The following is a 72,089-nucleotide window of genomic DNA, read 5'->3' as shown; positions in this document are numbered from 1 at the left end:
ATTGCTCTCTACTTCCATCCATGCCATTGCAAAGAGTATCAGCTCCTGAATTCTCTCTGATGTGTAGCATTCCATTGTGTAAATGTACCATAGTTTTGGATCAACTTATTACCACTGGCACTGATGTTGCTTCTAGTACTTGGCTATTATAAATTGTACAGCTGCGAACATGGAGGTGCACAGGTTCTCACTTTTAACTGGAATATAACAAGAAAAGAAAAAGCAAAGAAAATATAACCGGAGACATTGAAATTAAGAACATGGTAACAATAGCCACAGGTAAGTGGAGTGGAGATAGTGGGGGGAGAGTGGTCTATAGGAGCTACTGTACAGGACACAAGGACAAAATCAAAGGGGATGTTAGGGTGGGGGGAGGGAGGTTGGACTTGCCTGGGCAGGGAGGGATTGGGAGAAAATCCAGCCAATTGTAGTTAAATAAAATAAATAAACACATTTAATAAATTGAGGGCTTAAATCAGTTGATTTAACCTCATAAACCTTTCTGCAGTTCTCAAGTCTCTACTTCCCGCTCTCAGAAACAAATGCACATGTGAGACTCAGTTCTATGTCTGCATCTGCTTTGTACAATTAACACGTGCTTTTAGCCTTTACTTTACTTCCCTTAGGTCAGTTCTTGTATCTGTTCATTTGCTGTTCATAGGAAGTCAAATCATTAACACACGTGACTCACTAATAGTACAAGAGACCCCCCAAACAGCACAGATCGGACTCTGTGACATGCTGGCAGAAGGCGCTTAGAAAGGAAACACCTGCAAACCAGCTACACTGCCATGAAACCAGGGAGGGCACTGGAAGATATTGAACACCAGAGCCAAAATATCTGCACTCCAAATTCCTTGGCTGAAGCTGGTAGACTGAAAATTGGAAGTCCCTTTCACCTCTGATCACCTGATGGTGTCTGCCTGAAGTGCTCTGCAGAGATGAATGGTAAACCAAAGGAATGCTCCCATGCGTACACACTTTAACATGCCAAACAACCATGTTCAGAGGACTTGCTAAGACTCCCTTGTCCAGACCTTCTCTTTCTGATCACTGTTCTTAAGGGACAAAATCCTGCAACTCTGAAGGTGCTCTTTGGGGTATGAATTGTAAGCTATTGATAAGATATTTTTTCGGTTGAAGCACGTGATGAAAATGTGGCCTCACTCAAACATCCAGTTAGAAACAGAGACTATGCAGGCTGCCTGTAAGCTCCCAAGGTCCTGAAAATGATGTTAGATGCCTCTTTCTCAGGCCACCCAGGAACCAGCATGGCAGGAACCTGCACCCTAATGTTATGAAAGCACAATTTGAAAAATCTCTCCTGTCGGTCCAGTCATCTGGATCTTCACCTTTCCCTTAGCCCTATCTCATGTTTCACGTGGAGCAACAAAGAACCTGCCCAAATGGTCTCTGCCTTTAGCCACTCTTGCATTTTGATTTCCGACCCTCTCGCTTGCTGGCTCCGATTGCTTAATTGTTCTTCCTCCCTTCTAGTGTTGACCAACAGCATGGCGCATGTTGGAGGATTCTTCAGGTAGGATCCCAGCAGTGGAATATGTGGATGAAAAGGCAATCCCATTAATGAAGAAATTCAATATCGTTTCCAACAGTGAGTGCCCCAGTCTGCATTTCGACCCACAGGGCCAAAGGGTTGCCTTCGTTCTACAATCTCACCAGTATGCGTTTTGTGTTGACTTCTTGATGATGGCCATTCTGACTGGTGAGGTTATATCTCATTGTCGTTTGCATTTGCGTCTCTCTTGTCTGTCTTCCTGGTGTGGATAGCTCCTTTCCTTAATCACAAAACCTTAGCCTCCAGTATATACCCCATGAGGCAATCAGAAGGACCTCAACAGCTGCTCAGTCACAGGAGAGCTCTAAGGACACGGGTGTGAATACACGCTTTCGTAGAGAAAAGGATGAAACAAAGAAAGAAAGTTTTCTTATTTTGTTATTTTTTTAATTGCCTGTGCTGGGGGAGACACTGCTTATTGGAATTATGCAGGTTTTAAGCATACAAGTCTACGATTCCTCTGTAGTGTATATTGAATTATGTGTAGAGCACCCCATGTCAAGACGGTGTCCAGCACAAGCAGCTGTCCCACTTCACACCCTTCTTTTGCATCGCCCCTCCTCCTTTCCGTCAGGTCTAACCCTTACTGTTATCTGGGATGGTTTTTCTTAATCCCTTCCCCTTCCCCACCCAGCAGGCACAACCTCCCTGCTCTGACACCTGTTGGCCAGCTCTCCTAGGTGCCTGTCCCAATCAGCCTTGTTAGTTCAGTTTGTTCATTTCATTCTCCAAATTAGTGAGATTGTTTGGTATCTGTCTTCCTCTGACTGGCTTATTTCACTGAGCATAATGTTCCTCAGGTCCATGCACACTGTCGCAAGGGGACAGATTGGCATGTACTATTTATTCCATTGTGTGCACTTACCACTCATCTACTGATGGGCAGGCACTAGGGCAGCTTGTACATGTGAGCTATTGTCAACATGTGGGCATGTGCTGGAAATTGGGGTGCAATCCAGAGTGTGCAGGGAGGCATATATGTCAAAAAGGTGGGCATTGATGACTGAGGGTGGAGAATTCTTGCAACAAAACACAGTTTTCTTTTTGTGACAACTCCTCATCCACTTAATGTTTCTGCAGTTAAATGCAGGCCTGGTAGTAGAGGCTATGGGTTGCCGTTCACTTCTGCCAAAGCAAACCCCTAAACACACAGGTGCCTCAGAATGAAAAAGATACCTTATGAACTTCCTAATCTTCATCCAGTGGTCCCCGCCATTGTCAGTTCTAAAGTACTCCTGCTAAGCCCACCACACTGTTGTTCTACATTTCCTATCCCTAAGGAGGAAAGAAGGCCTTCAGTAAAATGTTTATTGGAACTGGCCTCTTTCCCGCTACCCCATTTCCCAAGCATGCCCCCTTCCCCCTCACCTCTCACACCCACGCCACCCACGGCTTCCCTCCAGCCTCCACACACTCTAATGTGTCACATGTGATATTGGAAAGGATGCCTCCCAGAAAGTAGTCAAAGAACAGCCCATTCAAAAGCCAGGTGTTTTATTGAGGTGAGGGGTTATCATTTGTCCCTCATTCTCCTAGCATACTTCTTGGTCCAAGCTCGGGCCATGGTATCAAAGGCATCCCTGTCCTGTAAGTACATTCTCCCAATGGACGGAACAAAGGGGTCGTTGGGGTTGGGGTCACATAGCATGGAGGTGATGGATAGCAAGAGTTTGGATATGGTCAGTATAGGAGACCACAGGGACCTGAGAATATCTACACAGATATATCCCCTTCGGTTGATATTGGGGTGGTAGATCGGGGTTGGGAAGTAAATAAGCGGCGGCCTGAAGGGGTAATTGGGTGGGAATTGTATGTTCAGGCGGAACAGCCCACCCTCGTAGGGGCTGTCGGCGGGACCCATAATGGTCCCCTTCCATGTGAACATGCTGTGGTCCACCGGCCCCGCGAAGCACATGGGCGGGGGGTCGTTTGTGATGTCTGTCGTTCCTTGTGCAGTCGCCTCAGAGCGGTGGATATGTCAAACGGAGCAGGGATGGTCCGGATATCCTGACAGGGACAAAGGGTCAGGGGAGACGATGGGTTAGTGGGGCGTGATTTACGAAGACCATGTTTAGAGGCACAGCCAACCCCCCAGGTCGGTGGGTAAGAGCTGGAGCCGGGCTGTGGGCTGTGTAATGGCGGCGGGTTGAAGGCGAGTTGCGGACTCACCTGGACCAGCAAGACCTGAGGGGCTCCTGCTCACCTGTGCTCCGCTCGTCCCTGGATCCTCAATCCTTGGCTCCTGTACCTCCTCCTGCTGCACCTCTGGCTCCTCCATCCATGCTTCTTCCATCACTTCCTCCTCTGCTACTGTCGGCTGCTCAGTGTCTAAAGCCCAAACTGAGCTGCCAGGACGCAAGGCCTCCCTTCTACAGTGCCAACCACTCCTACCGGCCTGCCACTACTCTTTCTTCAGGCCTGCCCCAAACGGTCCTGCGTTTCCCTGGCAGTATGGAACATGCTCTGTGACATCACAAGGGTCAGCTGAAGACATCAGCAAGTCAGTGGTAGCAATGTCAGGAAAGACAGAGGGCCTGAATGAGAGGGAGTCATTGTTATAACAATAATTCTATAGTCATAATGTTATAGCAACTTATTGGAGCTGTCTATAAAATAAAGACATAAACAAACAAACAAATAAGTAAAAAGTGAACTTGTATCAAAAAAAAAGTGGTTCTAGTCCTCTGTATAGAATAAGGAAGCATGTCAGGCAAGGGAGTCCCCTGTGATATTTTACAACGAAAAGAGGAATACACTGGAAAAAGCACTACAATATTGGCTGCCTTTTCTGCTCCTGGTCACACTGCTGATGGGTGTTCTCCTATGTACATCACAATTTATCGAGGAGGTGCAGGACCTAACGCCAGCTCCCAGGGGATACTTTAGGAGTTTGTCATCAAAATCAAATGCTGTTTCTCACACATGACATGTGCATAGGTTTGATATGTCAGGAGAAAACAACAAGTTTCAGAGTCTATTGAAGGACAATGTATTGCGGCCACACTCTCAAGATTCTCACCCCATTGATTGCCAATCTTTGCTTCGGATTACAGTGTGAAATGCCAGGGGCAGAGAAGAGTAGGTTAGCTCCACCAGTAGATATGTAAAATGACCAGGAGCTTCTGTGCACACCATTAATCTACTTAGTTACCCACTGTCCAGGCATGGCTGCTTTTCTACACACACTTTGGATTTCATTGTACTGTTTGGGGCTTTTCTTTCAATTCAATTTCAAAGCTTGCATTTTGTTCAACCTATAGAAATCGTTGCGAAGGGGTGGAGGGCTCGATTTATTTCACTCTTGGTCCCACCCCTCACAGGAGCATGAGATTTAGATGCAATTGATATCTATAATGATCACCACTAATTTACTGAACAGGGTGTGGAGCATCTATGTTAGGTGCAAAGATAAATATGATATGATCTCCGAATTAAAGGCATTCATGGTCTGATGGAGGAAGAGGAAAACACGGTGACATGTATTTACATCATTAAAATGGCATGCTACAATCCTAAAAACCATATTTAGAATCCATGGCTATAAGAAGGCCAAGGATCAAAGGAGACTCTTGAGGGAGTTCTATCTGATCTGAGTCAGGCATGATCACTGGCAGTTAGGTAGGAGGGGTGAGAAGAAATTAGGCAAGAGAAAAGGGGAGGAAGCAAAAATGGAAAGATTATAACTGAGCCAGGAGAACAAGCAGATGTGAAAGGCCTGCTGTGACAGAAAGCATGACTATTTCCAGGAATTAAATGCACTTTGGTGCATTGAAAAATGTGTGGTTTGAAGAATGCCTAAAGCCAAGAAGGCAATGTTGAGGTTGTGAACAGACTTTCAGATGAACTGATGAAGTTTTGATTTTATTCCATACACTGTAAGTAACCTGGAAGAACTTTAAGTAAATATGATGTGAATATTTTCTGTTTCGGAAAAGACTTCTCTAGCGCCTGGTGTGCAAAAAATTTACTAAGCCTAAAGGGAAGGGAGCCCAAGAGTGTGTAGCTCTGTTGGTGGTAGTGCCGTCCTGTACACCAATGGGTTGGGTGTTCAACTCCTAGGAAGGGCACATGCCTGGTCTGTGGGCTATGTCGTCATGGGAGGCGCCTGAGAGACAACCATGCTTGCCTGTTTCTGTCCCTCATTTCCTCTCTCTAAAGTGGAATTACAAATATCTTTAAAGACAAAAAGCAAAATAAATGTCTTATTATTTAATAATATTACATTTAGTAGCAATAAAAATGAATACAACTAATTATGCAACCTAATAATCCATAGTTAATATTACTTGTGGTAAATTATATGCAGAGAATACGCTACTCTCCCCTTTACCCCTTACTGCTTCGAGAACCTATTTCCCTACTCTATTGATTATCTTGGGCATGTGACTTTCTCCATCAATGGCAAGACATCAGTTGTGATGTCCAAATCCTGAAGCTATGCTAATTACTGGCAGTCCTCATTAGGTTGGAACAGCTGCCTACAAAAGTATGTTGTATGTAATGGATACACATTCATTCTTGGCTTCCATACGGGAAAACACCTCACTCAATCCTCAGGTCTACCTTCCACCAAAAGTCAAGCCAAGATCAGATGAGGAGACTAAAGAATATCGTAGATAACTGGAAGACTCAGAAGTAAGAGATATGTGTTTGTTTTAATCCATGGGATTTATACTTTGCTTATTATTGAGGGAAAACCTAAGTTGTTATGTTGAAGAACGTACGGCATGGCTCAACTTGCAATACATTCTGTGTGAGTAAGAAGCAATATAATGCAAACAATAAATGCTGAAGTCGGTAGCATAGTGTTACTTTTGGACAGACAAGAAAGGGAAGAAACTACATAATTGCTGTTGACGCTTCTGACGTGGCTTAACTGTATAGCTTGGTGTCCCTTGGCTTCCCTATTGGTCTCGATATGGCTGCAGAAATGCAGACACAGCATAGCATTGCACGCAGTTGAACGGGAGACAAGAAACTGGAGAAACCTTGGCTTTCCTTTTTCATGGGTAAAGAAACCGTTTTTCTAAAGGTGACCCGGGCATACTGCATTCTGTGCCCTGAGTTGCAGACGGGAATCACATGGCCCCTCATGTCTATAATATGGACCATGAAATTGAGAAACACTTTGCCCTATTTGGGCTAGATCAATTCCACTTCGGTTCTGAAACCCTTAAAGTGTTTTCTCCATGCAAAAGATGCCTTCTGACACCAATAAGGAAGGGATGTCGTGATGGTGAATATTGAAAAGGCAAGTAACAATGATTTCTCCTGTTAGAATGATTTATTATATCCTTTAACTTTTCCTCTTCCGATCTACTGCCAAGCCAGAGTAGGGAAATATATGTGCATAACACACTCTATTTAAAAATAGGTTTTGCTGCCTTCAAACATGCCATTCATTAATAATACGGCCTTAAAAGATGTTTCGCAGGTAATTGAAACTGGGTGAGCAATGAATTTAATTGAAGCAAAGCAAGCATGACGCCAAGGTGAAGTCATGTTCACTCCAAGTTCATATTCAGAAGGCAGTCATGCTAATGCACGGCTAAAGAGAATACAATCTGGTGCGTCAGATTTACTGATGCAGAAAGTAGCGTGAGATCACATTAAAATGCAGCACAGGTACAGAGCCTGAGAGAGTTTATGAGCCTTGGGATTTGTTGCTCACATTCTCCTACCAGATTAGTTGCTGAATATTACAATACAACTTTCAGATGTCCCAGGAAGGTTAAGACACCAGTGAACAAACCTGTCAGGGGAAATCTTTTAGTCTCCGTGTTGCAACGGTCTGTCCGTGGCTTTCACACTTGAAAAGGCCATGTGAACCATGGCCTTCTCATGCTACATGAAATCCAGAATATTTTCACGCATCTAGGCTCTGCATACTACCTTAACTTTTTCCTTTGCATAACAGTATTTCTATGTAAATGTAAGTGTGTCACATTGTCTCCTCCTGCAATCTGTTCTTGCTTTAGTTAAAATACACTCCGTAAGAGTATTCTTTATGTATTTTTCTTCCTTTCTGGAACTGCTGGTTTCCTCTCTACTCGGGATGTAGAGAAATATGTTTACAACTATCTTCTTAGTTTTAACACTTCACCCCGTGTGTTATTTATTAGAAACACTCACGTCTTTCCTTAAAATGGAAGACATAGCTGCGACTACCTTTGCTCATTCTTTCCGGCTATATGAATCGAGTATATTCAAAACTCTGTTAATCTGGCGCTAATTAATTCTGCTTCATGAAATTGTAAAACGGCAAGCATTTGCCTATGAAACCTGAGAACTTGAAGAGTATTCTAGGCAGAAAAAACCAAACTCAATGTGCAGTTTGCACCAATAACAGTTCCAAGCATGTTCTCAGTAATGGAAATATAATGTATTTATTGTGACGAACTTGGAAATATGGACTTTGGTTAATATCAGAAAGGATAAAACCTGCCTTTCATACTATAAAGTGACTAAAAAGTAATGACAAGTAGTAAAGCTCCCATCTACTCTAAGGTCAAGGGATAACCTATCAGTAAGGAATCATAAATCATAGGTGGCATGCACATAGAACCAACTTCTAGGATCAATAAATCATTGGATGAAATAAATTGTACACTCTAGGGAAGTAAAACTTAATTCACCCCTTTAGTTAACTATGAGAATGAAATATAAGTAGACACAGCAGGCATAGCATATGGTGAAGTACTCTTAAGATTAATAGAAATTTTTAAAATGACCATTTGAACCAACTAGAGTATGTTCCTTTTCCAAGTGTAGGTGGTTTTGTGTATAAAAAGTTCACATACTTAATGGAAATGGGTGAATGAGGGCCTCCGAAAGTAAAGGGTTAAGTATTTTTGATGAATTAAATAACAGCCCATAAATATTAAAGACCAAAATTTTGAAAATCATTATTCTAGTGTTTTTCCATTCAGTAAGTACTCTCATTAACCCTGCTCAGAGTTTTCACATCTTTCCATAAACATTGGTGGAAAATTGCGTTGTTCTTCCTTTTTACATTTCCTGATCATATCGTATGCGTTATTACGGGGAAAAAAGAACTCAGAATAGGCCAGCGAAATATCCCTAGATAGCAGTTAATACTCCAGGAAAAAATGAACAGTAGAGTGCTTTAATGCAGGGAAGAAATGCAGCTTTTGCATAATACTCATTCATGACAGAGGGGGAAAATATATGTCAAAAATATGGAGAGTAATCACGTCAAGACAGTAAAATGAAAAACACAAAATTTATATAGGATCGTTGTCTTTCTTCTACAATTTATAACTATTGTGGCCAGCTCCTTATAATATGACTTATAAAACATACTGCATTGGTAATGTATGGGAAGCCCTAGTCAAAGATCATTTGAATATACTTCATATATATAAATACATAAGACCTAATGACTTGCTTGCTAGAGTGCTTCAAACGTGGGAGGTCTTGAAGCGTAAGCACTTCCTTGTTACAACAACTTGTAGATACATGGAGAGAGTCGTGAATATTAACAGATGGAATGTGAAAAGGGCCAAAGCCTAGGAAATATACATTTCAACTTTATAATCTACAGAAGCATAACATTTCACTTTCCAAGCCTTGAGAAAACGCGGACTTTTCTAGCATTGCTCCTTATACTCCTAGGTCCTGTTTAAGTAAGTGAAAAAGTTTCCAAAACACAGTAATAGGCAGGGGGTACTAAGGAGAAGTTATAGAACTCTGTCTTATACTACAAGGTTTAATTCAGACAACAGATCTTAGGATGAACCAAATGGTAAGTGTGGTCTAAAGCATAAGCCTGATTCCGACCCAGTGAATTCATCAGGTAATAATCAGCAAATAAGTTTTATTTCAATGCAAACCCCAAACCAATGGAATACACAAGCATACATGCACGTACATGCTCATACAATCAAAATAGTTGGCAAACAAAGCCAAACTGCAAGGACTCAATGTTCATAAAAAGTAGTTAGACCTAACTGAGACAATACTGCCGGAGTAACAGAGCCCACACAAATTAATTAACTTTCAATACCTGTTATGTGTGAAAGACAGTTGTTAGACTACATAATTCCCAGGGCTCCTCCTAGTGGTGATGTGGTGTGGGTCTTTTAGAGAAAACCAGAAGTTGGGACGTCAGGTAAAGATCACAAGAGAGGATTTTTTCCATTATTCAAATACACCACCATGTCCTTAGCACCATGATTTACAATAGCCCAGTCCTGGAGGCTACCTAGGTGCCCATCAGCCAATGAGTGTATCCAAAAGCTCTAGTATATTTACACAATGGAACTCAGCGCAGAAGGGAGAGATAAGGAGCTCATACACTTTGCCATGGTATGGATAGAACTGGACAGCATTATGCTAAGTGAAATAAGCCAGGCTGTGAGGGAGAAATGCCAAGTGATCTCACCTTTAAGTACAACATAATCAAGTGAGGAAAAAAGGAACCAAAATAAAAACGGAGACATTCACATTAAGAACAATGTAGCAATAGTGAGAGGGGAGGAGGGTGCGGATGGTGGGGAGAGTGGTCTATAGGAGCTACTATAAAATACACAAGAAGAAAATCAAGGAGGAGGGTTGAGGTGGGTTAGGGATGTGGGACTCCCTAGCCTGAGGTGGAGAGACGGGGAGAAAATGCAGTCAATTTTCACTGAATAAACATAAAATTAAATAAATATATATTAAAAATTCAACCTAATAGAAGATTTTTATGAAAATCATGTTTTATGCCTAAAAAATAAAAATTAAGATTTGAAGTTAAAATAAAGAAAAAACTGACTTTGATGAGAGCATAGAGTTAGGGGTAGAAAGAGTGGAAACCAGTGAGGAAGACAGAAAACCGTCATAGAAGAAAAATAACCAGGGGTACTGTGTCCTCGCTGCCTAAGGTTTCCTGTATCAGTAAGGTCATTCCCATTCATCTTCCTGTACTACCCTTACCTCCCCCGGTCTATTTTGTGCCTATCATTAATGTTTCTTATTCCATGTACCTTTTCCCCCCTTGTCGGTCCACCCGCTCCCGCTAATAACCCTCCATATTACCTCCGTTTCTGCAATTCTGTTCCTGTTCGAATTGTCTGCGTAGTGTGGTTTTATTTTTGCCTTTAAGGTTAGGTCCTCTTTAGATGTGAATTTGCTGCCATTTTATTCACATTTTTTACCTTCTTTTTTCTTAGGGAAGTTTCTGTAGCTTTTCATATAATAAGGGCTTGGTGATGATGAACTCCTTTAACTTGAGCTTGTCTGGGCAACAGTTTATTTGCCCTAGCGTTCTAAAGGACAGCTTTGCTGGATAGAACAATCTTGGATGGAGGTCCTTGCATTTCATGACTTGGGATACTTCTTTCCAGCCCTTTCTTGCGTGCAATGGTTCTGTGGAGAAATCAGCTGACAGTCTTTTGGGGATTCCTTTGCATGTAACTGTCTCCTTACGTCTTGCAGCTTCTCAGATTCTCTCCTTATCTTTCATCTTGGGTAATGCAATTGTGATTTCTCCTGGTTGTTTCTATTTCGGTACAACTGTCTGGGACTCTCTGGGCTTCCTGGGCTTCCTGCAAGGCTCTTCCTAGTGCCACATTGGGGAAGTTCTCCATCATTCGTTTTTCCAAGAATTTTTCAATATATTGTTCTTCTTTCTTTCCTTCGGCCACCGGTAGGATTCTAATGCTGCAACATTTAAGATTTTCCTGGACGTTCCTAAGCCTCTCCTCATTGTGTTGAATAGTTGTTTCTTCATTCTGTTCTGCTTGAAGGAGTATTTCTTCTTTGTGCTCCAAACTTGTTCATCTGAGTCCCGCTGTCCTTCCCATCAGTGTTGGTTCCCTGAACATTTTTCCTCTATTTCTCTTTTCCTATCCTGCATTTCTTCCTCTATTTTGTGACCCTACTGAGCCAATTCTGTGAGCATGCCGATGACCAGCGTTTTGAACTGTGACTCTGATAGGTTGGCTAACCATTAATCACTTAGCTCTATTTTTCCAGGAGCTTTGATCTCTTCCTTCATTTGGGCCATTTTTATATTTGTTTCAGAGTGCCTCTTATGTAGAAATGGGGAGAGGCTTACTGGTTCACCAGGGAAACCCGCGTTGCTGTCCTGTGAGCTGTGTGTTGTGGCGGGTCTGAGAGGGAACAATGGTGCTTACCCAGATCTCTGGTGACTTTCAGTCATTTGCCCTGCTATCCACGAGCAAACCAATCTCTTCTGGTGATGATTGCAAGGTCAGTACTTGGTGTATAAGTTGTAGGACTACGTGGGTCTCTGCGGGAAGTCTTCTGTGAGGATGAGAGTTCTTTCCACCGAGAAAACCCTCACAGGTGTTTTCAGTTAGATGTTTGAGGCTTTATTTGCGTGCCCTGGCACCTTTTCTCCCACGGTCTGTTTCCCTTCCCACATCGTTGCTCTTGGTTTATTTGCAAGCGAATGTGAGTCCACGGGCTCTGCATATGCCACCTTGTGGACACCAAACTTCAGCCGCTGCCTTGCAGCAAGTCCTCTCCTGTCATACTTCCCACTTCTACTCATCCTTCAGGTATGATTGAATGTTTCTTTTGAACTCCTTGTTGTTGGACTTCCCTACACTTCCATATTCGGGCTGTTGTGGTTCCTTGTTCTTGTTAAATTTGTTCTTGTCCTTGTTCTGGTTGTGAGGAGAAGAAGTGCATCTACCTAGGCCTGTGTCATGGCCAGAGGTGACTGGAGTGTCTTTCAAACAGGACTGAAATTTCTTCAGAGAGGAAATATTTATTATTACTTCTGTACAGTCTAGCATTTTTGGGTGGATACTTATAGTTTTAAAAGAGCATGTTCTTGTTGAGACTTCAGGACCATTTCTTGGGGGAACTATGCTTTATTTTATTTTACAAATCAGTACCTCGGGATTCTAAGAGATACAAACTATTCAAAGCTGAATACTAGACAGTGATAAAGCCAGTCCTGAGTGCCTCCAAAGTCCCTATTCTTCTTCACCACAGTGCAGATGTCAGAGACGTGTGGTTCTCACAGGTGTGGCTCAGTTGGCTGGGCCTCACACTAGAAAGTAAGACGTTTCAGGTTTGATTCCCATAGAGCACATTCCTGGGTTGCTCGTTTGGTGCCCACGTGGGATGGGAATGAGGGGCAAGTGATAAATGTTTCTCTTTCATATGGACGTTTCTTTCTCTAAAAAAACCAAAATGTTTTTTAAAAAAGGATTTGTAATATTATTAATATGTTTGGAGGGAGATATAAAGGAAAAGTGTATTATTCTATTCAATATTTTATAAACAGTGAACCCTCTATGCTTTTTTTTTTTTTCCTGTTAAGTGACCCTAGATAAGTGGTTTCCAAGTATGGAAGACAGGGGCTTTCAATCAGTTCTCTGTATCCTCTCATTATATGACACCGCGCCTACTCTGGTTTCTACTCTCTGTCAGAAGTGATCAACAGTAGCCTCGAGAGTCTCTCTGAAAGAAGGAAAGAGATGGTTACACACAAGAATGGACATACCAGTTGGAAGTGCAGCAATGGGAATTGCAGATTTGGCGCGTTACTACATGACCCTGAAATGATGCTTAGATCATAAAGAGCAGCCTGTCCTTTTCTTACCAATTCAAGAAATTACATGACATTAAATTATCATACGTAAGCCAAGGGCCTCAGATGTTTTAAAAAGTCTCTCATTTTCACGAAATCCTTCGATTGAAGCATTATCTTGATGTTGCCACGTGAAATACACATATAGAAGCAGTATTGTGATGCTGCGTGACAAGTCAATTGAACTATGTGATAGTCTTCATAGCTTTACAAGAATGAAGACCCTGTCATGATTTGTTTGCTATCGTACGAGCCATAGAATTTATTGTCAGGAACTTGTCAGTGGAAAAGAAAAATGTACACTTTCTAGCACTGACATTTACTGGGAATAAATCTAACATGGGCTGAATGAGCACAACTCGGATGACACACATAACACTTACCACTGCCGTACTGTAACCATTATTGTGATGATAAGGTCTTAGATATCCCACAGAATTGGTGAAATATAGGATCAGTCCCACAGGGTATTGACTGTTTTGCTTACTCCTAGGGTGCAATAAATTGCATGGCTGTGTGTTGGTGTAATGGGAGAAAGGAAAGCAGTACATAGAAATATCTTTCTTCTAATTTCCCTAGATATTTCTCCTCACAGGTAAGTTCATATTTCATTGAATGTCTATATATGTGTTAGTCCAGAGCAAGTTATTTCTTAGTGACATGTGATTTTCAAACACTCTTTATTGTTTTATAATGAATAATAGATGGAAATATTAAATAGGACTGCAGAAGAACAAAGTTATTTACTACTGATGTTTTCTCATTTTCTCTTATTGCTTGCTTTAAAACTACACATTTCTGAAATGTGAAAAATATATCCAGTCAAGACATAGTGTAAACAAACGTTTTTCTGAATGTTTTCTATACAGATAGTGCATGAAATTCTTTTCAAAACACCATAAATTTATTTTTGAAAGAATGTATGTGTAGACCTAACTAAGGATTATATACTTGTGTGTATATATTACTCATCAAGGTGTCCAATAGAGAGCATTATGTGATTAAATTCTATTTGGGTTACCTGGTAGCTAAGATTTGAATTATAGTTTTGTCAATGCTTAAGACTACAAGAAACTGGTCTATCCTTTCTGGTGCAATACCGTTAAAGTTCATGAAAGCATTAGGTAGCGTGTCATTATAATAAAGGGAAGGTTAAACTTTTTCTCCCAGTTGGACTCACAGAATAGTTCCCAGCAGCCATAGCTGCTTCTGACAATTGCTTCTCTCACTACCCTGGATGATGTGTATCTACATATGCATCTCATTCACTAAAGTAGAAGTGACAGGCTTTCTTCAAATTTCTTGGATTCCATGAACTGGCCTCCACGATGACCTGAGTGAAGTGAACCATTATCCAAATGACTGTGGACGTGTTACCTGAATGAAACTAATTTTCAGTGATGGTCCAGTAACAGTGTGGACACCTTCCTAGCAATAATTTCTTGGATTACTTAAGAGCCTGACATAGGGTAGGGAGGCAGGACACAATGTGTTCTTCCTGTGGATAGAGTTCTTTGGTAGATTCAGTGAGGAGGGAAGGGAACACTCCCAGGTATTGGCCAAGATGTTTTGAAGGGACTAGTTTTTTAAATGGACATTTGGAGTGTTCTTTCTCCTACTACAGCCGTTCACACCTTTCCCCCTTTCCACTCCTGCTCCCAACTCCAGCCCCCCTTCCCTCTGCCCTTCTCCACACTCTTATCTGTGTCCAAGATTCCCGCATAGGTGTTTTCCACCACTCCCTTCAGCTTCTTCTTCCATTCCCCCAGCCCCTTCCCATCCGACAGCCCTCATTCTGTTTCGGTTATAATTCCTCCATTTATACTTTCTTTGTTATTTTATAGTATTCATTGAATTCCACATATGCCAATCTTATAGTCTTTAATGCACTTTCCAAGTGGTAGATATAGTTTCAAAATACAGGGATTAGTGAGGATGTCTAGGGAAACATAATTAGACACATTATGATTCAAAACATAATTCATGTAGTAAGAGTGTCCTTCCTTGAACCTTTAATTCCACACAGCAGACTTGTTCCATTATGCTGTCAGCACTGATCCTATAAAATTAGCAAAAAAAAAAAAAAAAAGTCCTAAATGGTATTTCTCCCTCACAGCCTGGCTTATTTCACTTCGCAAATTGCTCTCTACTTCCATCCATGCCATTGCAAAGAGTATCAGCTCCTGAATTCTCTCTGATGTGTAGCATTCCATTGTGTAAATGTACCATAGTTTTGGATCAACTTATTACCACTGGCACTGATGTTGCTTCTAGTACTTGGCTATTATAAATTGTACTGCTGCGAACATGGAGGTGCACAGGTTCTCACTTTTAACTGGAATATAACAAGAAAAGAAAAAGCAAAGAAAATATAACCGGAGACATTGAAATTAAGGACATGGTAACAATAGCCACAGGTAAGTGGAGTGGAGATAGTGGGGGGAGAGTGGTCTATAGGAGCTACTGTACAGGACACAAGGACAAAATCAAAGGTTATGTTAGGGTTGGGGGAGGGAGGTTGGACTTGCCTGGGCAGGGAGGGATTGGGAGAAAATCCAGCCAATTGTAGTTAAATAAAATAAATAAACACATTTAATAAATTGAGGGCTTAAATCAGTTGATTTAACCTCATAAACCTTTCTGCAGTTCTCAAGTCTCTACTTCCCGCTCTCAGAAACAAATGCACATGTGAGACTCAGTTCTATGTCTGCATCTGCTTTGTACAATTAACACGTGCTTTTAGCCTTTACTTTACTTCCCTTAGGTCAGTTCTTGTATCTGTTCATTTGCTGTTCATAGGAAGTCAAATCATTAACACACGTGACTCACTAATAGTACAAGAGACCCCCCAAACAGCACAGATCGGACTCTGTGACATGCTGGCAGAAGGCGCTTAGAAAGGAAACACCTGCAAACCAGCTACACTGCCATGAAACCAGGGAGGGCACTGGAAGATATTGAACACCAGAGCCAAAATATCTGCACTCCAAATTCCTTGGCTGAAGCTGGTAGACTGAAAATTGGAAGTCCATTTCACCTCTGATCACCTGATGGTGTCTGCCTGAAGTGCTCTGCAGAGATGAATGGTAAACCAAAGGAATGCTCCCATGCGTACACACTTTAACATGCCAAACAACCATGTTCAGAGGACTTGCTAAGACTCCCTTGTCCAGACCTTCTCTTTCTGATCACTGTTCTTAAGGGACAAAATCCTGCAACTCTGAAGGTGCTCTTTGGGGTATGAATTGTAAGCTATTGATAAGATATTTTTTCGGTTGAAGCACGTGATGAAAATGTGGCCTCACTCAAACATCCAGTTAGAAACAGAGACTATGCAGGCTGCCTGTAAGCTCCCAAGGTCCTGAAAATGATGTTAGATGCCTCTTTCTCAGGCCACCCAGGAACCAGCATGGCAGGAACCTGCACCCTAATGTTATGAAAGCACAATTTGAAAAATCTCTCCTGTCGGTCCAGTCATCTGGATCTTCACCTTTCCCTTAGCCCTATCTCATGTTTCACGTGGAGCAACAAAGAACCTGCCCAAATGGTCTCTGCCTTTAGCCACTCTTGCATTTTGATTTCCGACCCTCTCGCTTGCTGGCTCCGATTGCTTAATTGTTCTTCCTCACTTCTAGTGTTGACCAACAGCATGGCGCATGTTGGAGGATTCTTCAGGTAGGATCCCAGCAGTGGAATATCTGGATGAAAAGGCAATCCCATTAATGAAGAAATTCAATATCGTTTCCAACAGTGAGTGCCCCAGTCTGCATTTCGACCCACAGGGCCAAAGGGTTGCCTTCGTTCTACAATCTCACCAGTATGCGTTTTGTGTTGACTTCTTGATGATGGCCATTCTGACTGGTGAGGTTATATCTCATTGTCGTTTGCATTTGCGTCTCTCTTGTCTGTCTTCCTGGTGTGGATAGCTCCTTTCCTTAATCACAAAACCTTAGCCTCCAGTATATACCCCATGAGGCAATCAGAAGGACCTCAACAGCTGCTCAGTCACAGGAGAGCTCTAAGGACACGGGTGTGAATACACGCTTTCGTAGAGAAAAGGATGAAACAAAGAAAGAAAGTTTTCTTATTTTGTTATTTTTTTAATTGCCTGTGCTGGGGGAGACACTGCTTATTGGAATTATGCAGGTTTTAAGCATACAAGTCTACGATTCCTCTGTAGTGTATATTGAATTATGTGTAGAGCACCCCATGTCAAGACGGTGTCCAGCACAAGCAGCTGTCCCACTTCACACCCTTCTTTTGCATCGCCCCTCCTCCTTTCCCTCAGGTCTAACCCTTACTGTTATCTGGGATGGTTTTTCTTAATCCCTTCCCCTTCCCCACCCAGCAGGCACAACCTCCCTGCTCTGACACCTGTTGGCCAGCTCTCCTAGGTGCCTGTCCCAATCAGCCTTGTTAGTTCAGTTTGTTCATTTCATTCTCCAAATTAGTGAGATTGTTTGGTATCTGTCTTCCTCTGACTGGCTTATTTCACTGAGCATAATGTTCCTCAGGTCCATGCACACTGTCGCAAGGGGACAGATTGGCATGTACTATTTATTGCATTGTGTGCACTTACCACTCATCTACTGATGGGCAGGCACTAGGGCAGCTTGTACATGTGAGCTATTGTCAACATGTGGGCATGTGCTGGAAATTGGGGTGCAATCCAGAGTGTGCAGGGAGGCATATATGTCAAAAAGGTGGGCATTGATGACTGAGGGTGGAGAATTCTTGCAACAAAACACAGTTTTCTTTTTGTGACAACTCCTCATCCACTTAATGTTTCTGCAGTTAAATGCAGGGCTGGTAGTAGAGGCTATGGGTTGCCGTTCACTTCTGCCAAAGCAAACCCCTAAACACACAGGTGCCTCAGAATGAAAAAGATACCTTATGAACTTCCTAATCTTCATCCAGTGGTCCCCGCCATTGTCAGTTCTAAAGTACTCCTGCTAAGCCCACCACACTGTTGTTCTACATTTCCTATCCCTAAGGAGGAAAGAAGGCCTTCAGTAAAATGTTTATTGGAACTGGCCTCTTTCCCGCTACCCCATTTCCCAAGCATGCCCCCTTCCCCCTCACCTCTCACACCCACGCCACCCACGGCTTCCCTCCAGCCTCCACACACTCTAATGTGTCACATGTGATATTGGAAAGGATGCCTCCCAGAAAGTAGTCAAAGAACAGCCCATTCAAAAGCCAGGTGTTTTATTGAGGTGAGGGGTTATCATTTGTCCCTCATTCACCTAGCATATTTCTTGGTCCAAGCTCGGGCCATGGTATCAAAGGCATCCCTGTCCTGTAAGTACATTCTCCCAATGGACGGAACAAAGGGGTCGTTGGGGTTGGGGTCACATAGCATGGAGGTGATGGATAGCAAGAGTTTGGATATGGTCAGTATAGGAGACCACTGGGACCTGAGAATATCTACACAGATATATCCCCTTCGGTTGATATTGGGGTGGTAGATCGGGGTTGTGAAGTAAATAAGCGGCGGCCTGAAGGGGTAATTGGGTGGGAATTGTATGTTCAGGCGGAACAGCCCACCCTCGTAGGGGCTGTCGGCGGGACCCATAATGGTCCCCTTCCATGTGAACATGCTGTGGTCCACCGGCCCCGCGAAGCACATGGGCGGGGGGTCGTTTGTGATGTCTGTCAGTTCCTTGTGCAGTCGCCTCAGAGCGGTGGATATGTCAAACGGAGCAGGGATGGTCCGGATATCCTGACAGGGACAAAGGGTCAGGGGAGACGATGGGTTAGTGGGGCGTGATTTACGAAGACCATGTTTAGAGGCACAGCCAACCCCCCAAGGTCGGTGGGTAAGAGCTGGAGCCGGGCTGTGGGCTGTGTAATGGCGGCGGGTTGAAGGCGAGTTGCGGACTCACCTGGACCAGCAAGACCTGAGGGGCTCCTGCTCACCTGTGCTCCGCTCGTCCCTGGATCCTCAATCCTTGGCTCCTGTACCTCCTCCTGCTGCACCTCTGGCTCCTCCATCCATGCTTCTTCCATCACTTCCTCCTCTGCTACTGTCGGCTGCTCAGTGTCTAAAGCCCAAACTGAGCTGCCAGGACGCAAGGCCTCCCTTCTACAGTGCCAACCGCTCCTACCGGCCTGCCACTACTCTTTCTTCAGGCCTGCCCCAAACGGTCCTGCGTTTCCCTGGCAGTATGGAACATGCTCTGTGACATCACAAGGGCCAGCTGAAGACATCAGCAAGTCAGTGGTAGCAAGGTCAGGAAAGACAGAGGGCCTGAATGAGAGGGAGTCATTGTTATAACAATAATTCTATAGTCATAATGTTATAGCAACTTATTGGAGCTGTCTATAAAATAAAGATATAAACAAACAAACAAATAAGTAAAAAGTGAACTTGTATCAAAAAAAAAAATGGTTCTAGTCCTCTGTAAAGAATAAGGAAGCATGTCAGGCAAGGGAGTCCCCTGTGATATTTTACAACGAAAAGAGGAATACACTGGAAAAAGCACTACAATATTGGCTGCCTTTTCTGCTCCTGGTCACACTGCTGATGGGTGTTCTCCTATGTACATCACAATTTATCGAGGAGGTGCAGGACCTAACGCCAGCTCCCAGGGGATACTTTAGGAGTTTGTCATCAAAATCAAATGCTGTTTCTCACACATGACATGTGCATAGGTTTGATATGTCAGGAGAGAACAACAAGTTTCAGAGTCTATTGAAGGACAATGTATTGCGGCCACACTCTCAAGATTCTCACCCCATTGATTGCCAATCTTTGCTTCGGATTACAGTGTGAAATGCCAGGGGCAGAGAAGAGTAGGTTAGCTCCACCAGTAGATATGTAAAATGACCAGGAGCTTCTGTGCACACCATTAATCTACTTAGTTACCCACTGTCCAGGCATGGCTGCTTTTCTACACACACTTTGGATTTCATTGTACTGTTTGGGGCTTTTCTTTCAATTCAATTTCAAAGCTTGCATTTTGTTCAACCTATAGAAATCGTTGCGAAGGGGTGGAGGGCACGATTTATTTCACTCTTGGTACCACCCCTCACAGGAGCATGAGATTTAGATGCAATTGATATCTATAATGATCACCACTAATTTACTGAACAGGGTGTGGAGCATCTATGTTAGGTGCAAAGATAAATATGATATGATCTCCGAATTAAAGGCATTCATGGTCTGATGGAGGAAGAGGAAAACACGGTGACATGTATTTACGTCATTAAAATGGCATGCTACAATCCTAAAAACCATATTTAGAATCCATGGCTATAAGAAGGCCAAGGATCAAAGGAGACTCTTGAGGGAGTTCTATCTGATCTGAGTCAGGCATGATCACTGGCAGTTAGGTAGGAGGGGTGAGAAGAAATTAGGCAAGAGAAAAGGGGAGGAAGCAAAAATGGAAAGATTATAACTGAGCCAGGAGAACAAGCAGATGTGAAAGGCCTGCTGTGACAGAAAGCATGACTATTTCCAGGAATTAAATGCACTTTGGTGCATTGAAAAATGTGTGGTTTGAAGAATGCCTAAAGCCAAGAAGGCAATGTTGAGGTTGTGAACAGACTTTCAGATGAACTGATGAAGTTTTGATTTTATTCCATACACTGTAAGTAACCTGGAAGAACTTTAAGTAAATATGATGTGAATATTTTCTGTTTCGGAAAAGACTTCTCTAGCGCCTGGTGTGCAAAAAATTTACTAAGCCTAAAGGGAAGGGAGCCCAAGAGTGTGTAGCTCTGTTGGTGGTAGTGCCGTCCTGTACACCAATGGGTTGGGTGTTCAACTCCTAGGAAGGGCACATGCCTGGTCTGTGGGCTATGTCGTCATGGGAGGCGCCTGAGAGACAACCATGCTTGCCTGTTTCTGTCCCTCATTTCCTCTCTCTAAAGTGGAATTACAAATATCTTTAAAGACAAAAAGCAAAATAAATGTCTTATTATTTAATAATATTACATTTAGTAGCAATAAAAATGAATACAACTAATTATGCAACCTAATAATCCATAGTTAATATTACTTGTGGTAAATTATATGCAGAGAATACGCTACTCTCCCCTTTACCCCTTACTGCTTCGAGAACCTATTTCCCTACTCTATTGATTATCTTGGGCATGTGACTTTCTCCATCAATGGCAAGACATCAGTTGTGATGTCCAAATCCTGAAGCTATGCTAATTACTGGCAGTCCTCATTAGGTTGGAACAGCTGCCTACAAAAGTATGTTGTATGTAATGGATACACATTCATTCTTGGCTTCCATACGGGAAAACACCTCACTCAATCCTCAGGTCTACCTTCCACCAAAAGTCAAGCCAAGATCAGATGAGGAGACTAAAGAATATCGTAGATAACTGGAAGACTCAGAAGTAAGAGATATGTGTTTGTTTTAATCCATGGGATTTATACTTTGCTTATTATTGAGGGAAAACCTAAGTTGTTATGTTGAAGAACGTACGGCATGGCTCAACTTGCAATACATTCTGTGTGAGTAAGAAGCAATATAATGCAAACAATAAATGCTGAAGTCGGTAGCATAGTGTTACTTTTGGACAGACAAGAAAGGGAAGAAACTACATAATTGCTGTTGACGCTTCTGACGTGGCTTAACTGTATAGCTTGGTGTCCCTTGGCTTCCCTATTGGTCTCGATATGGCTGCAGAAATGCAGACACAGCATAGCATTGCACGCAGTTGAACGGGAGACAAGAAACTGGAGAAACCTTGGCTTTCCTTTTTCATGGGTAAAGAAACCGTTTTTCTAAAGGTGACCCGGGCATACTGCATTCTGTGCCCTGAGTTGCAGACGGGAATCACATGGCCCCTCATGTCTATAATATGGACCATGAAATTGAGAAACACTTTGCCCTATTTGGGCTAGATCAATTCCACTTCGGTTCTGAAACCCTTAAAGTGTTTTCTCCATGCAAAAGATGCCTTCTGACAACAATAAGGAAGGGATGTCGTGATGGTGAATATTGAAAAGGCAAGTAACAATGATTTCTCCTGTTAGAATGATTTATTATATCCTTTAACTTTTCCTCTTCCGATCTACTGCCAAGCCAGAGTAGGGAAATATATGTGCATAACACACTCTATTTAAAAATAGGTTTTGCTGCCTTCAAACATGCCATTCATTAATAATACGGCCTTAAAAGATGTTTCGCAGGTAATTGAAACTGGGTGAGCAATGAATTTAATTGAAGCAAAGCAAGCATGACGCCAAGGTGAAGTCATGTTCACTCCAAGTTCATATTCAGAAGGCAGTCATGCTAATGCACGGCTAAAGAGAATACAATCTGGTGCGTCAGATTTACTGATGCAGAAAGTAGCGTGAGATCACATTAAAATGCAGCACAGGTACAGAGCCTGAGAGAGTTTATGAGCCTTGGGATTTGTTGCTCACATTCTCCTACCAGATTAGTTGCTGAATATTACAATACAACTTTCAGATGTCCCAGGAAGGTTAAGACACCAGTGAACAAACCTGTCAGGGGAAATCTTTTAGTCTCCGTGTTGCAACGGTCTGTCCGTGGCTTTCACACTTGAAAAGGCCATGTGAACCATGGCCTTCTCATGCTACATGAAATCCAGAATATTTTCACGCATCTAGGCTCTGCATACTACCTTAACTTTTTCCTTTGCATAACAGTATTTCTATGTAAATGTAAGTGTGTCACATTGTCTCCTCCTGCAATCTGTTCTTGCTTTAGTTAAAATACACTCCGTAAGAGTATTCTTTATGTATTTTTCTTCCTTTCTGGAACTGCTGGTTTCCTCTCTACTCGGGATGTAGAGAAATATGTTTACAACTATCTTCTTAGTTTTAACACTTCACCCCGTGTGTTATTTATTAGAAACACTCACGTCTTTCCTTAAAATGGAAGACATAGCTGCGACTACCTTTGCTCATTCTTTCCGGCTATATGAATCGAGTATATTCAAAACTCTGTTAATCTGGCGCTAATTAATTCTGCTTCATGAAATTGTAAAACGGCAAGCATTTGCCTATGAAACCTGAGAACTTGAAGAGTATTCTAGGCAGAAAAAACCAAACTCAATGTGCAGTTTGCACCAATAACAGTTCCAAGCATGTTCTCAGTAATGGAAATATAATGTATTTATTGTGACGAACTTGGAAATATGGACTTTGGTTAATATCAGAAAGGATAAAACCTGCCTTTCATACTATAAAGTGACTAAAAAGTAATGACAAGTAGTAAAGCTCCCATCTACTCTAAGGTCAAGGGATAACCTATCAGTAAGGAATCATAAATCATAGGTGGCATGCACATAGAACCAACTTCTAGGATCAATAAATCATTGGATGAAATAAATTGTACACTCTAGGGAAGTAAAACTTAATTCACCCCTTTAGTTAACTATGAGAATGAAATATAAGTAGACACAGCAGGCATAGCATATGGTGAAGTACTCTTAAGATTAATAGAAATTTTTAAAATGACCATTTGAACCAACTAGAGTATGTTCCTTTTCCAAGTGTAGGTGGTTTTGTGTATAAAAAGTTCACATACTTAATGGAAATGGGTGAATGAGGGCCTCCGAAAGTAAAGGGTTAAGTATTTTTGATGAATTAAATAACAGCCCATAAATATTAAAGACCAAAATTTTGAAAATCATTATTCTAGTGTTTTTCCATTCAGTAAGTACTCTCATTAACCCTGCTCAGAGTTTTCACATCTTTCCATAAACATTGGTGGAAAATTGCGTTGTTCTTCCTTTTTACATTTCCTGATCATATCGTATGCGTTATTACGGGGAAAAAAGAACTCAGAATAGGCCAGCGAAATATCCCTAGATAGCAGTTAATACTCCAGGAAAAAATGAACAGTAGAGTGCTTTAATGCAGGGAAGAAATGCAGCTTTTGCATAATACTCATTCATGACAGAGGGGGAAAATATATGTCAAAAATATGGAGAGTAATCACGTCAAGACAGTAAAATGAAAAACACAAAATTTATATAGGATCGTTGTCTTTCTTCTACAATTTATAACTATTGTGGCCAGCTCCTTATAATATGACTTATAAAACATACTGCATTGGTAATGTATGGGAAGCCCTAGTCAAAGATCATTTGAATATACTTCATATATATAAATACATAAGACCTAATGACTTGCTTGCTAGAGTGCTTCAAACGTGGGAGGTCTTGAAGCGTAAGCACTTCCTTGTTACAACAACTTGTAGATACATGGAGAGAGTCGTGAATATTAACAGATGGAATGTGAAAAGGGCCAAAGCCTAGGAAATATACATTTCAACTTTATAATCTACAGAAGCATAACATTTCACTTTCCAAGCCTTGAGAAAACGCGGACTTTTCTAGCATTGCTCCTTATACTCCTAGGTCCTGTTTAAGTAAGTGAAAAAGTTTCCAAAACACAGTAATAGGCAGGGGGTACTAAGGAGAAGTTATAGAACTCTGTCTTATACTACAAGGTTTAATTCAGACAACAGATCTTAGGATGAACCAAATGGTAAGTGTGGTCTAAAGCATAAGCCTGATTCCGACCCAGTGAATTCATCAGGTAATAATCAGCAAATAAGTTTTATTTCAATGCAAACCCCAAACCAATGGAATACACAAGCATACATGCACGTACATGCTCATACAATCAAAATAGTTGGCAAACAAAGCCAAACTGCAAGGACTCAATGTTCATAAAAAGTAGTTAGACCTAACTGAGACAATACTGCCGGAGTAACAGAGCCCACACAAATTAATTAACTTTCAATACCTGTTATGTGTGAAAGACAGTTGTTAGACTACATAATTCCCAGGGCTCCTCCTAGTGGTGATGTGGTGTGGGTCTTTTAGAGAAAACCAGAAGTTGGGACGTCAGGTAAAGATCACAAGAGAGGATTTTTTCCATTATTCAAATACACCACCATGTCCTTAGCACCATGATTTACAATAGCCCAGTCCTGGAGGCTACCTAGGTGCCCATCAGCCAATGAGTGTATCCAAAAGCTCTAGTATATTTACACAATGGAACTCAGCGCAGAAGGGAGAGATAAGGAGCTCATACACTTTGCCATGGTATGGATAGAACTGGACAGCATTATGCTAAGTGAAATAAGCCAGGCTGTGAGGGAGAAATGCCAAGTGATCTCACCTTTAAGTACAACATAATCAACTGAGGAAAAAAGGAACCAAAATAAAAACGGAGACATTCACATTAAGAACAATGTAGCAATAGTGAGAGGGGAGGAGGGTGCGGATGGTGGGGAGAGTGGTCTATAGGAGCTACTATAAAATACACAAGAAGAAAATCAAGGAGGAGGGTTGAGGTGGGTTAGGGATGTGGGACTCCCTAGCCTGAGGTGGAGAGACGGGGAGAAAATGCAGTCAATTTTCACTGAATAAACATAAAATTAAATAAATATATATTAAAAATTCAACCTAATAGAAGATTTTTATGAAAATCATGTTTTATGCCTAAAAAATAAAAATTAAGATTTGAAGTTAAAATAAAGAAAAAACTGACTTTGATGAGAGCATAGAGTTAGGGGTAGAAAGAGTGGAAACCAGTGAGGAAGACAGAAAACCGTCATAGAAGAAAAATAACCAGGGGTACTGTGTCCTCGCTGCCTAAGGTTTCCTGTATCAGTAAGGTCATTCCCATTCATCTTCCTGTACTACCCTTACCTCCCCCGGTCTATTTTGTGCCTATCATTAATGTTTCTTATTCCATGTACCTTTTCCCCCCTTGTCGGTCCACCCGCTCCCGCTAATAACCCTCCATATTACCTCCGTTTCTGCAATTCTGTTCCTGTTCGAATTGTCTGCGTAGTGTGGTTTTATTTTTGCCTTTAAGGTTAGGTCCTCTTTAGATGTGAATTTGCTGCCATTTTATTCACATTTTTTACCTTCTTTTTTCTTAGGGAAGTTTCTGTAGCTTTTCATATAATAAGGGCTTGGTGATGATGAACTCCTTTAACTTGAGCTTGTCTGGGCAACAGTTTATTTGCCCTAGCGTTCTAAAGGACAGCTTTGCTGGATAGAACAATCTTGGATGGAGGTCCTTGCATTTCATGACTTGGGATACTTCTTTCCAGCCCTTTCTTGCGTGCAATGGTTCTGTGGAGAAATCAGCTGACAGTCTTTTGGGGATTCCTTTGCATGTAACTGTCTCCTTACGTCTTGCAGCTTCTCAGATTCTCTCCTTATCTTTCATCTTGGGTAATGCAATTGTGATTTCTCCTGGTTGTTTCTATTTCGGTACAACTGTCTGGGACTCTCTGGGCTTCCTGGGCTTCCTGCAAGGCTCTTCCTAGTGCCACATTGGGGAAGTTCTCCATCATTCGTTTTTCCAAGAATTTTTCAATATATTGTTCTTCTTTCTTTCCTTCGGCCACCGGTAGGATTCTAATGCTGCAACATTTAAGATTTTCCTGGACGTTCCTAAGCCTCTCCTCATTGTGTTGAATAGTTGTTTCTTCATTCTGTTCTGCTTGAAGGAGTATTTCTTCTTTGTGCTCCAAACTTGTTCATCTGAGTCCCGCTGTCCTTCCCATCAGTGTTGGTTCCCTGAACATTTTTCCTCTATTTCTCTTTTCCTATCCTGCATTTCTTCCTCTATTTTGTGACCCTACTGAGCCAATTCTGTGAGCATGCCGATGACCAGCGTTTTGAACTGTGACTCTGATAGGTTGGCTAACCATTAATCACTTAGCTCTATTTTTCCAGGAGCTTTGATCTCTTCCTTCATTTGGGCCATTTTTATATTTGTTTCAGAGTGCCTCTTATGTAGAAATGGGGAGAGGCTTACTGGTTCACCAGGGAAACCCGCGTTGCTGTCCTGTGAGCTGTGTGTTGTGGCGGGTCTGAGAGGGAACAATGGTGCTTACCCAGATCTCTGGTGACTTTCAGTCATTTGCCCTGCTATCCACGAGCAAACCAATCTCTTCTGGTGATGATTGCAAGGTCAGTACTTGGTGTATAAGTTGTAGGACTACGTGGGTCTCTGCGGGAAGTCTTCTGTGAGGATGAGAGTTCTTTCCACCGAGAAAACCCTCACAGGTGTTTTCAGTTAGATGTTTGAGGCTTTATTTGCGTGCCCTGGCACCTTTTCTCCCACGGTCTGTTTCCCTTCCCACATCGTTGCTCTTGGTTTATTTGCAAGCGAATGTGAGTCCACGGGCTCTGCATATGCCACCTTGTGGACACCAAACTTCAGCCGCTGCCTTGCAGCAAGTCCTCTCCTGTCATACTTCCCACTTCTACTCATCCTTCAGGTATGATTGAATGTTTCTTTTGAACTCCTTGTTGTTGGACTTCCCTACACTTCCATATTCGGGCTGTTGTGGTTCCTTGTTCTTGTTAAATTTGTTCTTGTCCTTGTTCTGGTTGTGAGGAGAAGAAGTGCATCTACCTAGGCCTGTGTCATGGCCAGAGGTGACTGGAGTGTCTTTCAAACAGGACTGAAATTTCTTCAGAGAGGAAATATTTATTATTACTTCTGTACAGTCTAGCATTTTTGGGTGGATACTTATAGTTTTAAAAGAGCATGTTCTTGTTGAGACTTCAGGACCATTTCTTGGGGGAACTATGCTTTATTTTATTTTACAAATCAGTACCTCGGGATTCTAAGAGATACAAACTATTCAAAGCTGAATACTAGACAGTGATAAAGCCAGTCCTGAGTGCCTCCAAAGTCCCTATTCTTCTTCACCACAGTGCAGATGTCAGAGACGTGTGGTTCTCACAGGTGTGGCTCAGTTGGCTGGGCCTCACACTAGAAAGTAAGACGTTTCAGGTTTGATTCCCATAGAGCACATTCCTGGGTTGCTCGTTTGGTGCCCACGTGGGATGGGAATGAGGGGCAAGTGATAAATGTTTCTCTTTCATATGGACGTTTCTTTCTCTAAAAAAACCAAAATGTTTTTTAAAAAAGGATTTGTAATATTATTAATATGTTTGGAGGGAGATATAAAGGAAAAGTGTATTATTCTATTCAATATTTTATAAACAGTGAACCCTCTATGCTTTTTTTTTTTTTCCTGTTAAGTGACCCTAGATAAGTGGTTTCCAAGTATGGAAGACAGGGGCTTTCAATCAGTTCTCTGTATCCTCTCATTATATGACACCGCGCCTACTCTGGTTTCTACTCTCTGTCAGAAGTGATCAACAGTAGCCTCGAGAGTCTCTCTGAAAGAAGGAAAGAGATGGTTACACACAAGAATGGACATACCAGTTGGAAGTGCAGCAATGGGAATTGCAGATTTGGCGCGTTACTACATGACCCTGAAATGATGCTTAGATCATAAAGAGCAGCCTGTCCTTTTCTTACCAATTCAAGAAATTACATGACATTAAATTATCATACGTAAGCCAAGGGCCTCAGATGTTTTAAAAAGTCTCTCATTTTCACGAAATCCTTCGATTGAAGCATTATCTTGATGTTGCCACGTGAAATACACATATAGAAGCAGTATTGTGATGCTGCGTGACAAGTCAATTGAACTATGTGATAGTCTTCATAGCTTTACAAGAATGAAGACCCTGTCATGATTTGTTTGCTATCGTACGAGCCATAGAATTTATTGTCAGGAACTTGTCAGTGGAAAAGAAAAATGTACACTTTCTAGCACTGACATTTACTGGGAATAAATCTAACATGGGCTGAATGAGCACAACTCGGATGACACACATAACACTTACCACTGCCGTACTGTAACCATTATTGTGATGATAAGGTCTTAGATATCCCACAGAATTGGTGAAATATAGGATCAGTCCCACAGGGTATTGACTGTTTTGCTTACTCCTAGGGTGCAATAAATTGCATGGCTGTGTGTTGGTGTAATGGGAGAAAGGAAAGCAGTACATAGAAATATCTTTCTTCTAATTTCCCTAGATATTTCTCCTCACAGGTAAGTTCATATTTCATTGAATGTCTATATATGTGTTAGTCCAGACCAAGTTATTTCTTAGTGACATGTGATTTTCAAACACTCTTTATTGTTTTATAATGAATAATAGATGGAAATATTAAATAGGACTGCAGAAGAACAAAGTTATTTACTACTGATGTTTTCTCATTTTCTCTTATTGCTTGCTTTAAAACTACACATTTCTGAAATGTGAAAAATATATCCAGTCAAGACATAGTGTAAACAAACGTTTTTCTGAATGTTTTCTATACAGATAGTGCATGAAATTCTTTTCAAAACACCATAAATTTATTTTTGAAAGAATGTATGTGTAGACCTAACTAAGGATTATATACTTGTGTGTATATATTACTCATCAAGGTGTCCAATAGAGAGCATTATGTGATTAAATTCTATTTGGGTTACCTGGTAGCTAAGATTTGAATTATAGTTTTGTCAATGCTTAAGACTACAAGAAACTGGTCTATCCTTTCTGGTGCAATACCGTTAAAGTTCATGAAAGCATTAGGTAGCGTGTCATTATAATAAAGGGAAGGTTAAACTTTTTCTCCCAGTTGGACTCACAGAATAGTTCCCAGCAGCCATAGCTGCTTCTGACAATTGCTTCTCTCACTACCCTGGATGATGTGTATCTACATATGCATCTCATTCACTAAAGTAGAAGTGACAGGCTTTCTTCAAATTTCTTGGATTCCATGAACTGGCCTCCACGATGACCTGAGTGAAGTGAACCATTATCCAAATGACTGTGGACGTGTTACCTGAATGAAACTAATTTTCAGTGATGGTCCAGTAACAGTGTGGACACCTTCCTAGCAATAATTTCTTGGATTACTTAAGAGCCTGACATAGGGTAGGGAGGCAGGACACAATGTGTTCTTCCTGTGGATAGAGTTCTTTGGTAGATTCAGTGAGGAGGGAAGGGAACACTCCCAGGTATTGGCCAAGATGTTTTGAAGGGACTAGTTTTTTAAATGGACATTTGGAGTGTTCTTTCTCCTACTACAGCCGTTCACACCTTTCCCCCTTTCCACTCCTGCTCCCAACTCCAGCCCCCCTTCCCTCTGCCCTTCTCCACACTCTTATCTGTGTCCAAGATTCCCGCATAGGTGTTTTCCACCACTCCCTTCAGCTTCTTCTTCCATTCCCCCAGCCCCTTCCCATCCGACAGCCCTCATTCTGTTTCGGTTATAATTCCTCCATTTATACTTTCTTTGTTATTTTATAGTATTCATTGAATTCCACATATGCCAATCTTATAGTCTTTAATGCACTTTCCAAGTGGTAGATATAGTTTCAAAATACAGGGATTAGTGAGGATGTCTAGGGAAACATAATTAGACACATTATGATTCAAAACATAATTCATGTAGTAAGAGTGTCCTTCCTTGAACCTTTAATTCCACACAGCAGACTTGTTCCATTATGCTGTCAGCACTGATCCTATAAAATTAGCAAAAAAAAAAAAAAAAAAGTCCTAAATGGTATTTCTCCCTCACAGCCTGGCTTATTTCACTTCGCAAATTGCTCTCTACTTCCATCCATGCCATTGCAAAGAGTATCAGCTCCTGAATTCTCTCTGATGTGTAGCATTCCATTGTGTAAATGTACCATAGTTTTGGATCAACTTATTACCACTGGCACTGATGTTGCTTCTAGTACTTGGCTATTATAAATTGTACTGCTGCGAACATGGAGGTGCACAGGTTCTCACTTTTAACTGGAATATAACAAGAAAAGAAAAAGCAAAGAAAATATAACCGGAGACATTGAAATTAAGGACATGGTAACAATAGCCACAGGTAAGTGGAGTGGAGATAGTGGGGGGAGAGTGGTCTATAGGAGCTACTGTACAGGACACAAGGACAAAATCAAAGGTTATGTTAGGGTTGGGGGAGGGAGGTTGGACTTGCCTGGGCAGGGAGGGATTGGGAGAAAATCCAGCCAATTGTAGTTAAATAAAATAAATAAACACATTTAATAAATTGAGGGCTTAAATCAGTTGATTTAACCTCATAAACCTTTCTGCAGTTCTCAAGTCTCTACTTCCCGCTCTCAGAAACAAATGCACATGTGAGACTCAGTTCTATGTCTGCATCTGCTTTGTACAATTAACACGTGCTTTTAGCCTTTACTTTACTTCCCTTAGGTCAGTTCTTGTATCTGTTCATTTGCTGTTCATAGGAAGTCAAATCATTAACACACGTGACTCACTAATAGTACAAGAGACCCCCCAAACAGCACAGATCGGACTCTGTGACATGCTGGCAGAAGGCGCTTAGAAAGGAAACACCTGCAAACCAGCTACACTGCCATGAAACCAGGGAGGGCACTGGAAGATATTGAACACCAGAGCCAAAATATCTGCACTCCAAATTCCTTGGCTGAAGCTGGTAGACTGAAAATTGGAAGTCCATTTCACCTCTGATCACCTGATGGTGTCTGCCTGAAGTGCTCTGCAGAGATGAATGGTAAACCAAAGGAATGCTCCCATGCGTACACACTTTAACATGCCAAACAACCATGTTCAGAGGACTTGCTAAGACTCCCTTGTCCAGACCTTCTCTTTCTGATCACTGTTCTTAAGGGACAAAATCCTGCAACTCTGAAGGTGCTCTTTGGGGTATGAATTGTAAGCTATTGATAAGATATTTTTTCGGTTGAAGCACGTGATGAAAATGTGGCCTCACTCAAACATCCAGTTAGAAACAGAGACTATGCAGGCTGCCTGTAAGCTCCCAAGGTCCTGAAAATGATGTTAGATGCCTCTTTCTCAGGCCACCCAGGAACCAGCATGGCAGGAACCTGCACCCTAATGTTATGAAAGCACAATTTGAAAAATCTCTCCTGTCGGTCCAGTCATCTGGATCTTCACCTTTCCCTTAGCCCTATCTCATGTTTCACGTGGAGCAACAAAGAACCTGCCCAAATGGTCTCTGCCTTTAGCCACTCTTGCATTTTGATTTCCGACCCTCTCGCTTGCTGGCTCCGATTGCTTAATTGTTCTTCCTCACTTCTAGTGTTGACCAACAGCATGGCGCATGTTGGAGGATTCTTCAGGTAGGATCCCAGCAGTGGAATATCTGGATGAAAAGGCAATCCCATTAATGAAGAAATTCAATATCGTTTCCAACAGTGAGTGCCCCAGTCTGCATTTCGACCCACAGGGCCAAAGGGTTGCCTTCGTTCTACAATCTCACCAGTATGCGTTTTGTGTTGACTTCTTGATGATGGCCATTCTGACTGGTGAGGTTATATCTCATTGTCGTTTGCATTTGCGTCTCTCTTGTCTGTCTTCCTGGTGTGGATAGCTCCTTTCCTTAATCACAAAACCTTAGCCTCCAGTATATAGCCCATGAGGCAATCAGAAGGACCTCAACAGCTGCTCAGTCACAGGAGAGCTCTAAGGACACGGGTGTGAATACACGCTTTCGTAGAGAAAAGGATGAAACAAAGAAAGAAAGTTTTCTTATTTTGTTATTTTTTTAATTGCCTGTGCTGGGGGAGACACTGCTTATTGGAATTATGCAGGTTTTAAGCATACAAGTCTACGATTCCTCTGTAGTGTATATTGAATTATGTGTAGAGCACCCCATGTCAAGACGGTGTCCAGCACAAGCAGCTGTCCCACTTCACACCCTTCTTTTGCATCGCCCCTCCTCCTTTCCCTCAGGTCTAACCCTTACTGTTATCTGGGATGGTTTTTCTTAATCCCTTCCCCTTCCCCACCCAGCAGGCACAACCTCCCTGCTCTGACACCTGTTGGCCAGCTCTCCTAGGTGCCTGTCCCAATCAGCCTTGTTAGTTCAGTTTGTTCATTTCATTCTCCAAATTAGTGAGATTGTTTGGTATCTGTCTTCCTCTGACTGGCTTATTTCACTGAGCATAATGTTCCTCAGGTCCATGCACACTGTCGCAAGGGGACAGATTGGCATGTACTATTTATTCCATTGTGTGCACTTACCACTCATCTACTGATGGGCAGGCACTAGGGCAGCTTGTACATGTGAGCTATTGTCAACATGTGGGCATGTGCTGGAAATTGGGGTGCAATCCAGAGTGTGCAGGGAGGCATATATGTCAAAAAGGTGGGCATTGATGACTGAGGGTGGAGAATTCTTGCAACAAAACACAGTTTTCTTTTTGTGACAACTCCTCATCCACTTAATGTTTCTGCAGTTAAATGCAGGCCTGGTAGTAGAGGCTATGGGTTGCCGTTCACTTCTGCCAAAGCAAACCCCTAAACACACAGGTGCCTCAGAATGAAAAAGATACCTTATGAACTTCCTAATCTTCATCCAGTGGTCCCCGCCATTGTCAGTTCTAAAGTACTCCTGCTAAGCCCACCACACTGTTGTTCTACATTTCCTATCCCTAAGGAGGAAAGAAGGCCTTCAGTAAAATGTTTATTGGAACTGGCCTCTTTCCCGCTACCCCATTTCCCAAGCATGCCCCCTTCCCCCTCACCTCTCACACCCACGCCACCCACGGCTTCCCTCCAGCCTCCACACACTCTAATGTGTCACATGTGATATTGGAAAGGATGCCTCCCAGAAAGTAGTCAAAGAACAGCCCATTCAAAAGCCAGGTGTTTTATTGAGGTGAGGGGTTATCATTTGTCCCTCATTCACCTAGCATATTTCTTGGTCCAAGCTCGGGCCATGGTATCAAAGGCATCCCTGTCCTGTAAGTACATTCTCCCAATGGACGGAACAAAGGGGTCGTTGGGGTTGGGGTCACATAGCATGGAGGTGATGGATAGCAAGAGTTTGGATATGGTCAGTATAGGAGACCACTGGGACCTGAGAATATCTACACAGATATATCCCCTTCGGTTGATATTGGGGTGGTAGATCGGGGTTGTGAAGTAAATAAGCGGCGGCCTGAAGGGGTAATTGGGTGGGAATTGTATGTTCAGGCGGAACAGCCCACCCTCGTAGGGGCTGTCGGCGGGACCCATAATGGTCCCCTTCCATGTGAACATGCTGTGGTCCACCGGCCCCGCGAAGCACATGGGCGGGGGGTCGTTTGTGATGTCTGTCAGTTCCTTGTGCAGTCGCCTCAGAGCGGTGGATATGTCAAACGGAGCAGGGATGGTCCGGATATCCTGACAGGGACAAAGGGTCAGGGGAGACGATGGGTTAGTGGGGCGTGATTTACGAAGACCATGTTTAGAGGCACAGCCAACCCCCCAAGGTCGGTGGGTAAGAGCTGGAGCCGGGCTGTGGGCTGTGTAATGGCGGCGGGTTGAAGGCGAGTTGCGGACTCACCTGGACCAGCAAGACCTGAGGGGCTCCTGCTCACCTGTGCTCCGCTCGTCCCTGGATCCTCAATCCTTGGCTCCTGTACCTCCTCCTGCTGCACCTCTGGCTCCTCCATCCATGCTTCTTCCATCACTTCCTCCTCTGCTACTGTCGGCTGCTCAGTGTCTAAAGCCCAAACTGAGCTGCCAGGACGCAAGGCCTCCCTTCTACAGTGCCAACCGCTCCTACCGGCCTGCCACTACTCTTTCTTCAGGCCTGCCCCAAACGGTCCTGCGTTTCCCTGGCAGTATGGAACATGCTCTGTGACATCACAAGGGCCAGCTGAAGACATCAGCAAGTCAGTGGTAGCAAGGTCAGGAAAGACAGAGGGCCTGAATGAGAGGGAGTCATTGTTATAACAATAATTCTATAGTCATAATGTTATAGCAACTTATTGGAGCTGTCTATAAAATAAAGATATAAACAAACAAACAAATAAGTAAAAAGTGAACTTGTATCAAAAAAAAAAATGGTTCTAGTCCTCTGTAAAGAATAAGGAAGCATGTCAGGCAAGGGAGTCCCCTGTGATATTTTACAACGAAAAGAGGAATACACTGGAAAAAGCACTACAATATTGGCTGCCTTTTCTGCTCCTGGTCACACTGCTGATGGGTGTTCTCCTATGTACATCACAATTTATCGAGGAGGTGCAGGACCTAACGCCAGCTCCCAGGGGATACTTTAGGAGTTTGTCATCAAAATCAAATGCTGTTTCTCACACATGACATGTGCATAGGTTTGATATGTCAGGAGAGAACAACAAGTTTCAGAGTCTATTGAAGGACAATGTATTGCGGCCACACTCTCAAGATTCTCACCCCATTGATTGCCAATCTTTGCTTCGGATTACAGTGTGAAATGCCAGGGGCAGAGAAGAGTAGGTTAGCTCCACCAGTAGATATGTAAAATGACCAGGAGCTTCTGTGCACACCATTAATCTACTTAGTTACCCACTGTCCAGGCATGGCTGCTTTTCTACACACACTTTGGATTTCATTGTACTGTTTGGGGCTTTTCTTTCAATTCAATTTCAAAGCTTGCATTTTGTTCAACCTATAGAAATCGTTGCGAAGGGGTGGAGGGCACGATTTATTTCACTCTTGGTACCACCCCTCACAGGAGCATGAGATTTAGATGCAATTGATATCTATAATGATCACCACTAATTTACTGAACAGGGTGTGGAGCATCTATGTTAGGTGCAAAGATAAATATGATATGATCTCCGAATTAAAGGCATTCATGGTCTGATGGAGGAAGAGGAAAACACGGTGACATGTATTTACGTCATTAAAATGGCATGCTACAATCCTAAAAACCATATTTAGAATCCATGGCTATAAGAAGGCCAAGGATCAAAGGAGACTCTTGAGGGAGTTCTATCTGATCTGAGTCAGGCATGATCACTGGCAGTTAGGTAGGAGGGGTGAGAAGAAATTAGGCAAGAGAAAAGGGGAGGAAGCAAAAATGGAAAGATTATAACTGAGCCAGGAGAACAAGCAGATGTGAAAGGCCTGCTGTGACAGAAAGCATGACTATTTCCAGGAATTAAATGCACTTTGGTGCATTGAAAAATGTGTGGTTTGAAGAATGCCTAAAGCCAAGAAGGCAATGTTGAGGTTGTGAACAGACTTTCAGATGAACTGATGAAGTTTTGATTTTATTCCATACACTGTAAGTAACCTGGAAGAACTTTAAGTAAATATGATGTGAATATTTTCTGTTTCGGAAAAGACTTCTCTAGCGCCTGGTGTGCAAAAAATTTACTAAGCCTAAAGGGAAGGGAGCCCAAGAGTGTGTAGCTCTGTTGGTGGTAGTGCCGTCCTGTACACCAATGGGTTGGGTGTTCAACTCCTAGGAAGGGCACATGCCTGGTCTGTGGGCTATGTCGTCATGGGAGGCGCCTGAGAGACAACCATGCTTGCCTGTTTCTGTCCCTCATTTCCTCTCTCTAAAGTGGAATTACAAATATCTTTAAAGACAAAAAGCAAAATAAATGTCTTATTATTTAATAATATTACATTTAGTAGCAATAAAAATGAATACAACTAATTATGCAACCTAATAATCCATAGTTAATATTACTTGTGGTAAATTATATGCAGAGAATACGCTACTCTCCCCTTTACCCCTTACTGCTTCGAGAACCTATTTCCCTACTCTATTGATTATCTTGGGCATGTGACTTTCTCCATCAATGGCAAGACATCAGTTGTGATGTCCAAATCCTGAAGCTATGCTAATTACTGGCAGTCCTCATTAGGTTGGAACAGCTGCCTACAAAAGTATGTTGTATGTAATGGATACACATTCATTCTTGGCTTCCATACGGGAAAACACCTCACTCAATCCTCAGGTCTACCTTCCACCAAAAGTCAAGCCAAGATCAGATGAGGAGACTAAAGAATATCGTAGATAACTGGAAGACTCAGAAGTAAGAGATATGTGTTTGTTTTAATCCATGGGATTTATACTTTGCTTATTATTGAGGGAAAACCTAAGTTGTTATGTTGAAGAACGTACGGCATGGCTCAACTTGCAATACATTCTGTGTGAGTAAGAAGCAATATAATGCAAACAATAAATGCTGAAGTCGGTAGCATAGTGTTACTTTTGGACAGACAAGAAAGGGAAGAAACTACATAATTGCTGTTGACGCTTCTGACGTGGCTTAACTGTATAGCTTGGTGTCCCTTGGCTTCCCTATTGGTCTCGATATGGCTGCAGAAATGCAGACACAGCATAGCATTGCACGCAGTTGAACGGGAGACAAGAAACTGGAGAAACCTTGGCTTTCCTTTTTCATGGGTAAAGAAACCGTTTTTCTAAAGGTGACCCGGGCATACTGCATTCTGTGCCCTGAGTTGCAGACGGGAATCACATGGCCCCTCATGTCTATAATATGGACCATGAAATTGAGAAACACTTTGCCCTATTTGGGCTAGATCAATTCCACTTCGGTTCTGAAACCCTTAAAGTGTTTTCTCCATGCAAAAGATGCCTTCTGACACCAATAAGGAAGGGATGTCGTGATGGTGAATATTGAAAAGGCAAGTAACAATGATTTCTCCTGTTAGAATGATTTATTATATCCTTTAACTTTTCCTCTTCCGATCTACTGCCAAGCCAGAGTAGGGAAATATATGTGCATAACACACTCTATTTAAAAATAGGTTTTGCTGCCTTCAAACATGCCATTCATTAATAATACGGCCTTAAAAGATGTTTCGCAGGTAATTGAAACTGGGTGAGCAATGAATTTAATTGAAGCAAAGCAAGCATGACGCCAAGGTGAAGTCATGTTCACTCCAAGTTCATATTCAGAAGGCAGTCATGCTAATGCACGGCTAAAGAGAATACAATCTGGTGCGTCAGATTTACTGATGCAGAAAGTAGCGTGAGATCACATTAAAATGCAGCACAGGTACAGAGCCTGAGAGAGTTTATGAGCCTTGGGATTTGTTGCTCACATTCTCCTACCAGATTAGTTGCTGAATATTACAATACAACTTTCAGATGTCCCAGGAAGGTTAAGACACCAGTGAACAAACCTGTCAGGGGAAATCTTTTAGTCTCCGTGTTGCAACGGTCTGTCCGTGGCTTTCACACTTGAAAAGGCCATGTGAACCATGGCCTTCTCATGCTACATGAAATCCAGAATATTTTCACGCATCTAGGCTCTGCATACTACCTTAACTTTTTCCTTTGCATAACAGTATTTCTATGTAAATGTAAGTGTGTCACATTGTCTCCTCCTGCAATCTGTTCTTGCTTTAGTTAAAATACACTCCGTAAGAGTATTCTTTATGTATTTTTCTTCCTTTCTGGAACTGCTGGTTTCCTCTCTACTCGGGATGTAGAGAAATATGTTTACAACTATCTTCTTAGTTTTAACACTTCACCCCGTGTGTTATTTATTAGAAACACTCACGTCTTTCCTTAAAATGGAAGACATAGCTGCGACTACCTTTGCTCATTCTTTCCGGCTATATGAATCGAGTATATTCAAAACTCTGTTAATCTGGCGCTAATTAATTCTGCTTCATGAAATTGTAAAACGGCAAGCATTTGCCTATGAAACCTGAGAACTTGAAGAGTATTCTAGGCAGAAAAAACCAAACTCAATGTGCAGTTTGCACCAATAACAGTTCCAAGCATGTTCTCAGTAATGGAAATATAATGTATTTATTGTGACGAACTTGGAAATATGGACTTTGGTTAATATCAGAAAGGATAAAACCTGCCTTTCATACTATAAAGTGACTAAAAAGTAATGACAAGTAGTAAAGCTCCCATCTACTCTAAGGTCAAGGGATAACCTATCAGTAAGGAATCATAAATCATAGGTGGCATGCACATAGAACCAACTTCTAGGATCAATAAATCATTGGATGAAATAAATTGTACACTCTAGGGAAGTAAAACTTAATTCACCCCTTTAGTTAACTATGAGAATGAAATATAAGTAGACACAGCAGGCATAGCATATGGTGAAGTACTCTTAAGATTAATAGAAATTTTTAAAATGACCATTTGAACCAACTAGAGTATGTTCCTTTTCCAAGTGTAGGTGGTTTTGTGTATAAAAAGTTCACATACTTAATGGAAATGGGTGAATGAGGGCCTCCGAAAGTAAAGGGTTAAGTATTTTTGATGAATTAAATAACAGCCCATAAATATTAAAGACCAAAATTTTGAAAATCATTATTCTAGTGTTTTTCCATTCAGTAAGTACTCTCATTAACCCTGCTCAGAGTTTTCACATCTTTCCATAAACATTGGTGGAAAATTGCGTTGTTCTTCCTTTTTACATTTCCTGATCATATCGTATGCGTTATTACGGGGAAAAAAGAACTCAGAATAGGCCAGCGAAATATCCCTAGATAGCAGTTAATACTCCAGGAAAAAATGAACAGTAGAGTGCTTTATTGCAGGGAAGAAATGCAGCTTTTGCATAATACTCATTCATGACAGAGGGGGAAAATATATGTCAAAAATATGGAGAGTAATCACGTCAAGACAGTAAAATGAAAAACACAAAATTTATATAGGATCGTTGTCTTTCTTCTACAATTTATAACTATTGTGGCCAGCTCCTTATAATATGACTTATAAAACATACTGCATTGGTAATGTATGGGAAGCCCTAGTCAAAGATCATTTGAATATACTTCATATATATAAATACATAAGACCTAATGACTTGCTTGCTAGAGTGCTTCAAACGTGGGAGGTCTTGAAGCGTAAGCACTTCCTTGTTACAACAACTTGTAGATACATGGAGAGAGTCGTGAATATTAACAGATGGAATGTGAAAAGGGCCAAAGCCTAGGAAATATACATTTCAACTTTATAATCTACAGAAGCATAACATTTCACTTTCCAAGCCTTGAGAAAACGCGGACTTTTCTAGCATTGCTCCTTATACTCCTAGGTCCTGTTTAAGTAAGTGAAAAAGTTTCCAAAACACAGTAATAGGCAGGGGGTACTAAGGAGAAGTTATAGAACTCTGTCTTATACTACAAGGTTTAATTCAGACAACAGATCTTAGGATGAACCAAATGGTAAGTGTGGTCTAAAGCATAAGCCTGATTCCGACCCAGTGAATTCATCAGGTAATAATCAGCAAATAAGTTTTATTTCAATGCAAACCCCAAACCAATGGAATACACAAGCATACATGCACGTACATGCTCATACAATCAAAATAGTTGGCAAACAAAGCCAAACTGCAAGGACTCAATGTTCATAAAAAGTAGTTAGACCTAACTGAGACAATACTGCCGGAGTAACAGAGCCCACACAAATCAATTAACTTTCAAGACCTGTTATGTGTGAAAGACAGTTGTTAGACTACATAATTCCCAGGGCTCCTCCTAGTGATGATGTGGTGTGGGTCTTTTAGAGGAAACCAGAAGTTGGGACGTCAGGTAACGATCAGAAGAGAGGATTTTTTCCATTATTGAAATACACCACCATGTCCTTAGCACCATGATTTACAATAGCCCAGTCCTGGAGGCTACCTAGGTGCCCATCAGCCAATGAGTGTATCCAAAAGCTCTAGTATATTTACACAATGGAACTCAGCGCAGAAGGGAGAGAGAAGGAGCTCATACACTTTGCCATGGTATGGATAGAACTGGACAGCATTATGCTAAGTGAAATAAGCCAGGCTGTGAGGGAGAAATGCCAAGTGATCTCACCTTTAAGTACAACATAATCAACTGAGGAAAAAAGGAACCAAAATAAAAACGGAGACATTCACATTAAGAACAATGTAGCAATAGTGAGAGGGGAGGAGGGTGCGGATGGTGGGGAGAGTGGTCTATAGGAGCTACTATAAAATACACAAGAAGAAAATCAAGGAGGAGGGTTGAGGTGGGTTAGGGATGTGGGACTCCCTAGCCTGAGGTGGAGAGACGGGGAGAAAATGCAGTCAATTTTAACTGAATAAACATAAAATTAAATAAATATATATTAAAAATTCAACCTAATAGAAGATTTTTATGAAAATCATGTTTTATGCCTAAAAAATAAAAATTAAGATTTGAAGTTAAAATAAAGAAAAAACTGACTTTGATGAGAGCATAGAGTTAGGGGTAGAAAGAGTGGAAACCAGTGAGGAAGACAGAAAACCGTCATAGAAGAAAAATAACCAGGGGTACTGTGTCCTCGCTGCCTAAGGTTTCCTGTATCAGTAAGGTCATTCCCATTCATCTTCCTGTACTACCCTTACCTCCCCCGGTCTATTTTGTGCCTATCATTAATGTTTCTTATTCCCTGTACCTTTTCCCCCCTTGTCGGTCCACCCGCTCCCGCTAATAACCCTCCATATTACCTCCGTTTCTGCAATTCTGTTCCTGTTCGAATTGTCTGCGTAGTGTGGTTTTATTTTTGCCTTTAAGGTTAGGTCCTCTTTAGATGTGAATTTGCTGCCATTTTATTCACATTTTTTACCTTCTTTTTTCTTAGGGAAGTTTCTGTAGCTTTTCATATAATAAGGGCTTGGTGATGATGAACTCCTTTAACTTGAGCTTGTCTGGGCAACAGTTTATTTGCCCTAGCGTTCTAAAGGACAGCTTTGCTGGATAGAACAATCTTGGATGGAGGTCCTTGCATTTCATGACTTGGGATACTTCTTTCCAGCCCTTTCTTGCGTGCAATGGTTCTGTGGAGAAATCAGCTGACAGTCTTTTGGGGATTCCTTTGCATGTAACTGTCTCCTTACGTCTTGCAGCTTCTCAGATTCTCTCCTTATCTTTCATCTTGGGTAATGCAATTGTGATTTCTCCTGGTTGTTTCTATTTCGGTACAACTGTCTGGGACTCTCTGGGCTTCCTGGGCTTCCTGCAAGGCTCTTCCTAGTGCCACATTGGGGAAGTTCTCCATCATTCGTTTTTCCAAGAATTTTTCAATATATTGTTCTTCTTTCTTTCCTTCGGCCACCGCTAGGATTCTAATGTTGCAACATTTAAGATTTTCCTGGACGTTCCTAAGCCTCTCCTCATTGTGTTGAATAGTTGTTTCTTCATTCTGTTCTGCTTGAAGGAGTATTTCTTCTTTGTGCTCCAAACTTGTTCATCTGAGTCCCGCTGTCCTTCCCATCAGTGTTGGTTCCCTGAACATTTTTCCTCTATTTCTCTTTTCCTATCCTGCATTTCTTCCTCTATTTTGTGACCCTACTCAGCCAATTCTGTGAGCATGCCGATGACCAGCGTTTTGAACTGTGACTCTGATAGGTTGGCTAACCCTTAATCACTTAGCTCTATTTTTCCAGGAGCTTTGATCTCTTCCTTCATTTGGGCCATTTTTATATTTGTTTCAGAGTGCCTCTTATGTGGAAATGGGGAGAGGCTTACTGGTTCACCAGGGAAACCCGCGTTGCTGTCCTGTGAGCTGTGTGTTGTGGCGGGTCTGAGAGGGAACAATGGTGCTTACCCAGATCTCTGGTGACTTTCAGTCATTTGCCCTGCTATCCACGAGCAAACCAATCTCTTCTGGTGATGATTGTAAGGTCAGTACTTGGTGTATAAGTTGTAGGACTACGTGGGTCTCTGCGGGAAGTCTTGTGTGAGGATGAGAGTTCTTTCCACCGAGAAAACCCTCACAGGTGTTTTCAGTTAGATGTTTGAGGCTTTATTTGCGTGCCCTGGCACCTTTTCTCCCACGGTCTGTTTCCCTTCCCACATCGTTGCTCTTGGTTTATTTGCAAGCGAATGTGAGTCCACGGGCTCTGCATATGCCACCTTGCGGACACCAAACTTCAGCCGCTGCCTTGCAGCAAGTCCTCTCCAGTCATACTTCCCGCTTCTACTCATCCTTCAGGTATGATTGAATGTTTCTTTTGAACTCCTTGTTGTTGGACTTCCCTACACTTCCATATTCGGGCTGTTGTGGTTCCTTGTTCTTGTTAAATTTGTTCTTGTCCTTGTTCTGGTTGTGTGAGGAGAAGAAGTGCATCTACCTAGGCCTGTGTCATGGCCAGAGGTGACTGGAGTGTCTTTCAAACAGGACTGAAATTTCTTCAGAGAGGAAATATTTATTATTACTTCTGTACAGTCTAGCATTTTTGGGTGGATAGTTATAGTTTTAAAAGAGCATGTTCTTGTTGAGACTTCAGGACCATTTCTTGGGGGAACTATACTTTATTTTATTTTACAAATCAGTAACTCGGGATTCTAAGAGATACAAACTATTCAAAGCTGAATACTAGACAGTGATAAAGCCAGTCCTGAGTGCCTCCAAGGTCCCTATTCTTCTTCACCACAGTGTAGATGTCAGAGACGTGTGGTTCTCACAAGTGTGGCTCAGTTGGCTGGGCCTCACACTAGAAAGTAAGACGTTTCATGTTTGATTCCCATAGAGCACATTCCTGGGTTGCTCGTTTGGTGCCCACGTGGGATGGGAATGAGGGGCAAGTGATAGATGTTTCTCTTTCATATGGATGTTTCTTTCTCTAAAAAAACCAAAATGTTTTTTAAAAAAGGATTTGTAATATTATTAATATGTTTGGAGGGAGATATAAAGGAAAAGTGTATTATTGTATTCAATATTTTATAAACAGTGAACCCTCTATGGTTTTTTTTTTTTCCTGTTAAGTGACCCTAGATAAGTGGTTTCCAAGTATGGAAGACAGGGGCTTTCAATCAGTTCTCTGTATCCTCTCATTATATGACACCGCGCCTACTCTGGTTTCTACTCTCTGTCAGAAGTGACCAACAGTAGCCTCGAGAGTCTCTCTGAAAGAAGGAAAGAGATGGTTACACACAAGAATGGACATACCAGTTGGAAGTGCAGCAATGGGAATTGCAGATTTGGCGCGTTACTACATGACCCTGAAATGATGCTTAGATCATAAAGAGCAGCCTGTCCTTTTCTTACCAATTCAAGAAATTGCATGACATTAAATTATCATACGTAAGCCAAGGGCCTCAGATGTTTTAAAAAGTCTCTCATTTTCACGAAATCCTTCGATTGAAGCATTATCTTGATGTTGCCACGTGAAATACACATAAAGAAGCAGTATTGTGATGCTGCGTGACAAGTCAATTGAACTATGTGATAGTCTTCATAGCTTTACAAGAATGAAGACCCTGTCATGATTTGTTTGCTATCGTACGAGCCACAGAATTTATTGTCAAGAACTTGTCAGTGGAAAAGAAAAATGTACACTTTCTAGCACTGACATTTACTGGGAATAAATCTAACATGGGCTGAATGAGCACAACTCGGATGACACACATAACACTTACCACTGCCGTACTGTAACCATTATTGTGATGATAAGGTCTTAGATATCCCACAGAATTGGTGAAATATAGGATCAGTCCCACAGGGTATTGAGTGTTTTGCTTACTCCTAGGGTGCAATAAATTGCATGGCTGTGTGTTGGTGTAATGGGAGAAAGGAAAGCAGTACATAGAAATATCTTTCTTCTAATTTCCCTAGATATTTCTCCTCACAGGTAAGTTTATATTTCATTGAATGTCTATATATGTGATAGTCCAGAGCAAGTTATTTCTTAGTGACATGTGATTTTCAAGCACTCTTTATTGTTTTATAATGAATAATAGATGGAAATATTAAATAGGACTGCAGAAGAACAAAGTTATTTTCTACTGATGTTTTCTCATTTTCTCTTATTGCTTCCTTTAAAACTACACATTTCCAAAATGTGAAAAATATATCCAGTCAAGACATAGTGTAAACAAACATTTTTCTGAATGTTTTCTATACAGATAGTCCATGAAATTCTTTTCAAAACACCATAAATTTATTTTTGAAAGAATGTATGTGTAGACCTAAGTAAGGATTATATACTTGTGTGTATATATCACTCATCAAGGTCTCCAATAGAGAGCATTATGTGATTAAATTCTATTTGGGTTACCTGGTAGCTAAGATTTGAATTATAGTTTTGTCAATGCTTAAGACTACAAGAAACTGATCTATCCTTTCTGGTGCAATACCGTTAAAGTTCATGAAAGCATTAAGTAGCGTGTCATTAAAATAAAGGGAAGGTTAAACTTTTTCTCCCAGTTGGACTCACAGAATAGTTCCCAGCAGCCATAGCTGCTTCTGACAATTGCTTCTCTCACTACCCTGGATGATGTGTATCTACATATGCATCTCATTCACTAAAGTAGAAGTGACAGGCTTTCTTCAAAGTTCTTGGATTCCATGAACTGGCCTCCACGATGACCTGAGTGAAGTGAACCATTATCCAAATGACTGTGGACGTGTTACCTGAATGAAACTAATTTTCAGTGATGGTCCAGTAACAGTGTGGACACCTTCCTAGCAATAATTTCTTGGATTACTTAAGAGCCTGACATAGGGTAGGGAGGCAGGACACAATGTGTTCTTCCTGTGGATAGAGTTCTCTGGTAGATTCAGTGAGGAGGGAAGGGAACACTCCCAAGTATTGGCCAAGTTGTTTGAAGGGACTAGTTTTTTAAATGGACATTTGGAGTGTTCTTTCTCCTACTACAGCCGTTCACACCTTTCCTCCTTTCCACTCCTGCTCCCAACTCCAGCCCCCCTTCCCTCTGCCCTTCTCCACACTCTTATCTGTGTCCAAGGATCCCGCATAGGTGTTTTTCCACCACTCCCTTCACCTTCTTCTTCCATTCCCCCAGCCCCTTCCCATCCGACAGCCCTCATTCTGTTTCCGTTATAATTCATCCATTTATACTTTCTTTGTTATTTTATAGTATTCATTGAATTCCACATATGCCAATCTTATAGTCTTTAATGCACTTTCCAAGTGGTAGATATAGTTTCAAAATACAGGGATTAGTGAGGATGTCTAGGGAAACATAATTAGACACATTATGATTCAAAACATAATTCATGTAGTAAGAGTGTCCTTCCTTGAACCTTTAATTCCACACAGCAGACTTGTTCCATTATGCTGTCAGCACTGATACTATAAAATTAGCAAAAAAAAAAAAAAAAAAGTCCTAAATGGTATTTCTCCCTCACAGCCTGGCTTATTTCACTTCGCAAATTGCTCTCTACTTCCATCCATGCCATTGCAAAGAGTATCAGCTCCTGAATTCTCTCTGATGTGTAGCATTCCATTGTGTAAATGTACCATAGTTTTGGATCAACTTATTACCACTGGCACTGATGTTGCTTCTAGTACTTGGCTATTATAAATTGTACAGCTGCGAACATGGAGGTGCACAGGTTCTCACTTTTAACTGGAATATAACAAGAAAAGAAAAAGCAAAGAAAATATAACCGGAGACATTGAAATTAAGGACATGGTAACAATAGCCACAGGTAAGTGGAGTGGAGATAGTGGGGGGAGAGTGGTCTATAGGAGCTACTGTACAGGACACAAGGACAAAATCAAAGTGGATGTTAGGGTGGGGGGAGGGAGGTTGGACTTGCCTGGGCAGGGAGGGATTGGGAGAAAATCCAGCCAATTGTAGTTAAATAAAATAAATAAACACATTTAATAAATTGAGGGCTTAAATCAGTTGATTTAACCTCATAAACCTTTCTGCAGTTCTCAAGTCTCTACTTCCCGCTCTCAGAAACAAATGCACATGTGAGACTCAGTTCTATGTCTGCATCTGCTTTGTACAATTAACACGTGCTTTTAGCCTTTACTTTACTTCCCTTAGGTCAGTTCTTGTATCTGTTCATTTGCTGTTCATAGGAAGTCAAATCATTAACACACGTGACTCACTAATAGTACAAGAGACCCCCCAAACAGCACAGATCGGACTCTGTGACATGCTGGCAGAAGGCGCTTAGAAAGGAAACACCTGCAAACCAGCTACACTGCCATGAAACCAGGGAGGGCACTGGAAGATATTGAACACCAGAGCCAAAATATCTGCACTCCAAATTCCTTGGCTGAAGCTGGTAGACTGAAAATTGGAAGTCCCTTTCACCTCTGATCACCTGATGGTGTCTGCCTGAAGTGCTCTGCAGAGATGAATGGTAAACCAAAGGAATGCTCCCATGCGTACACACTTTAACATGCCAAACAACCATGTTCAGAGGACTTGCTAAGACTCCCTTGTCCAGACCTTCTCTTTCTGATCACTGTTGTTAAGGGACAAAATCCTGCAACTCTGAAGGTGCTCTTTGGGGTATGAATTGTAAGCTATTGATAAGATATTTTTTCGGTTGAAGCACGTGATGAAAATGTGGCCTCACTCAAACATCCAGTTAGAAACAGAGACTATGCAGGCTGCCTGTAAGCTCCCAAGGTCCTGAAAATGATGTTAGATGCCTCTTTCTCAGGCCACCCAGGAACCAGCATGGCAGGAACCTGCACCCTAATGTTATGAAAGCACAATTTGAAAAATCTCTCCTGTCGGTCCAGTCATCTGGATCTTCACCTTTCCCTTAGCCCTATCTCATGTTTCACGTGGAGCAACAAAGAACCTGCCCAAATGGTCTCTGCCTTTAGCCACTCTTGCATTTTGATTTCCGACCCTCTCGCTTGCTGGCTCCGATTGCTTAATTGTTCTTCCTCACTTCTAGTGTTGACCAACAGCATGGCGCATGTTGGAGGATTCTTCAGGTAGGATCCCAGCAGTGGAATATCTGGATGAAAAGGCAATCCCATTAATGAAGAAATTCAATATCGTTTCCAACAGTGAGTGCCCCAGTCTGCATTTCGACCCACAGGGCCAAAGGGTTGCCTTCGTTCTACAATCTCACCAGTATGCGTTTTGTGTTGACTTCTTGATGATGGCCATTCTGACTGGTGAGGTTATATCTCATTGTCGTTTGCATTTGCGTCTCTCTTGTCTGTCTTCCTGGTGTGGATAGCTCCTTTCCTTAATCACAAAACCTTAGCCTCCAGTATATAGCCCATGAGGCAATCAGAAGGACCTCAACAGCTGCTCAGTCACAGGAGAGCTCTAAGGACACGGGTGTGAATACACGCTTTCGTAGAGAAAAGGATGAAACAAAGAAAGAAAGTTTTCTTATTTTGTTATTTTTTTAATTGCCTGTGCTGGGGGAGACACTGCTTATTGGAATTATGCAGGTTTTAAGCATACAAGTCTACGATTCCTCTGTAGTGTATATTGAATTATGTGTAGAGCACCCCATGTCAAGACGGTGTCCAGCACAAGCAGCTGTCCCACTTCACACCCTTCTTTTGCATCGCCCCTCCTCCTTTCCCTCAGGTCTAACCCTTACTGTTATCTGGGATGTTTTTTCTTAATCCCTTCCCCTTCCCCACCCAGCAGGCACAACCTCCCTGCTCTGACACCTGTTGGCCAGCTCTCCTAGGTGCCTGTCCCAATCAGCCTTGTTAGTTCAGTTTGTTCATTTCATTCTCCAAATTAGTGAGATTGTTTGGTATCTGTCTTCCTCTGACTGGCTTATTTCACTGAGCATAATGTTCCTCAGGTCCATGCACACTGTCGCAAGGGGACAGATTTGCATGTACTATTTATTGCATTGTGTGCACTTACCACTCATCTACTGATGGGCAGGCACTAGGGCAGCTTGTACATGTGAGCTATTGTCAACATGTGGGCATGTGCTGGAAATTGGGGTGCAATCCAGAGTGTGCAGGGAGGCATATATGTCAAAAAGGTGGGCATTGATGACTGAGGGTGGAGAATTCTTGCAACAAAACACAGTTTTCTTTTTGTGACAACTCCTCATCCACTTAATGTTTCTGCAGTTAAATGCAGGGCTGGTAGTAGAGGCTATGGGTTGCCGTTCACTTCTGCCAAAGCAAACCCCTAAACACACAGGTGCCTCAGAATGAAAAAGATACCTTATGAACTTCCTAATCTTCATCCAGTGGTCCCCGCCATTGTCAGTTCTAAAGTACTCCTGCTAAGCCCACCACACTGTTGTTCTACATTTCCTATCCCTAAGGAGGAAAGAAGGCCTTCAGTAAAATGTTTATTGGAACTGGCCTCTTTCCCGCTACCCCATTTCCCAAGCATGCCCCCTTCCCCCTCACCTCTCACACCCACGCCACCCACGGCTTCCCTCCAGCCTCCACACACTCTAATGTGTCACATGTGATATTGGAAAGGATGCCTCCCAGAAAGTAGTCAAAGAACAGCCCATTCAAAAGCCAGGTGTTTTATTGAGGTGAGGGGTTATCATTTGTCCCTCATTCACCTAGCATACTTCTTGGTCCAAGCTCGGGCCATGGTATCAAAGGCATCCCTGTCCTGTAAGTACATTCTCCCAATGGACGGAACAAAGGGGTCGTTGGGGTTGGGGTCACATAGCATGGAGGTGATGGATAGCAAGAGTTTGGATATGGTCAGTATAGGAGACCACTGGGACCTGAGAATATCTACACAGATATATCCCCTTCGGTTGCTATTGGGGTGGTAGATCGGGGTTGTGAAGTAAATAAGCGGCGGCCTGAAGGGGTAATTGGGTGGGAATTGTATGTTCAGGCGGAACAGCCCACCCTCGTAGGGGCTGTCGGCGGGACCCATAATGGTCCCCTTCCATGTGAACATGCTGTGGTCCACCGGCCCCGCGAAGCACATGGGCGGGGGGTCGTTTGTGATGTCTGTCAGTTCCTTGTGCAGTCGCCTCAGAGCGGTGGATATGTCAAACGGAGCAGGGATGGTCCGGATATCCTGACAGGGACAAAGGGTCAGGGGAGACGATGGGTTAGTGGGGCGTGATTTACGAAGACCATGTTTAGAGGCACAGCCAACCCCCCAAGGTCGGTGGGTAAGAGCTGGAGCCGGGCTGTGGGCTGTGTAATGGCGGCGGGTTGAAGGCGAGTTGCGGACTCACCTGGACCAGCAAGACCTGAGGGGCTCCTGCTCACCTGTGCTCCGCTCGTCCCTGGATCCTCAATCCTTGGCTCCTGTACCTCCTCCTGCTGCACCTCTGGCTCCTCCATCCATGCTTCTTCCATCACTTCCTCCTCTGCTACTGTCGGCTGCTCAGTGTCTAAAGCCCAAACTGAGCTGCCAGGACGCAAGGCCTCCCTTCTACAGTGCCAACCGCTCCTACCGGCCTGCCACTACTCTTTCTTCAGGCCTGCCCCAAACGGTCCTGCGTTTCCCTGGCAGTATGGAACATGCTCTGTGACATCACAAGGGCCAGCTGAAGACATCAGCAAGTCAGTGGTAGCAAGGTCAGGAAAGACAGAGGGCCTGAATGAGAGGGAGTCATTGTTATAACAATAATTCTATAGTCATAATGTTATAGCAACTTATTGGAGCTGTCTATAAAATAAAGATATAAACAAACAAACAAATAAGTAAAAAGTGAACTTGTATCAAAAAAAAAAATGGTTCTAGTCCTCTGTAAAGAATAAGGAAGCATGTCAGGCAAGGGAGTCCCCTGTGATATTTTACAACGAAAAGAGGAATACACTGGAAAAAGCACTACAATATTGGCTGCCTTTTCTGCTCCTGGTCACACTGCTGATGGGTGTTCTCCTATGTACATCACAATTTATCGAGGAGGTGCAGGACCTAACGCCAGCTCCCAGGGGATACTTTAGGAGTTTGTCATCAAAATCAAATGCTGTTTCTCACACATGACATGTGCATAGGTTTGATATGTCAGGAGAAAACAACAAGTTTCAGAGTCTATTGAAGGACAATGTATTGCGGCCACACTCTCAAGATTCTCACCCCATTGATTGCCAATCTTTGCTTCGGATTACAGTGTGAAATGCCAGGGGCAGAGAAGAGTAGGTTAGCTCCACCAGTAGATATGTAAAATGACCAGGAGCTTCTGTGCACACCATTAATCTACTTAGTTACCCACTGTCCAGGCATGGCTGCTTTTCTACACACACTTTGGATTTCATTGTACTGTTTGGGGCTTTTCTTTCAATTCAATTTCAAAGCTTGCATTTTGTTCAACCTATAGAAATCGTTGCGAAGGGGTGGAGGGCACGATTTATTTCACTCTTGGTCCCACCCCTCACAGGAGCATGAGATTTAGATGCAATTGATATCTATAATGATCACCACTAATTTACTGAACAGGGTGTGGAGCATCTATGTTAGGTGCAAAGATAAATATGATATGATCTCCGAATTAAAGGCATTCATGGTCTGATGGAGGAAGAGGAAAACACGTTGACATGTATTTACGTCATTAAAATGGCATGCTACAATCCTAAAAAACATATTTAGAATCCATGGCTATAAGAAGGCCAAGGATCAAAGGAGACTCTGGAGGGAGTTCTATCTGATCTGAGTCAGGCATGATCCCTGGCAGTTAGGTAGGAGGGGTGAGAAGAAATTAGGCAAGAGAAAAGGGCAGGAAGCAAAAATGGAAAGATTATAACTGAGCCAGGAGAACAAGCAGATGTGAAAGGCCTGCTGTGACAGAAAGCATGACTATTTCCAGGAATTAAATGCACTTTGGTGCATTGAAAAATGTGTGGTTTGAAGAATGCCTAAAGCCAAGAAGGCAATGTTGAGGTTGTGAACAGACTTTCAGATGAACTGATGAAGTTTTGATTTTATTCCATACACTGTAAGTAACCTGGAAGAACTTTAAGTAAATATGATGTGAATATTTTCTGTTTCGGAAAAGACTTCTCTAGCGCCTGGTGTGCAACAAATTTACTAAGCCTAAAGGGAAGGGAGCCCAAGAGTGTGTAGCTCTGTTGGTGGTAGTGCCGTCCTGTACACCAATGGGTTGGGTGTTCAACTCCTAGGCAGGGCACATGCCTGGTCTGTGGGCTATGTCGTCATGGGAGGCGCCTGAGAGACAACCATGCTTGCCTGTTTCTGTCCCTCATTTCCTCTCTCTAAAGTGGAATTACAAAAATCTTTAAAGACAAAAAGCAAAATAAATGTCTTATTATTTAATAATATTACATTTAGTAGCAATAAAAATGAATACAACTAATTATGCAACCTAATAATCCATAGTTAATATTACTTGTGGTAAATTATATGCAGAGAATACGCTACTCTCCCCTTTACCCCTTACTGCTTCGAGAACCTATTTCCCTACTCTATTGATTATCTTGGGCATGTGACTTTCTCCATCAATGGCAAGACATCAGTTGTGATGTCCAAACCCTGAAGCTATGCTAATTACTGGCAGTCCTCATTAGGTTGGAACAGCTGCCTACAAAAGTATGTTGTATGTAATGGATACACATTCATTCTTGGCTTCCATACGGGAAAACACCTCACTCAATCCTCAGGTCTACCTTCCACCAAAAGTCAAGCCAAGATCAGATGAGGAGACTAAAGAATATCGTAGATAACTGGAAGACTCAGAAGTAAGAGATATGTGTTTGTTTTAATCCATGGGATTTATACTTTGCTTATTATTGAGGGAAAACCTAAGTTGTTATGTTGAAGAACATACTGCATGGCTCAACTTGCAATACATTCTGTGTGAGTAAGAAGCAATATAATGCAAACAATAAATGCTGAAGTCGGTAGCATAGTGTTACTTTTGGACAGACAAGAAAGGGAAGAAACTACATAATTGCTGTTGACGCTTCTGACGTGGCTTAACTGCATAGCTTGGTGTCCCTTGGCTTCCCTATTGGTCTCGATATGGCTGCAGAAATGCAGACACAGCATAGCAATGCACGCAGTTGAACGGGAGACAAGGAACTGGAGAAACCTTGGCTTTCCTTTTTCATGGGTAAAGAAACCGTTTTTCTAAAGGTGACCCGGGCATACTGCATTCTGTGCCCTGAGTTGCAGACGGGAATCACATGGCCCCTCATGTCTATAATATGGACCATGAAATTGAGAAACACTTTGCCCTATTTGGGCTAGATCAATTCCACTTCGGTTCTGAAACCCTTAAAGTGTTTTCTCCATGCAAAAGATGCCTTCTGACAACAATAAGGAAGGGATGTCGTGATGGTGAATATTGAAAAGGCAAGTAACAATGATTTCTCCTGTTAGAATGATTTATTATATCCTTTAACTTTTCCTCTTCCGATCTACTGCCAAGCCAGAGTAGGGAAATATATGTGCATAACACACTCTATTTAAAAATAGGTTTTGCTGCCTTCAAACATGCCATTCATTAATAATACGGCCTTAAAAGATGTTTCGCAGGTAATTGAAACTGGGTGAGCAATGAATTTAATTGAAGCAAAGCAAGCATGACGCCAAGGTGAAGTCATGTTCACTCCAAGTTCATATTCAGAAGGCAGTCATGCTAATGCACGGCTAAAGAGAATACAATCTGGTGCGTCAGATTTACTGATGCAGAAAGTAGCGTGAGATCACATTAAAATGCAGCACAGGTACAGAGCCTGAGAGAGTTTATGAGCCTTGGGATTTGTTGCTCACATTCTCCTACCAGATTAGTTGCTGAATATTACAATACAACTTTCAGATGTCCCAGGAAGGTTAAGACACCAGTGAACAAACCTGTCAGGGGAAATCTTTTAGTCTCCGTGTTGCAACGGTCTGTCCGTGGCTTTCACACTTGAAAAGGCCATGTGAACCATGGCCTTCTCATGCTACATGAAATCCAGAATATTTTCACGCATCTAGGCTCTGCATACTACCTTAACTTTTTCCTTTGCATAACAGTATTTCTATGTAAATGTAAGTGTGTCACATTGTCTCCTCCTGCAATCTGTTCTTGCTTTAGTTAAAATACACTCCGTAAGAGTATTCTTTATGTATTTTTCTTCCTTTCTGGAACTGCTGGTTTCCTCTCTACTCGGGATGTAGAGAAATATGTTTACAACTATCTTCTTAGTTTTAACACTTCACCCCGTGTGTTATTTATTAGAAACACTCACGTCTTTCCTTAAAATGGAAGACATAGCTGCGACTACCTTTGCTCATTCTTTCCGGCTATATGAATCGAGTATATTCAAAACTCTGTTAATCTGGCGCTAATTAATTCTGCTTCATGAAATTGTAAAACGGCAAGCATTTGCCTATGAAACCTGAGAACTTGAAGAGTATTCTAGGCAGAAAAAACCAAACTCAATGTGCAGTTTGCACCAATAACAGTTCCAAGCATGTTCTCAGTAATGGAAATATAATGTATTTATTGTGACGAACTTGGAAATATGGACTTTGGTTAATATCAGAAAGGATAAAACCTGCCTTTCATACTATAAAGTGACTAAAAAGTAATGACAAGTAGTAAAGCTCCCATCTACTCTAAGGTCAAGGGATAACCTATCAGTAAGGAATCATAAATCATAGGTGGCATGCACATAGAACCAACTTCTAGGATCAATAAATCATTGGATGAAATAAATTGTACACTCTAGGGAAGTAAAACTTAATTCACCCCTTTAGTTAACTATGAGAATGAAATATAAGTAGACACAGCAGGCATAGCATATGGTGAAGTACTCTTAAGATTAATAGAAATTTTTAAAATGACCATTTGAACCAACTAGAGTATGTTCCTTTTCCAAGTGTAGGTGGTTTTGTGTATAAAAAGTTCACATACTTAATGGAAATGGGTGAATGAGGGCCTCCGAAAGTAAAGGGTTAAGTATTTTTGATGAATTAAATAACAGCCCATAAATATTAAAGACCAAAATTTTGAAAATCATTATTCTAGTGTTTTTCCATTCAGTAAGTACTCTCATTAACCCTGCTCAGAGTTTTCACATCTTTCCATAAACATTGGTGGAAAATTGCGTTGTTCTTCCTTTTTACATTTCCTGATCATATCGTATGCGTTATTACGGGGAAAAAAGAACTCAGAATAGGCCAGCGAAATATCCCTAGATAGCAGTTAATACTCCAGGAAAAAATGAACAGTAGAGTGCTTTATTGCAGGGAAGAAATGCAGCTTTTGCATAATACTCATTCATGACAGAGGGGGAAAATATATGTCAAAAATATGGAGAGTAATCACGTCAAGACAGTAAAATGAAAAACACAAAATTTATATAGGATCGTTGTCTTTCTTCTACAATTTATAACTATTGTGGCCAGCTCCTTATAATATGACTTATAAAACATACTGCATTGGTAATGTATGGGAAGCCCTAGTCAAAGATCATTTGAATATACTTCATATATATAAATACATAAGACCTAATGACTTGCTTGCTAGAGTGCTTCAAACGTGGGAGGTCTTGAAGCGTAAGCACTTCCTTGTTACAACAACTTGTAGATACATGGAGAGAGTCGTGAATATTAACAGATGGAATGTGAAAAGGGCCAAAGCCTAGGAAATATACATTTCAACTTTATAATCTACAGAAGCATAACATTTCACTTTCCAAGCCTTGAGAAAACGCGGACTTTTCTAGCATTGCTCCTTATACTCCTAGGTCCTGTTTAAGTAAGTGAAAAAGTTTCCAAAACACAGTAATAGGCAGGGGGTACTAAGGAGAAGTTATAGAACTCTGTCTTATACTACAAGGTTTAATTCAGACAACAGATCTTAGGATGAACCAAATGGTAAGTGTGGTCTAAAGCATAAGCCTGATTCCGACCCAGTGAATTCATCAGGTAATAATCAGCAAATAAGTTTTATTTCAATGCAAACCCCAAACCAATGGAATACACAAGCATACATGCACGTACATGCTCATACAATCAAAATAGTTGGCAAACAAAGCCAAACTGCAAGGACTCAATGTTCATAAAAAGTAGTTAGACCTAACTGAGACAATACTGCCGGAGTAACAGAGCCCACACAAATCAATTAACTTTCAAGACCTGTTATGTGTGAAAGACAGTTGTTAGACTACATAATTCCCAGGGCTCCTCCTAGTGATGATGTGGTGTGGGTCTTTTAGAGGAAACCAGAAGTTGGGACGTCAGGTAACGATCAGAAGAGAGGATTTTTTCCATTATTGAAATACACCACCATGTCCTTAGCACCATGATTTACAATAGCCCAGTCCTGGAGGCTACCTAGGTGCCCATCAGCCAATGAGTGTATCCAAAAGCTCTAGTATATTTACACAATGGAACTCAGCGCAGAAGGGAGAGAGAAGGAGCTCATACACTTTGCCATGGTATGGATAGAACTGGACAGCATTATGCTAAGTGAAATAAGCCAGGCTGTGAGGGAGAAATGCCAAGTGATCTCACCTTTAAGTACAACATAATCAACTGAGGAAAAAAGGAACCAAAATAAAAACGGAGACATTCACATTAAGAACAATGTAGCAATAGTGAGAGGGGAGGAGGGTGCGGATGGTGGGGAGAGTGGTCTATAGGAGCTACTATAAAATACACAAGAAGAAAATCAAGGAGGAGGGTTGAGGTGGGTTAGGGATGTGGGACTCCCTAGCCTGAGGTGGAGAGACGGGGAGAAAATGCAGTCAATTTTAACTGAATAAACATAAAATTAAATAAATATATATTAAAAATTCAACCTAATAGAAGATTTTTATGAAAATCATGTTTTATGCCTAAAAAATAAAAATTAAGATTTGAAGTTAAAATAAAGAAAAAACTGACTTTGATGAGAGCATAGAGTTAGGGGTAGAAAGAGTGGAAACCAGTGAGGAAGACAGAAAACCGTCATAGAAGAAAAATAACCAGGGGTACTGTGTCCTCGCTGCCTAAGGTTTCCTGTATCAGTAAGGTCATTCCCATTCATCTTCCTGTACTACCCTTACCTCCCCCGGTCTATTTTGTGCCTATCATTAATGTTTCTTATTCCCTGTACCTTTTCCCCCCTTGTCGGTCCACCCGCTCCCGCTAATAACCCTCCATATTACCTCCGTTTCTGCAATTCTGTTCCTGTTCGAATTGTCTGCGTAGTGTGGTTTTATTTTTGCCTTTAAGGTTAGGTCCTCTTTAGATGTGAATTTGCTGCCATTTTATTCACATTTTTTACCTTCTTTTTTCTTAGGGAAGTTTCTGTAGCTTTTCATATAATAAGGGCTTGGTGATGATGAACTCCTTTAACTTGAGCTTGTCTGGGCAACAGTTTATTTGCCCTAGCGTTCTAAAGGACAGCTTTGCTGGATAGAACAATCTTGGATGGAGGTCCTTGCATTTCATGACTTGGGATACTTCTTTCCAGCCCTTTCTTGCGTGCAATGGTTCTGTGGAGAAATCAGCTGACAGTCTTTTGGGGATTCCTTTGCATGTAACTGTCTCCTTACGTCTTGCAGCTTCTCAGATTCTCTCCTTATCTTTCATCTTGGGTAATGCAATTGTGATTTCTCCTGGTTGTTTCTATTTCGGTACAACTGTCTGGGACTCTCTGGGCTTCCTGGGCTTCCTGCAAGGCTCTTCCTAGTGCCACATTGGGGAAGTTCTCCATCATTCGTTTTTCCAAGAATTTTTCAATATATTGTTCTTCTTTCTTTCCTTCGGCCACCGCTAGGATTCTAATGTTGCAACATTTAAGATTTTCCTGGACGTTCCTAAGCCTCTCCTCATTGTGTTGAATAGTTGTTTCTTCATTCTGTTCTGCTTGAAGGAGTATTTCTTCTTTGTGCTCCAAACTTGTTCATCTGAGTCCCGCTGTCCTTCCCATCAGTGTTGGTTCCCTGAACATTTTTCCTCTATTTCTCTTTTCCTATCCTGCATTTCTTCCTCTATTTTGTGACCCTACTCAGCCAATTCTGTGAGCATGCCGATGACCAGCGTTTTGAACTGTGACTCTGATAGGTTGGCTAACCCTTAATCACTTAGCTCTATTTTTCCAGGAGCTTTGATCTCTTCCTTCATTTGGGCCATTTTTATATTTGTTTCAGAGTGCCTCTTATGTGGAAATGGGGAGAGGCTTACTGGTTCACCAGGGAAACCCGCGTTGCTGTCCTGTGAGCTGTGTGTTGTGGCGGGTCTGAGAGGGAACAATGGTGCTTACCTAGATCTCTGGTGACTTTCAGTCATTTGCCCTGCTATCCACGAGCAAACCAATCTCTTCTGGTGATGATTGTAAGGTCAGTACTTGGTGTATAAGTTGTAGGACTACGTGGGTCTCTGCGGGAAGTCTTGTGTGAGGATGAGAGTTCTTTCCACCGAGAAAACCCTCACAGGTGTTTTCAGTTAGATGTTTGAGGCTTTATTTGCGTGCCCTGGCACCTTTTCTCCCACGGTCTGTTTCCCTTCCCACATCGTTGCTCTTGGTTTATTTGCAAGCGAATGTGAGTCCACGGGCTCTGCATATGCCACCTTGCGGACACCAAACTTCAGCCGCTGCCTTGCAGCAAGTCCTCTCCAGTCATACTTCCCGCTTCTACTCATCCTTCAGGTATGATTGAATGTTTCTTTTGAACTCCTTGTTGTTGGACTTCCCTACACTTCCATATTCGGGCTGTTGTGGTTCCTTGTTCTTGTTAAATTTGTTCTTGTCCTTGTTCTGGTTGTGTGAGGAGAAGAAGTGCATCTACCTAGGCCTGTGTCATGGCCAGAGGTGACTGGAGTGTCTTTCAAACAGGACTGAAATTTCTTCAGAGAGGAAATATTTATTATTACTTCTGTACAGTCTAGCATTTTTGGGTGGATACTTATAGTTTTAAAAGAGCATGTTCTTGTTGAGACTTCAGGACCATTTCTTGGGGGAACTATACTTTATTTTATTTTACAAATCAGTAACTCGGGATTCTAAGAGATACAAACTATTCAAAGCTGAATACTAGACAGTGATAAAGCCAGTCCTGAGTGCCTCCAAGGTCCCTATTCTTCTTCACCACAGTGTAGATGTCAGAGACGTGTGGTTCTCACAGGTGTGGCTCAGTTGGCTGGGCCTCACACTAGAAAGTAAGACGTTTCATGTTTGATTCCCATAGAGCACATTCCTGGGTTGCTCGTTTGGTGCCCACGTGGGATGGGAATGAGGGGCAAGTGATAGATGTTTCTCTTTCATATGGATGTTTCTTTCTCTAAAAAAACCAAAATGTTTTTTAAAAAAGGATTTGTAATATTATTAATATGTTTGGAGGGAGATATAAAGGAAAAGTGTATTATTGTATTCAATATTTTATAAACAGTGAACCCTCTATGTTTTTTTTTTTTTTCCTGTTAAGTGACCCTAGATAAGTGGTTTCCAAGTATGGAAGACAGGGGCTTTCAATCAGTTCTCTGTATCCTCTCATTATATGACACCGCGCCTACTCTGGTTTCTACTCTCTGTCAGAAGTGACCAACAGTAGCCTCGAGAGTCTCTCTGAAAGAAGGAAAGAGATGGTTACACACAAGAATGGACATACCAGTTGGAAGTGCAGCAATGGGAATTGCAGATTTGGCGCGTTACTACATGACCCTGAAATGATGCTTAGATCATAAAGAGCAGCCTGTCCTTTTCTTACCAATTCAAGAAATTGCATGACATTAAATTATCATACGTAAGCCAAGGGCCTCAGATGTTTTAAAAAGTCTCTCATTTTCACGAAATCCTTCGATTGAAGCATTATCTTGATGTTGCCACGTGAAATACACATATAGAAGCAGTATTGTGATGCTGCGTGACAAGTCAATTGAACTATGTGATAGTCTTCATAGCTTTACAAGAATGAAGACCCTGTCATGATTTGTTTGCTATCGTACGAGCCACAGAATTTATTGTCAAGAACTTGTCAGTGGAAAAGAAAAATGTACACTTTCTAGCACTGACATTTACTGGGAATAAATCTAACATGGGCTGAATGAGCACAACTCGGATGACACACATAACACTTACCACTGCCGTACTGTAACCATTCTTGTGATGATAAGGTCTTAGATATCCCACAGAATTGGTGAAATATAGGATCAGTCCCACAGGGTATTGAGTGTTTTGCTTACTCCTAGGGTGCAATAAATTGCATGGCTGTGTGTTGGTGTAATGGGAGAAAGGAAAGCAGTACATAGAAATATCTTTCTTCTAATTTCCCTAGATAATTCTCCTCACAGGTAAGTTTATATTTCATTGAATGTCTATATATGTGTTAGTCCAGACCAAGTTATTTCTTAGTGACATGTGATTTTCAAGCACTCTTTATTGTTTTATAATGAATAATAGATGGAAATATTAAATAGGACTGCAGAAGAACAAAGTTATTTTCTACTGATGTTTTCTCATTTTCTCTTATTGCTTCCTTTAAAACTACACATTTCCAAAATGTGAAAAATATATCCAGTCAAGACATAGTGTAAACAAACATTTTTCTGAATGTTTTCTATACAGATAGTCCATGAAATTCTTTTCAAAACACCATAAATTTATTTTTGAAAGAATGTATGTGTAGACCTAAGTAAGGATTATATACTTGTGTGTATATATCACTCATCAAGGTCTCCAATAGAGAGCATTATGTGATTAAATTCTATTTGGGTTACCTGGTAGCTAAGATTTGAATTATAGTTTTGTCAATGCTTAAGACTACAAGAAACTGATCTATCCTTTCTGGTGCAATACCGTTAAAGTTCATGAAAGCATTAAGTAGCGTGTCATTAAAATAAAGGGAAGGTTAAACTTTTTCTCCCGGTTGGACTCATAGAATAGTTCCCAGCAGCCATAGCTGCTTCTGACAATTGCTTCTCTCACTACCCTGGATGATGTGTATCTACATATGCATCTCATTCACTAAAGTAGAAGTGACAGGCTTTCTTCAAAGTTCTTGGATTCCATGAACTGGCCTCCACGATGACCTGAGTGAAGTGAACCATTATCCAAATGACTGTGGACGTGTTACCTGAATGAAACTAATTTTCAGTGATGGTCCAGTAACAGTGTGGACACCTTCCTAGCAATAATTTCTTGGATTACTTAAGAGCCTGACATAGGGTAGGGAGGCAGGACACAATGTGTTCTTCCTGTGGATAGAATTCTCTGGTAGATTCAGTGAGGAGGGAAGGGAACACTCCCCAGTATTGGCCAAGTTGTTTGAAGGGACTATTTTTTTAAATGGACATTTGGAGTGTTCTTTCTCCTACTACAGCCGTTCACACCTTTCCTCCTTTCCACTCCTGCTCCCAACTCCAGCCCCCCTTCCCTCTGCCCTTCTCCACACTCTTATCTGTGTCCAAGGATCCCGCATAGGTGTTTTCCCACCACTCCCTTCACCTTCTTCTTCCATTCCCCCAGCCCCTTCCCATCCGACAGCCCTCATTCTGTTTCAGTTATAATTCATCCATTTATACTTTCTTTGTTATTTTATAGTATTCATTGAATTCCACATATGCCAATCTTATAGTCTTTAATGCACTTTCCAAGTGGTAGATATAGTTTCAAAATACAGGGATTAGTGAGGATGTCTAGGGAAACATAATTAGACACATTATGATTCAAAACATAATTCATGTAGTAAGAGTGTTTTTCCTTGAACCTTTAATTCCACACAGCAGACTTGTTCCATTATGCTGTCAGCACTGATACTATAAAATTAGCAAAAAAAAAAAAAAAAAAAAAAAGGCCTAAATGGTATTTCTCCCTCACAGCCTGGCTTATTTCACTTCGCAAATTGCTCTCTACTTCCATCCATGCCATTGCAAAGAGTATCAGCTCCTGAATTCTCTCTGATGTGTAGCATTCCATTGTGTAAATGTACCATAGTTTTGGATCAACTTATTACCACTGGCACTGATGTTGCTTCTAGTACTTGGCTATTATAAATTGTACAGCTGCGAACATGGAGGTGCACAGGTTCTCACTTTTAACTGGAATATAACAAGAAAAGAAAAAGCAAAGAAAATATAACCGGAGACATTGAAATTAAGAACATGGTAACAATAGCCACAGGTAAGTGGAGTGGAGATAGTGGGGGGAGAGTGGTCTATAGGAGCTACTGTACAGGACACAAGGACAAAATCAAAGGGGATGTTAGGGTGGGGGTAGGGAGGTTGGACTTGCCTGGGGAGGGAGGGATTGGGAGAAAATCCAGCCAATTGTAGTTAAATAAAATAAATAAACACATTTAATAAATTGAGGGCTTAAATCAGTTGATTTAACCTCATAAACCTTTCTGCAGTTCTCAAGTCTCTACTTCCCGCTCTCAGAAACAAATGCACATGTGAGACTCAGTTCTATGTCTGCATCTGCTTTGTACAATTAACACGTGCTTTTAGCCTTTACTTTACTTCCCTTAGGTCAGTTCTTGTATCTGTTCATTTGCTGTTCATAGGAAGTCAAATCATTAACACACGTGACTCACTAATAGTACAAGAGACCCCCCAAACAGCACAGATCGGACTCTGTGACATGCTGGCAGAAGGCGCTTAGAAAGGAAACACCTGCAAACCAGCTACACTGCCATGAAACCAGGGAGGGCACTGGAAGATATTGAACACCAGAGCCAAAATATCTGCACTCCAAATTCCTTGGCTGAAGCTGGTAGACTGAAAATTGGAAGTCCCTTTCACCTCTGATCACCTGATGGTGTCTGCCTGAAGTGCTCTGCAGAGATGAATGGTAAACCAAAGGAATGCTCCCATGCGTACACACTTTAACATGCCAAACAACCATGTTCAGAGGACTTGCTAAGACTCCCTTGTCCAGACCTTCTCTTTCTGATCACTGTTCTTAAGGGACAAAATCCTGCAACTCTGAAGGTGCTCTTTGGGGTATGAATTGTAAGCTATTGATAAGATATTTTTTCGGTTGAAGCACGTGATGAAAATGTGGCCTCACTCAAACATCCAGTTAGAAACAGAGACTATGCAGGCTGCCTGTAAGCTCCCAAGGTCCTGAAAATGATGTTAGATGCCTCTTTCTCAGGCCACCCAGGAACCAGCATGGCAGGAACCTGCACCCTAATGTTATGAAAGCACAATTTGAAAAATCTCTCCTGTCGGTCCAGTCATCTGGATCTTCACCTTTCCCTTAGCCCTATCTCATGTTTCACGTGGAGCAACAAAGAACCTGCCCAAATGGTCTCTGCCTTTAGCCACTCTTGCATTTTGATTTCCGACCCTCTCGCTTGCTGGCTCCGATTGCTTAATTGTTCTTCCTCACTTCTAGTGTTGACCAACAGCATGGCGCATGTTGGAGGATTCTTCAGGTAGGATCCCAGCAGTGGAATATCTGGATGAAAAGGCAATCCCATTAATGAAGAAATTCAATATCGTTTCCAACAGTGAGTGCCCCAGTCTGCATTTCGACCCACAGGGCCAAAGGGTTGCCTTCGTTCTACAATCTCACCAGTATGCGTTTTGTGTTGACTTCTTGATGATGGCCATTCTGACTGGTGAGGTTATATCTCATTGTCGTTTGCATTTGCGTCTCTCTTGTCTGTCTTCCTGGTGTGGATAGCTCCTTTCCTTAATCACAAAACCTTAGCCTCCAGTATATAGCCCATGAGGCAATCAGAAGGACCTCAACAGCTGCTCAGTCACAGGAGAGCTCTAAGGACACGGGTGTGAATACACGCTTTCGTAGAGAAAAGGATGAAACAAAGAAAGAAAGTTTTCTTATTTTGTTATTTTTTTAATTGCCTGTGCTGGGGGAGACACTGCTTATTGGAATTATGCAGGTTTTAAGCATACAAGTCTACGATTCCTCTGTAGTGTATATTGAATTATGTGTAGAGCACCCCATGTCAAGACGGTGTCCAGCACAAGCAGCTGTCCCACTTCACACCCTTCTTTTGCATCGCCCCTCCTCCTTTCCCTCAGGTCTAACCCTTACTGTTATCTGGGATGGTTTTTCTTAATCCCTTCCCCTTCCCCACCCAGCAGGCACAACCTCCCTGCTCTGACACCTGTTGGCCAGCTCTCCTAGGTGCCTGTCCCAATCAGCCTTGTTAGTTCAGTTTGTTCATTTCATTCTCCAAATTAGTGAGATTGTTTGGTATCTGTCTTCCTCTGACTGGCTTATTTCACTGAGCATAATGTTCCTCAGGTCCATGCACACTGTCGCAAGGGGACAGATTTGCATGTACTATTTATTGCATTGTGTGCACTTACCACTCATCTACTGATGGGCAGGCACTAGGGCAGCTTGTACATGTGAGCTATTGTCAACATGTGGGCATGTGCTGGAAATTGGGGTGCAATCCAGAGTGTGCAGGTAGGCATATATGTCAAAAAGGTGGGCATTGATGACTGAGGGTGGAGAATTCTTGCAACAAAACACAGTTTTCTTTTTGTGACAACTCCTCATCCACTTAATGTTTCTGCAGTTAAATGCAGGCCTGGTAGTAGAGGCTATGGGTTGCCGTTCACTTCTGCCAAAGCAAACCCCTAAACACACAGGTGCCTCAGAATGAAAAAGATACCTTATGAACTTCCTAATCTTCATCCAGTGGTCCCCGCCATTGTCAGTTCTAAAGTACTCCTGCTAAGCCCACCACACTGTTGTTCTACATTTCCTATCCCTAAGGAGGAACGAAGGCCTTCAGTAAAATGTTTATTGGAACTGGCCTCTTTCCCGCTACCCCATTTCCCAAGCATGCCCCCTTCCCCCTCACCTCTCACACCCACGCCACCCACGGCTTCCCTCCAGCCTCCACACACTCTAATGTGTCACATGTGATATTGGAAAGGATGCCTCCCAGAAAGTAGTCAAAGAACAGCCCATTCAAAAGCCAGGTGTTTTATTGAGGTGAGGGGTTATCATTTGTCCCTCATTCACCTAGCATACTTCTTGGTCCAAGCTCGGGCCATGGTATCAAAGGCATCCCTGTCCTGTAAGTACATTCTCCCAATGGACGGAACAAAGGGGTCGTTGGGGTTGGGGTCACATAGCATGGAGGTGATGGATAGCAAGAGTTTGGATATGGTCAGTATAGGAGACCACTGGGACCTGAGAATATCTACACAGATATATCCCCTTCGGTTGATATTGGGGTGGTAGATCGGGGTTGTGAAGTAAATAAGCGGCGGCCTGAAGGGGTAATTGGGTGGGAATTGTATGTTCAGGCGGAACAGCCCACCCTCGTAAGGGCTGTCGGCGGGACCCATAATGGTCCCCTTCCATGTGAACATGCTGTGGTCCACCGGCCCCGCGAAGCACATGGGCGGGGGGTCGTTTGTGATGTCTGTCAGTTCCTTGTGCAGTCGCCTCAGAGCGGTGGATATGTCAAACGGAGCAGGGATGGTCCGGATATCCTGACAGGGACAAAGGGTCAGGGGAGACGATGGGTTAGTGGGACGTGATTTACGAAGACCATGTTTAGAGGCACAGCCAACCCCCCAGGTCGGTGGGTAAGAGCTGGAGCCGGGCTGTGGGCTGTGTAATGGCGGCGGGTTGAAGGCGAGTTGCGGACTCACCTGGACCAGCAAGACCTGAGGGGCTCCTGCTCACCTGTGCTCCGCTCGTCCCTGGATCCTCAATCCTTGGCTCCTGTACCTCCTCCTGCTGCACCTCTGGCTCCTCCATCCATGCTTCTTCCATCACTTCCTCCTCTGCTACTGTCGGCTGCTCAGTGTCTAAAGCCCAAACTGAGCTGCCAGGACGCAAGGCCTCCCTTCTACAGTGCCAACCGCTCCTACCGGCCTGCCACTACTCTTTCTTCAGGCCTGCCCCAAACGGTCCTGCGTTTCCCTGGCAGTATGGAACATGCTCTGTGACATCACAAGGGCCAGCTGAAGACATCAGCAAGTCAGTGGTAGCAAGGTCAGGAAAGACAGAGGGCCTGAATGAGAGGGTGTCATTGTTATAACAATAATTCTATAGTCATAATGTTATAGCAACTTATTGGAGCTGTCTATAAAATAAAGACATAAACAAACAAACAAATAAGTAAAAAGTGAACTTGTATCAAAAAAAAAAAATGGTTCTAGTCCTCTGTAAAGAATAAGGAAGCATGTCAGGCAAGGGAGTCCCCTGTGATATTTTACAACGAAAAGAGGAATACACTGGAAAAAGCACTACAATATTGGCTGCCTTTTCTGCTCCTGGTCACACTGCTGATGGGTGTTCTCCTATGTACATCACAATTTATCGAGGAGGTGCAGGACCTAACGCCAGCTCCCAGGGGATACTTTAGGAGTTTGTCATCAAAATCAAATGCTGTTTCTCACACATGACATGTGCATAGGGTTGATATGTCAGGAGAGAACAACAAGTTTCAGAGTCTATTGAAGGACAATGTATTGCGGCCACACTCTCAAGATTCTCACCCCATTGATTGCCAATCTTTGCTTCGGATTACAGTGTGAAATGCCAGGGGCAGAGAAGAGTAGGTTAGCTCCACCAGTAGATATGTAAAATGACCAGGAGCTTCTGTGCACACCATTAATCTACTTAGTTACCCACTGTCCAGGCATGGCTGCTTTTCTACACACACTTTGGATTTCATTGTACTGTTTGGGGCTTTTCTTTCAATTCAATTTCAAAGCTTGCATTTTGTTCAACCTATTGAAATCGTTGCGAAGGGGTGGAGGGCTCGATTTATTTCACTCTTGGTCCCACCCCTCACAGGAGCATGAGATTTAGATGCAATTGATATCTATAATGATCACCACTAATTTACTGAACAGGGTGTGGAGCATCTATGTTAGGTGCAAAGATAAATATGATATGATCTCCGAATTAAAGGCATTCATGGTCTGATGGAGGAAGAGGAAAACACGTTGACATGTATTTACGTCATTAAAATGGCATGCTACAATCCTAAAAACCATATTTAGAATCCATGGCTATAAGAAGGCCAAGGATCAAAGGAGACTCTGGAGGGAGTTCTATCTGATCTGAGTCAGGCATGATCACTGGCAGTTAGGTAGGAGGGGTGAGAAGAAATTAGGCAAGAGAAAAGGGCAGGAAGCAAAAATGGAAAGATTATAACTGAGCCAGGAGAACAAGCAGATGTGAAAGGCCTGCTGTGACAGAAAGCATGACTATTTCCAGGAATTAAATGCACTTTGGTGCATTGAAAAATGTGTGGTTTGAAGAATGCCTAAAGCCAAGAAGGCAATGTTGAGGTTGTGAACAGACTTTCAGATGAACTGATGAAGTTTTGATTTTATTCCATACACTGTAAGTAACCTGGAAGAACTTTAAGTAAATATGATGTGAATATTTTCTGTTTCGGAAAAGACTTCTCTAGCGCCTGGTGTGCAAAAAATTTACTAAGCCTAAAGGGAAGGGAGCCCAAGAGTGTGTAGCTCTGTTGGTGGTAGTGCCGTCCTGTACACCAATGGGTTGGGTGTTCAACTCCTAGGCAGGGCACATGCCTGGTCTGTGGGCTATGTCGTCATGGGAGGCGCCTGAGAGACAACCATGCTTGCCTGTTTCTGTCCCTCATTTCCTCTCTCTAAAGTGGAATTACAAAAATCTTTAAAGACAAAAAGCAAAATAAATGTCTTATTATTTAATTATATTACATTTAGTAGCAATAAAAATGAATACAACTAATTATGCAACCTAATAATCCATAGTTAATATTACTTGTGGTAAATTATATGCAGAGAATACGCTACTCTCCCCTTTACCCCTTACTGCTTCGAGAACCTATTTCCCTACTCTATTGATTATCTTGGGCATGTGACTTTCTCCATCAATGGCAAGACATCAGTTGTGATGTCCAAATCCTGAAGCTATGCTAATTACTGGCAGTCCTCATTAGGTTGGAACAGCTGCCTACAAAAGTATGTTGTATGTAATGGATACACATTCATTCTTGGCTTCCATACGGGAAAATACCTCACTCAATCCTCAGGTCTACCTTCCACCAAAAGTCAAGCCAAGATCAGATGAGGAGACTAAAGAATATCGTAGATAACTGGAAGACTCAGAAGTAAGAGATATGTGTTTGTTTTAATCCATGGGATTTATACTTTGCTTATTATTGAGGGAAAACCTAAGTTGTTATGTTGAAGAACATACTGCATGGCTCAACTTGCAATACATTCTGTGTGAGTAAGAAGCAATATAATGCAAACAATAAATGCTGAAGTCGGTAGCATAGTGTTACTTTTGGACAGACAAGAAAGGGAAGAAACTACATAATTGCTGTTGACGCTTCTGACGTGGCTTAACTGCATAGCTTGGTGTCCCTTGGCTTCCCTATTGGTCTCGATATGGCTGCAGAAATGCAGACACAGCATAGCAATGCACGCAGTTGAACGGGAGACAAGAAACTGGAGAAACCTTGGCTTTCCTTTTTCATGGGTAAAGAAACCGTTTTTCTAAAGGTGACCCGGGCATACTGCATTCTGTGCCCTGAGTTGCAGACGGGAATCACATGGCCCCTCATGTCTATAATATGGACCATGAAATTGAGAAACACTTTGCCCTATTTGGGCTAGATCAATTCCACTTCGGTTCTGAAACCCTTAAAGTGTTTTCTCCATGCAAAAGATGCCTTCTGACAACAATAAGGAAGGGATGTCGTGATGGTGAATATTGAAAAGGCAAGTAACAATGATTTCTCCTGTTAGAATGATTTATTATATCCTTTAACTTTTCCTCTTCCGATCTACTGCCAAGCCAGAGTAGGGAAATATATGTGCATAACACACTCTATTTAAAAATAGGTTTTGCTGCCTTCAAACATGCCATTCATTAATAATACGGCCTTAAAAGATGTTTCGCAGGTAATTGAAACTGGGTGAGCAATGAATTTAATTGAAGCAAAGCAAGCATGACGCCAAGGTGAAGTCATGTTCACTCCAAGTTCATATTCAGAAGGCAGTCATGCTAATGCACGGCTAAAGAGAATACAATCTGGTGCGTCAGATTTACTGATGCAGAAAGTAGCGTGAGATCACATTAAAATGCAGCACAGGTACAGAGCCTGAGAGAGTTTATGAGCCTTGGGATTTGTTGCTCACATTCTCCTACCAGATTAGTTGCTGAATATTACAATACAACTTTCAGATGTCCCAGGAAGGTTAAGACACCAGTGAACAAACCTGTCAGGGGAAATCTTTTAGTCTCCGTGTTGCAACGGTCTGTCCGTGGCTTTCACACTTGAAAAGGCCATGTGAACCATGGCCTTCTCATGCTACATGAAATCCAGAATATTTTCACGCATCTAGGCTCTGCATACTACCTTAACTTTTTCCTTTGCATAACAGTATTTCTATGTAAATGTAAGTGTGTCACATTGTCTCCTCCTGCAATCTGTTCTTGCTTTAGTTAAAATACACTCCGTAAGAGTATTCTTTATGTATTTTTCTTCCTTTCTGGAACTGCTGGTTTCCTCTCTACTCGGGATGTAGAGAAATATGTTTACAACTATCTTCTTAGTTTTAACACTTCACCCCGTGTGTTATTTATTAGAAACACTCACGTCTTTCCTTAAAATGGAAGACATAGCTGCGACTACCTTTGCTCATTCTTTCCGGCTATATGAATCGAGTATATTCAAAACTCTGTTAATCTGGCGCTAATTAATTCTGCTTCATGAAATTGTAAAACGGCAAGCATTTGCCTATGAAACCTGAGAACTTGAAGAGTATTCTAGGCAGAAAAAACCAAACTCAATGTGCAGTTTGCACCAATAACAGTTCCAAGCATGTTCTCAGTAATGGAAATATAATGTATTTATTGTGACGAACTTGGAAATATGGACTTTGGTTAATATCAGAAAGGATAAAACCTGCCTTTCATACTATAAAGTGACTAAAAAGTAATGACAAGTAGTAAAGCTCCCATCTACTCTAAGGTCAAGGGATAACCTATCAGTAAGGAATCATAAATCATAGGTGGCATGCACATAGAACCAACTTCTAGGATCAATAAATCATTGGATGAAATAAATTGTACACTCTAGGGAAGTAAAACTTAATTCACCCCTTTAGTTAACTATGAGAATGAAATATAAGTAGACACAGCAGGCATAGCATATGGTGAAGTACTCTTAAGATTAATAGAAATTTTTAAAATGACCATTGGAACCAACTAGAGTATGTTCCTTTTCCAAGTGTAGGTGGTTTTGTGTATAAAAAGTTCACATACTTAATGGAAATGGGTGAATGAGGGCCTCCGAAAGTAAAGGGTTAAGTATTTTTGATGAATTAAATAACAGCCCATAAATATTAAAGACCAAAATTTTGAAAATCATTATTCTAGTGTTTTTCCATTCAGTAAGTACTCTCATTAACCCTGCTCAGAGTTTTCACATCTTTCCATAAACATTGGTGGAAAATTGCGTTGTTCTTCCTTTTTACATTTCCTGATCATATCGTATGCGTTATTACGGGGAAAAAAGAACTCAGAATAGGCCAGCGAAATATCCCTAGATAGCAGTTAATACTCCAGGAAAAAATGAACAGTAGAGTGCTTTATTGCAGGGAAGAAATGCAGCTTTTGCATAATACTCATTCATGACAGAGGGGGAAAATATATGTCAAAAATATGGAGAGTAATCACGTCAAGACAGTAAAATGAAAAACACAAAATTTATATAGGATCGTTGTCTTTCTTCTACAATTTATAACTATTGTGGCCAGCTCCTTATAATATGACTTATAAAACATACTGCATTGGTAATGTATGGGAAGCCCTAGTCAAAGATCATTTGAATATACTTCATATATATAAATACATAAGACCTAATGACTTGCTTGCTAGAGTGCTTCAAACGTGGGAGGTCTTGAAGCGTAAGCACTTCCTTGTTACAACAACTTGTAGATACATGGAGAGAGTCGTGAATATTAACAGATGGAATGTGAAAAGGGCCAAAGCCTAGGAAATATACATTTCAACTTTATAATCTACAGAAGCATAACATTTCACTTTCCAAGCCTTGAGAAAACGCGGACTTTTCTAGCATTGCTCCTTATACTCCTAGGTCCTGTTTAAGTAAGTGAAAAAGTTTCCAAAACACAGTAATAGGCAGGGGGTACTAAGGAGAAGTTATAGAACTCTGTCTTATACTACAAGGTTTAATTCAGACAACAGATCTTAGGATGAACCAAATGGTAAGTGTGGTCTAAAGCATAAGCCTGATTCCGACCCAGTGAATTCATCAGGTAATAATCAGCAAATAAGTTTTATTTCAATGCAAACCCCAAACCAATGGAATACACAAGCATACATGCACGTACATGCTCATACAATCAAAATAGTTGGCAAACAAAGCCAAACTGCAAGGACTCAATGTTCATAAAAAGTAGTTAGACCTAACTGAGACAATACTGCCGGAGTAACAGAGCCCACACAAATCAATTAACTTTCAAGACCTATTATGTGTGAAAGACAGTTGTTAGACTACATAATTCCCAGGGCTCCTCCTAGTGATGATGTGGTGTGGGTCTTTTAGAGGAAACCAGAAGTTGGGACGTCAGGTAACGATCAGAAGAGAGGATTTTTTCCATTATTGAAATACACCACCATGTCCTTAGCACCATGATTTACAATAGCCCAGTCCTGGAGGCTACCTAGGTGCCCATCAGCCAATGAGTGTATCCAAAAGCTCTAGTATATTTACACAATGGAACTCAGCGCAGAAGGGAGAGAGAAGGAGCTCATACACTTTGCCATGGTATGGATAGAACTGGACAGCATTATGCTAAGTGAAATAAGCCAGGCTGTGAGGGAGAAATGCCAAGTGATCTCACCTTTAAGTACAACATAATCAACTGAGGAAAAAAGGAACCAAAATAAAAACGGAGACATTCACATTAAGAACAATGTAGCAATAGTGAGAGGGGAGGAGGGTGCGGATGGTGGGGAGAGTGGTCTATAGGAGCTACTATAAAATACACAAGAAGAAAATCAAGGAGGAGGGTTGAGGTGGGTTAGGGATGTGGGACTCCCTAGCCTGAGGTGGAGAGACGGGGAGAAAATGCAGTCAATTTTAACTGAATAAACATAAAATTAAATAAATATATATTAAAAATTCAACCTAATAGAAGATTTTTATGAAAATCATGTTTTATGCCTAAAAAATAAAAATTAAGATTTGAAGTTAAAATAAAGAAAAAACTGACTTTGATGAGAGCATAGAGTTAGGGGTAGAAAGAGTGGAAACCAGTGAGGAAGACAGAAAACCGTCATAGAAGAAAAATAACCAGGGGTACTGTGTCCTCGCTGCCTAAGGTTTCCTGTATCAGTAAGGTCATTCCCATTCATCTTCCTGTACTACCCTTACCTCCCCCGGTCTCTTTTGTGCCTATCATTAATGTTTCTTATTCCATGTACCTTTTCCCCCCTTGTCGGTCCACCCGCTCCCGCTAATAACCCTCCATATTACCTCCGTTTCTGCAATTCTGTTCCTGTTCGAATTGTCTGCGTAGTGTGGTTTTATTTTTGCCTTTAAGGTTAGGTCCACTTTAGATGTGAATTTGCTGCCATTTTATTCACATTTTTTACCTTCTTTTTTCTTAGGGAAGTTTCTGTAGCTTTTCATATAATAAGGGCTTGGTGATGATGAACTCCTTTAACTTGAGCTTGTCTGGGCAACAGTTTATTTGCCCTAGCGTTCTAAAGGACAGCTTTGCTGGATAGAACAATCTTGGATGGAGGTCCTTGCATTTCATGACTTGGGATACTTCTTTCCAGCCCTTTCTTGC

The 72,089-nt window shown here is 41.8% G+C and overlaps 5 protein-coding genes across 5 annotated transcripts; all 5 read right to left on the bottom strand.

Annotated features, from left to right (window-relative positions):
• Positions 1–3,089: 3,089 nt before the first annotated feature.
• On the bottom strand, positions 3,090–3,491 carry LOC139440631 (ubiquitin-conjugating enzyme E2 D3-like). Its single transcript, XM_071220463.1, has one exon. The coding sequence runs from the start codon at positions 3,489–3,491 to the stop codon at positions 3,090–3,092; it is 402 nt and encodes a 133-aa protein (XP_071076564.1).
• Positions 3,492–18,387: 14,896 nt separating this feature from the next.
• LOC128780071 (ubiquitin-conjugating enzyme E2 D3-like) lies at positions 18,388–18,822 on the bottom strand. The gene has a single exon (XM_053917762.2). The coding sequence runs from the start codon at positions 18,772–18,774 to the stop codon at positions 18,388–18,390; it is 387 nt and encodes a 128-aa protein (XP_053773737.1). The 5' UTR covers positions 18,775–18,822.
• Positions 18,823–33,674: 14,852 nt separating this feature from the next.
• On the bottom strand, positions 33,675–34,109 carry LOC128780069 (ubiquitin-conjugating enzyme E2 D3-like). The gene has a single exon (XM_053917760.2). The coding sequence runs from the start codon at positions 34,059–34,061 to the stop codon at positions 33,675–33,677; it is 387 nt and encodes a 128-aa protein (XP_053773735.1). The 5' UTR covers positions 34,062–34,109.
• A 14,853-nt stretch (positions 34,110–48,962) lies between these two features.
• Positions 48,963–49,714, bottom strand: LOC128780072 (ubiquitin-conjugating enzyme E2 D2B-like). The gene is made up of 2 exons (XM_053917763.2): positions 49,640–49,714; positions 48,963–49,442 (listed from the first exon to the last, which is right to left on the bottom strand). Exons 1-2 carry the CDS (start codon positions 49,712–49,714, stop codon positions 48,963–48,965), a joined length of 555 nt encoding a protein of 184 aa, XP_053773738.2.
• Positions 49,715–64,256: 14,542 nt separating this feature from the next.
• Positions 64,257–64,691, bottom strand: LOC128780070 (ubiquitin-conjugating enzyme E2 D3-like). Its single transcript, XM_053917761.2, has one exon. The coding sequence runs from the start codon at positions 64,641–64,643 to the stop codon at positions 64,257–64,259; it is 387 nt and encodes a 128-aa protein (XP_053773736.1). The 5' UTR covers positions 64,644–64,691.
• Between the last annotated feature and the right edge of the window lie 7,398 nt (positions 64,692–72,089).

This window comes from Desmodus rotundus, unplaced genomic scaffold (assembly GCF_022682495.2).
Source record: "Desmodus rotundus isolate HL8 unplaced genomic scaffold, HLdesRot8A.1 manual_scaffold_219, whole genome shotgun sequence".
Classification (NCBI taxonomy): Eukaryota; Metazoa; Chordata; class Mammalia; order Chiroptera; family Phyllostomidae; genus Desmodus; species Desmodus rotundus.
This window is presented reverse-complemented; position numbering and strand designations above follow the sequence as displayed.

Bases quoted from the DNA above. Each gene is read 5' to 3' on its own strand.
- LOC128780071 (XM_053917762.2), bottom strand. From the start codon at position 18,774: ATGTGCTTCGCGGGGCCGGTGGACCACAGCATGTTCACATGGAAGGGG.
- LOC128780070 (XM_053917761.2), bottom strand. From the start codon at position 64,643: ATGTGCTTCGCGGGGCCGGTGGACCACAGCATGTTCACATGGAAGGGG.
- LOC128780072 (XM_053917763.2), bottom strand. From the start codon at position 49,714: ATGGAGGAGCCAGAGGTGCAGCAGGAGGAGGTACAGGAGCCAAGGATT. The intron at 49,443-49,639 runs GTGAGCAGGAGC...TGTCCCTGTCAG, and splicing joins CAGGGACGAGCGGAGCACAG to GATATCCGGACCATCCCTGC.
- LOC128780069 (XM_053917760.2), bottom strand. From the start codon at position 34,061: ATGTGCTTCGCGGGGCCGGTGGACCACAGCATGTTCACATGGAAGGGG.
- LOC139440631 (XM_071220463.1), bottom strand. From the start codon at position 3,491: ATGTGCTTCGCGGGGCCGGTGGACCACAGCATGTTCACATGGAAGGGG.